Source organism: Citrus sinensis, chromosome 9 (genome assembly GCF_022201045.2).
Source record: "Citrus sinensis cultivar Valencia sweet orange chromosome 9, DVS_A1.0, whole genome shotgun sequence".
In the NCBI taxonomy this organism is placed as follows: Eukaryota; Viridiplantae; Streptophyta; class Magnoliopsida; order Sapindales; family Rutaceae; genus Citrus; species Citrus sinensis.
In genome coordinates this window covers 28,279,286-28,351,374 of record NC_068564.1, presented here as the reverse complement: position 1 = coordinate 28,351,374, position 72,089 = coordinate 28,279,286, and the positions used below count along the sequence as shown (strand labels likewise).

General features: G+C 36.3%; 4 protein-coding genes and 2 pseudogenes across 14 annotated transcripts in view; all 6 read left to right on the top strand.

The window, feature by feature from the left end:
* The first annotated feature begins 3,336 nt into the window (after positions 1 to 3,336).
* LOC102616574 (cytochrome P450 71D11-like) lies at positions 3,337 to 5,330 on the top strand (annotated as a pseudogene).
* A 25,175-nt stretch (positions 5,331 to 30,505) lies between these two features.
* Positions 30,506 to 32,505, top strand: LOC102616872 (cytochrome P450 71D11-like). Its single transcript, XM_006474861.4, has 2 exons — positions 30,506 to 31,471; positions 31,617 to 32,505. Exons 1-2 carry the CDS (start codon positions 30,563 to 30,565, stop codon positions 32,220 to 32,222), a joined length of 1,515 nt encoding a protein of 504 aa, XP_006474924.1. The 5' UTR covers positions 30,506 to 30,562; the 3' UTR covers positions 32,223 to 32,505.
* Positions 32,506 to 34,985: 2,480 nt separating this feature from the next.
* LOC102617186 (cytochrome P450 71D11-like) lies at positions 34,986 to 36,872 on the top strand. The gene is made up of 2 exons (XM_006474862.4): positions 34,986 to 35,976; positions 36,095 to 36,872. Exons 1-2 carry the CDS (start codon positions 35,089 to 35,091, stop codon positions 36,713 to 36,715), a joined length of 1,509 nt encoding a protein of 502 aa, XP_006474925.1. The 5' UTR covers positions 34,986 to 35,088; the 3' UTR covers positions 36,716 to 36,872.
* Positions 36,873 to 38,331: 1,459 nt separating this feature from the next.
* Positions 38,332 to 43,457, top strand: LOC102617473 (uncharacterized; annotated as a pseudogene).
* Positions 43,458 to 46,039: 2,582 nt separating this feature from the next.
* On the top strand, positions 46,040 to 61,902 carry LOC102621957 (ABC transporter C family member 3-like). 11 transcript variants are annotated; one of them, XR_008051927.1, is made up of 12 exons: positions 46,040 to 48,682; positions 48,814 to 48,900; positions 48,986 to 49,630; positions 49,752 to 49,916; positions 50,284 to 50,578; positions 50,678 to 50,892; positions 51,151 to 51,456; positions 51,542 to 51,605; positions 51,702 to 51,941; positions 52,029 to 52,188; positions 52,322 to 52,414; positions 52,520 to 52,832. XR_008051927.1 is itself a non-coding variant. In XM_052434287.1 (12 exons), the coding sequence occupies exons 1-11, from the start codon at positions 46,265 to 46,267 to the stop codon at positions 61,370 to 61,372; spliced, it is 4,557 nt and encodes a 1,518-aa protein (XP_052290247.1). In that variant the 5' UTR covers positions 46,057 to 46,264; the 3' UTR covers positions 61,373 to 61,404; positions 61,544 to 61,902. The 11 variants fall into 11 exon arrangements, 5 of the variants coding, with proteins under 5 accessions (XP_024952954.1, XP_006475120.1, XP_024952953.1 ...); XR_008051926.1 differs by having other exon boundaries at positions 52,516 to 52,832; XR_008051925.1 differs by having other exon boundaries at positions 52,319 to 52,414.
* Positions 61,903 to 67,277: 5,375 nt separating this feature from the next.
* Positions 67,278 to 72,089, top strand: part of LOC102618233 (ABC transporter C family member 3-like) — a 7,569-nt gene continuing 2,757 nt past the window's right edge. The window contains exons 1-4 of the mRNA XM_006474866.4: positions 67,278 to 69,975; positions 70,178 to 70,264; positions 70,354 to 71,004; positions 71,119 to 71,283. Of these exons, the coding sequence (XP_006474929.1) occupies positions 67,630 to 69,975; positions 70,178 to 70,264; positions 70,354 to 71,004; positions 71,119 to 71,283 (3,249 nt within the window). The 5' untranslated portion in view covers positions 67,278 to 67,629. The remainder of the gene's footprint in view (positions 69,976 to 70,177; positions 70,265 to 70,353; positions 71,005 to 71,118; positions 71,284 to 72,089) is intronic.

The window sequence follows — 72,089 nt, the reverse complement described above, 5'->3', positions numbered from 1 at the left end:
GGTAAGCTTACCGATTTGAGCCCTGGAAGCAATTTTCGCTCAGAGAGAATCTTCAAACCTTGTTCCGACATGTGGCCAAGTTTAAGATGCCACATCATCGTTGATTCTTCTCCATTTGACGCCACACACACATTAGCTTCCTGTAGTGTTTCTGCTTTAAGCATGAATAGATTAGCACCGATCTTTTCTACATTCATTAATACAAGGGCGCCTCTAGTAATCTTAATAATCCCATTTTCAATATGAGTTTTGCACCCATGGCTATCTATTTGTCCCAAGGACAATAGATTTTTTTTCAGGCTTTCGACATGTCGTACCTCCTCAATTGTGCGAATTGTACCATCAAACATTTTGATTTTGATGGTACAAATACCAACGATCTCCAAGGCATGATCATCTCCCATATATGCATATCCTCCTGAGATAGGTTCATATGTGTGGAACCATTCTCTCCGAGAGGTCATGTGCCAGTAACTCCTGAGTCTATGAGCCAGACGTCAGATAGCAGTTTTCTGCCTTCTGAAATAGTTGTTGCCTCATTGTAGAGAATCTCGCCATCATTCAAAGTACTTGCTACACAACCCTGAGCATTTGATGACTCAAGTTCTTTGTCTTCTCTTCTGTTTTGGTTGTTCCAACACTCTTTCTTGACATGCCCTTTCTTGCCACAGTTGTAGCACTTGACATTCTTCTTACTTCTGGATTTTGATCTACCATGATTGTGACTCCCACTGGGGCCACGTTTCGTTGATCTCTCTTTCGTCACCAATAGCGCCTCCGCTTGCTACAAACTTGCTTGTCTGTTTTCTTTATTTTTCTGCCTGCTCTCCTCATTTAATACGGAGGCTGCAACATCGTCGAAAACTAGACCGTCCACTGGATTGTTGTTCGTCAGGTTGATGATGAGTTGATCATACGAATCTGGTAGACTTTGAAGTAAAAGCTCTACACGTTCATTTTGCTCTATTTTATGACCCAACATTGTAAGTTGTGAAAATAGAGTTTTCAAGGTGTTGATATGGTCAGTCACCATTGTAGATTCCGTCATTTGAAGAGTATAAAGTTTTCTCTTCAAGAAGATTTTGTTGTGTAGTGACTTGGCCTCGTACAATTTTGTGAGAGTATCTCATATTTCCTTCGCTGTCTTTTTCTCCTCCACACTGGATAATACCCCGTCTGAAAGTGCCAGGTGTAGATCAGCAATGGCATTGCCGTCCATCTCATTCCACTTGTCATAATCAGTTATCTCCATGGGTCTTTCTCCAATAGCTGTTAAGCAATTATTTTTTCTTAGGATTGCCCGCATCTTCATTTTCCATAACGAGAAATTGTTCCCATTGAACTTCTCAATTTCATACTCCGCCGCTATTTTATTGATAAATACCACACACAAGCTAATGTACCACCGTGAATAGTTGTGAGTGTGTATGAGAATGCACACCAGAAAAGTTCATAGGAAAGACTAGAGGGGTCACAATGGTCCCACTTAAAACCCAGACTCCTTAGGTTCTTATCGCTTTTCTGACAGAACTTTCCTAAACATATACAAAATCACACAGTTGCTCTACTCACACCACTATTCCCTGCTTTGCACCACAAAATTCTTAGATCGCTCCCACCGTTTCTCGTGAACAGTACAGTTTATTTAAACAGTGCCGTATGCGTGAACAATATCGTATACATGAATAGTATCATATGCGTGAACAATACCGTATACGTGAACAGTACCCCTTACGTGAATAGTACCCAACTCAAAAAATTCAACCAATAGCTCTGATACCACTGTTAATAAATTGATGGGTGTAGCAGACATGCAACTAAAGTAAAATTGAGAAATAATAAGACACAAAATCACAAAGGGACACAAGAAATTACGTGGTTCGGCTTTTAGCCTACGTCCATGGGCGAAAACAAAAGAAAAATATTTTATTAGTGAAAAAGAGTTACAAATATTGTAGTATTTTAACTCACTACCCAAAATCTCAATACACCCAAATTCTCAAATCACTAAACTCTTAAAATCACTCTCTAAATAAAGAAAAAGAACTGAAGAACTCAATGCACAAAATGAGGAAAATGCCCCTCCTTATTTAGCTAAAATTCAGCTACTGTGCATTTTATTATTTTATTTTTTTTCTTTACGCAGCCCATCACTTCGTCTTTTGTTTCTTCTTCTTTTTCTTCTTTCTTCTTTCTCTTTTTTCTTCTTTCTTTATTCTTTTTCTTCTTCCTCTTTTGTTTTCTTTCTTCTTTTCCTATCCCCTTTTCGATGGGGCATTGACAAGTTAAAGGTGGAGCAGCAGGCAATTTGTTTTTGTAAAAATATTTGTTTCGGCTATAATAATATATACTTTAGGGCTTTTTTAGTAATAAAAAATTAAATTAAAGAATGGGTCTAATGAGCATTTTGGAGAGTTCGAATAGCTCACACTTATAAAATTTATTCTATGAGTTGCAGCAAGAAGATAAGTTTGGTTTCTTAAGGAAGTTAGTGGTGTGATAGAAGCACTACTTCCAATATATGGCATCGGTTAACAATGATCCGAGCCCATAATTAGAAAAGAAATATTTGGTGAAGGAAAAAATTTTGGTGCTCCTTTTCCTTTTACTCACTGCTATATATATATTTCAACTAATTATAATATTATATATATAAATATGTATATTTTAATCAATCATAATAACTTGTTTTATTAAATCACCTACGAAAAATTAGATTAAATGCGGGTGCCTTGCTTTATATGTGGCTAACTTTTAAATTAGATTAAATTTAATCGGTTGCGGCGAAATGTCTTAGATTACTCACTCTGCACATATCATTTCAGACAATTTAATCTAATTTAATTTAATAAAAATACCCCTATTAAATTTAATCTAATTTACTAGTTAGCCACATATAAAGCAAGGCACCCGCATCTAATCTAAGACATTTCACTTTGCTTTATATTGAATTGTCAAAATAGAAAAAGCTCACCACAATGTAAATTCAATTTAATATAAAGCAAAATGAAATTGTCTGTAATTGAAGTCACTTTGGGTATTTCAATAATTATTGCATCATCGGCGGCGCCGCCAGAAAAGCTCGCCACAATGTCCTCGTCACTGTATATATTGGGCAATAATCACTTGATTTGCATGACTGTTCGGCACACCTTAGCCCGTTTATCATTTAATTATTTGTACTTCCCATATTACCAATATTTAGCCGTATTATTGTGGAAATGTCAAAGTAGGACACAGGTAAGGCAACCAATCATCATCCTTCACATTTTCAATGTGTGCACTAATTGAAGATATTTTGGATGAAAGACGTACCACAAAAGATCCACAACGCGGATACAACAACGGACTAGTTAAAATTCTATCCCCATTGTCCTGTTCATTACACATGGAGCTTCTAGGGTTGTCCTCCTCCTTGCTGATCCTTCTAGCTATTCTTCTCTCTGCCTTCACTTTGCTGAAACTAGAGAAGAAATCAGAAACCAATAACAGAATCTCAAATCTACCACCAGGACCATGGAAATTACCTGTAATAGGAAATTTGCACCAGCTGGCTGGCTCCCTCCCCCATCATGGACTAAGGGACCTGTCCAAGAAATACGGACCACTTATGCTTCTACAACTCGGGCAAGTTCCAACCGTTATTGTATCTTCCCCTGAAGTTGCCAATGAAGTTATGAAAACCCATGATGTTATCTTTGCATCCAGGCCTCATTTTCCTGCAGCACAAATCATGTCTTATAATTATTGTGATATAATTTTATCACCATATAGTGATTCTTGGAAACAACTGCGAAAAATCTGTGTGTATGAGATTTTGAGCGCCAAAAGAGTCCAATCTTTCCAATCAGTAAGAGAAGCAGAGGTATCTGATCTCATTAATTGGATTTCTTCAAAAGCTGGATCCGTTGTTAACTTAACTGAGAACGTTTACTCATTAATGTACGGTATCACTTCAAGGGCGGCCTTTGGATACAGATCCAGAGACCAAGAAGCATTTGTCTCAGTTATAGAGGAAACAACAAAAGTGATCTCAGGTTTTAATATTGCAGATATTTTTCCTTCCATTGGATTGGTTCAGTGGCTTACTGGAAACAAGTCTCAGGTGGAGAAACTGCATCAAGAAGCTGACAGAATAGTTGAAAACATTATCAATGAACATAAGAAGCGCAAGGAAACATTGAAGAATTGCAAGATTGGTGATGATGAAGATCTGGTTGATGTTCTGTTGAAAATTCAAGGGCTCGGAAATTATGGTTCTTCCTTGACTACAGACAACATCAAAGCAGTAATCTCTGTGAGTAACCATACATTTAATATCATCAATTCAATTTTTTTTTCCGTTATGTTGTTTCTTTTAATGTTAGCCTAGTGTTATGTGATAGGATGAATGAGACCATATAACTGTCTGCGAAAACTCATTTACATAAACACCGTTTCAGGACATTTTTGGTGCTGGGAGTGAAACATCTGCCACCACTGTGGATTGGGCAATGTGTGAAATGATAAAAAATCCAAGAGTTATAAAAAAAGCAGAAGCTGAGGCGAGGGAAGTGTTTAATAGAAGGGGGAAAGTCGACGAAACGGGCATTAAAGAAATGATGTACATGAAGCTAGTTGTTAAAGAGACATTGAGACTACATCCTCCTGGTCCTTTGTTATTGCCAAGAGAATGTGGAGAGTGATGTAAGATTAATGGATTTGACATACCTGTGAAAGCTAAAGTCATTGTTAATGCATGGTCGATTGGAAGAGATCCCAAGTACTGGACCGAACCTGAGAGCTTTATTCCAGAGAGGTTCCTCGATTATTCTGTTGACTACAAAGGGACTAATTTTGCGTACATCCCATTTGGTGCTGGTAGGAGGATCTGCCCTGGAACGTCATTTGGTCTGGCCAGCGTGGAGCTTACACTCGCGATGTTATTATACCATTTCGAATGGAAACTACCAAATGGAATGAAGCATGAGGATTTGGACATGACTGAGGCCTTTGGCGCAACAGTAAGAAGAAAACAAGATTTGTGTATGATTCCTATTCCACACCATCCTTCATCTATTGCATAAGAAACTAAAGAATAACTTTTGTAAAAGAGGAGTGCTTCAGAGTGGCTGCATGAGCAGAACCATAGAAAGGTATTTTGTTTTCAATCATTTATTGCAGAGAGTTATTATGTGAGATTATGGCTCAGGTTTCAGCAAAGACTAATCTATATAAGGTTGAAAGCTTATCCCTAAAATCATCTTCCGTCATTGTTATTTGTCAAAGCTTGGGCTTATTCTGCTAGAGCTATAGCAGAAATTAAATAATACTTAATGCAACTTCCTGCAGCAAGTAGTATGTAGCACATAAAATGAGTTGAAGTTCATTTTTAATTCTTTTTTAATGTTAGAAATCATATCCTCCTTTTATGTTCATGCTACAGAGAAACAGAATACTAATTATTTTTATGAAATGTCTTAGATTGATATGTGTTAGTCTTAATACCAACGCCCAATATCCAGCTGTAACTGGTGGTACTGGAGTGCCATTTTAACAAGAAAGCAAAACCAAAGGTTCGGAAGATGAAAGCTGACTAATTTGAGCTAGATTTACATGAATCGTAAGTAAATAATGACATTCCTATGTTAGCATACCAGCAAATGAAGTTGGAAAAATCCTTGTAATTGTCTTCAAAGGTTCTGATATATAAAAAACTCATAAACCGTTGATGAAAAGTCTTTTATTGAATTGTTCTCCGTCTGCAACTTTTATGCATCATTGTATGGACATAAAACAAGTTTTCGGTAAACAAAAAAGCTTCCGCTGCATGATTAATTTCCCCAAAAAATATAAGGAATTTTTTACTTGGTAAGAAAGAATAACTAAGTATTGCTGCATGCATAAAATGTCCTCTGTTTTGTGCACTTGGGACAAGCTTTTCAAAATGAACCTGTTCTATTGCCGATAAGGGGACTAAATTTGAATAAATCCCATTTGGGGCTAGTGAGAGGATATGCAGCCCCCGAATGTTATCTGATCTTGCCACTGTTGAGCTTCCACCTGCAATGCTGCTGTACCATTTTGACTTGGAACCTTGAGCAATTTATTTGAACTTCAACGAGTCCTTTGATATGATAGTCTGGAGAAAAGATGATCTGCACTAAATCCGATTTCCTTGTCATCATTTATAACAAGGAAAATTGATGCATATAATCAAATATTAAACAATATCAAACTCTAATAATACTGGAGGGCAATACCACAGGTAAGATATCTTACAAGATATTTCATTGAATAATCTTGTGTTAATCTGTCCTTTGCTTTCTCCTCTGTTCCTGGAGGAGGGACTAGCCATGTGGTAACTATAGCAGGTCCACTTGCATGTTCAAACGCCATGGTTGACAAACTCAATTGAATAGTATAAGATTATCTAAAATAGTGCTGACGGCTGACCTCGAGGATCACTACATCGTATCTTTAATTTAATTCTCTAAGATAAGAGGTTTGGTTTCGAACACCATCCATTGACACTAGTAACAGAATTAAGTTGTCGTTGGGCTAAATAATACGAATAATAAGAATTCTCTTTATAACTAACAATTAAGGTAGGGAGAGCTGTAAGCAAGAGATTTGTTCTCTGAATTAATCTAATCATGGACCTCGAATTTCCCACCTTCCAAATCTTTCTTGCTTTTGTTGTCTTTGTTTGAAAGTTAAGATTTGCAACTGTAATATGTGTTTGGGAACTAAGAAAATGAAAGGAATACTTTGAAGTTTTTATTTTATATAATTCTCGATTACAAACAAAGTAAATCAATCTTAGCTTATATACAAAACTATAATCAGAGAGCTAAACTTATTAAGTAAGCTTAACTACAAAACAGAATGAAAAGCATGCTCCAACAAACTTGCTGAGCTGGCAAAGCTTCTTAACTGACTCTGCTGATTTCTGCTTTGACTCACACGTGCTGACTGAGCTGATCCTTTGACTGCAGCATGAGCTTCCTTAACATCCCCCCTCAAACTCAAGGGGCATGTTTGCACATTGAGTTTGGCTCGAAAATAATTGAAATGGATAAAAGTGAGTGGCTTAGTCAAGAGGTCTGCAATCTGCTCTTCACTGGGAATGTATCTGATTTCCAGTTCTTTGGCTAAGACTTTATCTCTAATGAAGTGCATGTCTAATTCAATATGTTTTGTCCTTGAATGATAGACAGGATTCTTAGCTAGTTCTATTGCACTGACATTATCACACCAGATCATAGGAAGAGATGAACATTCAATACCAAGTTCATCAAACAGTGACTGAATCCATGAGATTTCTGCACTTGCAGCTGCAAGGGCTCTGTACTCACTCTCTGCACTGGACCTAGCAACCACTGACTGTTTCATGGATGACCAAGATATCAAGTTACTTCCCAAATAAATGCAATAAACACCTGTTGATTTCCTGTCATCAATGTCACAGGCCCAATCTGCATTAGTGTAACCTGAGAGCTTCATTTCTCCTTCTGTGGAAAACTTTAAACCAAAATCTTCAGTCTCTTTTAGATATCTAAGAACTCTTTTGCATGCAAGGATATGTTGAAGTGTAGGTGCTGACACATACTGACTTAGCTTGTTTACTGCATAAGCTATTTCTGGTCTTGTTAGCACTAAATACTGCAACCCTCCAACAAGGCTTCTGTAACCAGTAGGATCTTCAACATACTGACCCAAATGACCCTTAGCTTCTTTCTGGAGCTTTACTCCTGTCACCATTGGAGTGTCACACCCTTCACACTCTATCATATCAGTTTTGTTCAACAGATCCCTGATATATTTTCTCTGAGACAGGTAAATATTATCTGCAGTATAAGAGACTTCTATACCAAGAAAATACGACAGTTTCCCCAAGTCTTTCAGAGCAAACACTTGACTGAGTTCCAAAATAAATTGCTCCAGCTCAGCACTATTAGGACCTGTGATCAGTATATCATCCACATATATCAAAACAAAGATTATTGAGTCCTGTTTTCCTTTACAGAACAAGGATGTATCAGCTCTTGATTTTCTGAATCTCCACTTGGTAATTAGAATATCTCTCAACTTATCATACCAAGCTCTTGGAGCTTGTTTTAAGCCATATAAAGCCTTCTTTAGTTTGCAGACATAGCTAGGCTTCTGCAGATCAACAAACCCCTCAGGTTGACACATATAAACATCTTCTGTCAGCTCCCCATTTAAGAATGCATTATTTACATCCACTTGCCTAATTGTCCATTTATGCATTGCAGCTAAACTCAACATAATTCTCACTGTAGAAGATTTCACAACAGGGCTGAATGTTTCAAAGTAATCTACACCCTCTGTTTGTTGAACACCTTTTGCAACTAACCGAGCTTTATACTTAGCTATGCTTCCATCACTGTTTTGTTTGACTCTAAACACTCACTTATTGCCTACAACTTTGTGTTCAGCTGAAGATGGAACTAATAACCAAGTCTTATTCCTGATTAAAGCCTCATACTCATCACTCATGGCTTGATGCCAGTTCTTATCACTGAGAGCTTCTTGGACTGTATCAGGTTCTTTATTGACTAAAGCTGCTGTATATAATTTTAGTTTGAAGATACCAGATTTGGATCTGGTAATCATTTGGTGAAAAGGTTTCTGAGTCTGGCTTGTGTTTAAGGCATCAGGGATAGTAATTTGTGGCTCAAATTGTTGTTGGGAAGCTATGTGAGGTGATGAAGATTCTGTTAAAGAATGATTATGTATCTCATGATGTAAAATATTTGTATGTAAAGATGATGAAGATACCTGTTCACTTCTTGCTGAGTCTGCTGAGATATTTTCTTCAAGGCTGCTATCAGAGGTAGAAAGTGTTGATAGATGAAAGATTTGTTGCTGAGTAAAGGATGACACAGGAATTTCAGATGAGGATGTGTTTTCAGAAGAAAAGATGTTGTTGGTCAGGTAAGGAAATGTAGTTTCATCAAAGATCACATGTCTAAGTATATGAACCTTTCCTGAACTTGTCAAACACTTGTAACCTTTATAAGATGGGCTGTATCCAATAAAGATGCATTTTCTTGTATGAAAATCAAACTTATGCTTGTTAAAATCCCTCAAATATAGATAACAAAGACAACCAAAACATTTTAGGAAGCTGTAATCTGGTTTGTGTTTGAATAATTTCTCATAAGGAGACACAAACTTTAGCACAGGAGTAGGCAATCTATTTATGTGATAAACTGCAGTGTGAATAGCATCCCACCAAAACTTAAAGGGCAGATCAGCTTGAGCTAATAATGTCAATCCCAATTCTACTATATGTCTATGCTTTCTCTCAACCAAACCATTTTGATGGTGAGTATATGGACATGAATGTCGAAATATGATCCCATTTTGATTCAAGAAATCAGTGAACACTCTATATTCTCCCCCCCCAGTCAGATTGCAACATCTTGACTTTAGTACTGACCTGGTTTTCTACTTGGATCTTAAAGAGTTTAAAAACTGCAAAAGCATCTGACTTAAGCTTGAGTGGATAAATCCAAGTGTACCTACTGTAGTCATCCACAAAACTGATATAATATTTGTATCCATTCCTAGAAATAGTAGGTAAAGGCCCCCAAATGTCAGTATATACCAGTTCCAGAACCTGTGTACTTTTAGTTTCAGTAATGGGAAAATGTTGTTTATGAGTCTTTCCTAATTGACAAGCATCACAGAGAGAAGATGAAAGAGTTTTAGAATAGACTTTAAATTGCTTACAAAGCAAATGCATTAATATTGCTGAATTTGGATGACCAAACCTTCTATGTAATAAGGTCAGATCATCTGGTTTTTGATTACAATCATTTGAAAATGAGTTATTACAAGTTGTAGTAAAAGCACTACAATTTTGATGAACAGAAGAAACATTTGAAACTGACAGCATAAAAACTGGCTTATTTATCTGAGATTGTGACAGATGAGATGTAGGTGAGGAAGACTGAGGCTTAGGTTTCAATAGTAGCTTGTAGAGACCTTTCTCAGCAGAGCCCTGCAGAAGAACCTGTCCCTTCATGTCCTTTACAAAACAAAAATTTCCACAGAATTCAACAGAGAGAGAATTTTCAGAGGTGAGTTTAGAGATGCTTAACAAATTTTTAGTTATTGAAGGAACAAACAACATGTCTTTAAGTGCTATAACAAGATGTGAAGAGTGACAGTTTGAAGCTCTAAATGATAAGAAAGTATGTCCAACATGAGAGATAAATAAGCCTTTACCATTTCCAATGATGAGCTGATCATATGAGCTGATCATTACCTTTATACTCCTCTCTGAGCTGCAGATTTTCCATATTGTTTGTTAAGTGGTGAGTAGCTCCACTATCCAAATACCAGCCATCATCAGCAACTCCTTCAAAATTTGCCATATATGCAGCTCCAGAATTGTAAGCATCACCTCCAGAATAAGGATAAGCTCCAGAAGTAGGATGAAAATTTGGTGACATATAGTTGAAACAATCATATTCTTCACAGCTGGGATGTGAGTTGAAACTCTCAAAATTAGCAAAGTATGCAGATCTTGGCCCTTTTCCCTTATTGAAATTTCTTGGGGTAGGAGTATAGTCTTCTATAAATCTATGCCAACAGATGTCAGCTGTATGACCAACTTTAAAACAGATCTGACAAGTAGTTTCTTCTATAGCTCTAGTAGATCCTGTTGATCCATTCATTCCAACAAATCCATTTCTAGTTAATGGAGTCATATTTCTTGGTGATTGAGAAGAAAAATTATGAGCACTATTTTGACCAGGAAATTGTCCTCTGCCATTTCCACTCCTGAAGTTTCCATTAAACACTCTTTGTGGACCAAAATTTCCTCTTCCAAATCCATGAGTTCTATTACTAATATTACCAAGACTACCACCAAAATATCCACCTCTTCTGAAATTACCTCTAGCTTGACCATAAAAAGCTCTAGGATAACATGTATTAGTATAGGCATAGTTTGCATTAAACAAATTCTTATCATCCTGTTCTTGTTCAAGTCTGGTTTCATGTGTTAACAACAATGCATAAGCATCATCAAATTCCATTTTAGAACCAGTTATGAAAGTTGCTATATCACGATAGCCTGATCCTAATCCATTTAGTATTGTTAACATCAGATCTTTCTCTGTTATTGGACTACCACCACTAGTGAGTTTATCAGCTATAGATTTCATCTTAATACAGTAATCTTCAATGCTTAATGCCTCTTTCTTTATTGTATTCAACTCATATCTAAGCTGAAGTACTCTAGCTTCAGATTGAACTCCAAACTTTTTCTCTAAGGTTCTCCATGCATCAAACGAGCTTACACAATTAATAACAAGACTAAGATTACCTTCATTGATTGCTGATAACAGCCATCCAAGTAAGGTTTGATCCTGTGACCTCCAATTTTGATATTCTGGATTATCTATTTCTTGAGCAGATCCATCAGCTCTAGCGAGTAGTAACTTTTCTTCTGGTGCTGGTTTGGTTCCATCTATGAAGCCTTCCAATCGATTTCCTCTGATCGATGCTAGCACTTGTGATCGCCAAAGCAGATAATTGGATCTATCTAACTTGATCGGAGTGTTGAATGAAAAATTGATCTGACTTATATTTGCTGCTGTTATATTTCTAGAATTCATTTGTTGATTACTAGAGCTTGCTCTGTTTGGCTCTGATACCATGTTTGAAAGTTAAGATTTGCAACTGTAATATGTGTTTGGGAACTAAGAAAATGAAAGGAATACTTTGAAGTTTTTATTTTATATAATTTTCGATTACAAACAAAGTAAATCAATCTTAGCTTATATACAAAACTATAATCAGAGAGCTAAACTTATTAAGTAAGCTTAACTACAAAACAGAATGAAAAGCATGCTCCAACAAACTTGCTGAGCTGGCAAAGCTTCTTAACAGACTCTGCTAATTTCTGCTTTGACTCACACGTGCTGACTGAGCTGATCCTTTGACTGCAGCATGAGCTTCCTTAACAGTCTTTATCTTTACAATGCTGAAACTAGAAAAGATATCCAAAACCAATAACACAATTTCAAATCTCCCTCCAAGCCCATGGAAGTTACCAGTAATCGAAAATTTGCACCAGCTGGTTGGCTCTCTACCCCATCATGTCTTAGAAACTTGGCCATAAAGTATAGACCTCTTATACACTTACAACTTGGAGAAGTTTCCACCATTATAGTATCTTCTCCGGAATTCGCCAAACTGTTTGGGGGATAAAAGCGGAGCACGACCAGAGGCTTGCTCGCATGAATCTTCCTTCCCTCGTCTAAAGCGAGAAGATTCACTCGAGGATAATTTTCCTCGACTTCGCAAAGAAAAAGATCGAGCACAGGTGGGAGACCGGACTGAAGCGATGAGATAACCTGCCCTAAGACACGACTGAGACTTGGTTAAAGGCCTACCCACGATTTCTCCCAAGATATCCGGGCACGAAACCAATCCACTAACAGTCGAGTAATGCATCCACTAACACTCATGTAGTATACCCATTAACAATCGCGCATCAATATTGGGTGTAGTGGTTTTGGCTGCCTATAAAAGCCCCAGCCACGTAAGTAAGTTTCTCTTCTTTTCTTTTTTTAGAAAATCCCCACTCTCTCTCTTTTAATTTTTAGAGATCAACTAAAAAAACTTTCTTATTAGAAAAGCAAACAAAATTAAAGCATGTGAGAGGTGGCAAAACTTTTTCCCAAAATGCCCAATTACTGACTTAGGCGTCGAAGTTTTCTTGTCGGAAAAGCATATGGCACCGTCTTCCTAATTTTTTATGAGTTCAGGTAATTGAGTAAGACAAGTTAGTGATCGATCATATCTGCTCGAGTATAAAGCAACAGTGTTAACCATCCCTGCGATAAAACAAATTTAAGTGTTGACGTAGACGCCTGGTCGCATCAACAACGACTAGATTTCAACATCAACATTTTGGCGCCGTCTATTGGAAATGAACAAAAAGTTACAACCAACGGAGCAATTTAAGAAAGAGAAAGGGAATGAACATGGATACGGGAGGAAATAATGCCTAAAGGGTGGAGTCTAGAATAAATAAGCCAATCACTTTGCGGGAAATAGAGAATGAAGCAAGGGAGAGAACAATCCATGAACGGATGGAATAGATGGAGAGACAAATGGAGACCCTCATAGCTGTTTTACATGAGTTGAGGGACGGGCAAAGAAGACTTGGTGGAGGAAGTCTAGGGATAATCAAGATGTTCCAGAACCCAACAATAGAGCAAATCGAGGCGAACGGAATCCAGGAATTAGAAGTCAGCTTTACTTTAAACCAAATCCTAGCGTTGGGAGTTAATTTCATATTGAGCAGAACCTCGAGGCAGGAAATAGTTCCATGAAAAACAAAAGCTGGATAATACTGGCAAAGAAAAGAATCTCAAGGAAAGAAATTGAGACAACATCTGCATGATGTAGAACGAGAGCGCGAATGAGTCGCTGTATGCAATCCTGGTCGAGCAATAAAATTAGAAGGAGAGGTGCAAAGGCTAGCTCAGATTATCGATGAGACGCAAGGCCGGGGAAAGCCTCCAAGCTAGAGGATCATGTTGAACAACAAGTCCCTTCTCTCCGCAGAAATTATGAGCACCACGATACGTAAAGATTTCCATTTTCCCAATCTCAAATTCTCCAGGAAAAGCAATCCTCTGGTACACATTGAACATTTCAATGACATGACGAAGGTACAGGGCTTGACACAGGTGCAAAGATGTAGAGCATTATGAGCGAGCACATGAATGGTATCGTTGGTTGCCCCGTGGGAGTATTAGGAGTTTCAAGCATATGCGTATAGAATTTGCAAAGTAGATTTAAGGAGCAATTGCATTAGAAGATGATATGATTGACCAGATGGGGATTAAGTAGGGAGATGATGAGCCCGTCAGGGAATTTGTAAAAAGATACCATGTAACACCCCAATTCCACTAACAAGGTAATATGGTGAAATTGAAGTGTAACTGCATTTCATTATTCTCATCTTTAAAACTTTCAAAGTAATAACCAACAATAAATGTTCTAAACCTCTAAAAGAATATAAATAAATTTTAAAATAACATATCCTTAAATAAATATCATCCCAAAAGAAACTAAATTGTTCTTATATTATCAACATAACATTAATCTCCAAAAGAAATAGAGCTCTTATTTTTCCTTCTAAGACTATGAGCTCACATCATCTAACTCTATCTACAAAAATATGATAATGATGGGTGAGCCATCAATTCGATAAGTAAATTCATGCACAATACTAAAAATCATTAAAATATAATTTAATAAAAAATTTTAGATATACATAATAATAAGAGAAATTACCTTTGTAAATCATCATTTAGGAAAAATAAATCACATCATCATAAAGTCATTGAAATCCTTTAAACATAACAAAAGCATTTTAAACACATAAAATATAATTTACTCATGCCACATAGTATCACTTGTAGACCCGGTGACCCGGCCATATAACATCATTCAAGGTATTGTACCCGTGGAAATCATTAACATTAACATCATATGTACATAAAATCCGGATAGCCTTCCATAACATAATATAACATAACTATGAACAATAAGCCAAAACATTTAAAATCATCCTTGAACTTTTAATCATTTGAAAACTTTCGTCAATTACATTTAGGGTGCGTTTGGTATTCTGTATTGTATTATACTGTATTGCACTATTTTAATGCCGGTGTATTGTATTATGTTGTATTGTGTTAACATTGTATTATAACAATGCTATACAATGTTTGGTGTTATATTGTACTGTATTAATTTTTAATTAGACTATATTTGGTGTTGCATTGTATTGTATTAATTTTTTGTGATTAATTAAATTAAATAACTAAAAAAATAATATTTATTAATACTTAGAAAAACAATAAATATAGAAATCTTAAATTGTAGAAATTTAACAATTTTTTTAGTAAATGTTAAAAATTAATGATTAAATTTCTAAAATTTGTATTATAATTATAATAAAATAAAATTTATAAAATTTAATATTATATGTAAATAATAAATTTAGATTATAATTAATATTATAATTGTTAATATAAATTAGTAAATTATTATTCAATAATATTAAATTATATTTTAATTTATAATATATTATTATTTTTACATTTTAATATATTAATAAATTTATAATTTAATATAAATATTTATAAATATTTAAATTTGTATAAATTTAAATAATATTAATTTTAAAATTAACAGTAATGTAAATAATATTAATATATTATTTTTATATGAATCATTAATAAATAAATAATATTATCATATAATTTATTTTTATATTTTATTCATTATATTAGTATTTAATAATAAAATACTTTATTTTTATAATATTTTAAGAAAATAAATTTACCTCAATTGAGGCAAAAAGCTACCGCATTACGCAAACCCAAGGTTCCCTCGGGTTTGCGCAATGCGGCCCCATGCCTCATTATGGTGCATTATAATGCAGAATAATGAGGTCTCAAATTTCGCCAAACATCTCTTTAGTAATAAACTAATGTGGACAGTATTATAATATAACACAATCCCATACACCAAACACACCCTTAAATAACTGATAATTATTTCAAAGTATTTGACTTAAATAATTTAATAAAGGTTTTCATTTTTAAGATAATATATAAAACAAGTTTTTAATAAATAAAGTTTTGCTATAAATAATTTTAAAGAATGAATTTTACTTAACAAAATATTGAAATAAACTAAACAAATCAGTTTCATATACTTTTCATTCAACATAATACATACCTTGAGTTAAAAGTATTTTAATAGTGAAATACATGTACCATGCATGAATTTACTTACCTTGATCTTCAGCAATAAAAAGAACGGTAACCTCAACCACAAGTTCACTCTTGTCCTAAAACATCAAGACACATTCTTATCAATATTATTGCTCATTCTGACCTTGAAATAAATCCAACATATTGAAGCCTAATCATAAGTACTAAACCATCAAAGCTAGTTTAAACTTCACCATTCTATATAAGCTGATTTTTACTAAGCTAATCATATGTCGGAAAATTGTAAAAATTCAAAAAGAAACCATAAAAATGGGTAACATTTCACATAAAAATTCAAAAAAATGAATAAAGGTCATAAACATATTGTAAAAAGAATTTTACATGTAAATGTCCACACTGTCCAGTAGTGATAAAAACATAAACAGTTGAATTAGAAAATTTGTAAAATATTTAATAAAACTCATAAAAATTAGACCACTTGATAATTCATAATTTTATACGAATATAATTTTTATAGGCCATTCTAAAGCCTTTTAATGGCCTAAACTAATTTCACCATCAACAATCCAATTCTGGAAAGCAGTTTCTAGAACTACAGCAGCCCAACATAATGTTTTTTAGTAATTTTTCTACTCATCCAAAAGTTATGAAATTAAACATGCAGTAAGTAGACATAATGAAGATTAGAAAAAAAAAAATCAACATAATTTTCAGAGATTATTTGGGTAGACGGAAAAATTGCAAAATCAGACATGCTGCTGAAAATCGAAATTTTCCACCACCACTGTTCCAACTTCGAAAATTCACAACAAATTGATTACTTGAAATCTCTTTGCACGAAATATATCAATGAAAAACCTTAGGATGTATTCTTTTGAAAGATTTCATGAAAGAATTGAATCAAAATAAAAGGAAAACAATAATTAAATCACAGTACTCATGCCTCATAATGCCTAACTAGTCATTCTTGATAAAGAGAACAAAGCATGCATTCCTCATCAAACACATAAGATCAGTGAACATGTATTAGAGAAGGATAATTACCTCAAAAATTATTTCAAACGGGCATAAAAGAAAACCCTAGAATTTTTTGCTTTTATATGGTTGTTAGGTTAAAGAGGTTTAATCGTAAGAAGATAGGAAGAGTTTAAGTTTTATAAAAATACTTGCTTTTATAAAAATATATTATGTGATTATTTGATTAAGATGATATTCTATGATAATTTTTAAAAATAAATAAATAAATAAAAGAATTATACTTTATCTCAAATAGTGCTAATTAAAATTGATTAACACAAACAACGACAAATAACTAAATAGGTAAGCATAAACAAACAAACAAAGAAACAAGGAACATGTGTTACATACCACCGAGCAGTTCTGGATCTTATAGCCTTCAATCATCCTCAAGCTTTGAAAAGACTAAAAGAATGAATCAAGATTGGGCAATTATGGTATAATATGATAAGTCCCGTGATACAGTCGTATTCTGTTGATTATGAGCAGACGAAGAGAGACATTGAAATCGAAGAGGAAAAAGCAACAAGGGTTAGAAGCGAGCAATTGGAGAGCTTAGGCGAAACGAGAAATGAGGGCAGACAAACACAGGTCTTGAAACGACCCACCCTGAACCACCAGGGTGAGTCTATCTAGTCTTATCAAAACTGACTTGATAATAATCTAATTAGTAAGGATTCTACCAAAAATTCGACAAAGTCTTCTCTTTAAATATAACACTCTCAATCCACAAATATGTAAATCAAGCACTCACAAAATAATTCAATATACAACCAACTCCAATGATCAACATCCTCAACGAAAATGCTGAATTTTACTCAAGATATCTCCAAAATATCAAAGGATTATATTATAACTAATATTAATAGACATTAGTTTATTCTTAATCCCAAAAAAATAATATAACAAAATTATACAATCCTCAAAAGAATGAGATGATCAGGATGTCCTAACAAAAATCATCTATATCTTCTAACACCATCACGTGGCCAAGATTCAAAATATATTTACAGTCACTGGGTCAATCTAGTGTACCTGCAACCTCCTATTGGGGGGGGGGGGAATATAATAAAAACGAGATGAGTATAAAACTCAGTGAGCTCAGCGAGTGGATAGTAATTTTTTAAAATAAATTTTTACTATAAAAGAAATAATCATATCATTTCCAAACACGATTTCATCAAGCCATATGTAAGAAACCATTAATAAAACATTTAACATTTAAATCACATTACTAACCTTGAAAAGCATATATAATATCATACCTAATAACCATGGAAATCATATCACAATATCATATTGCATACACAAATATGAAAATCATCACTAAACAAGTACCCAAGGGAATAATCTCATCGTATCTGAACCTCAATGGACGGGCAATGACGTACTATCTAGGTACCGTCACGCCCCAGAGCTATACGGATAGACAGGAAAATATCATCTCATATCTCATCATATCTTTGCAAGTATAATCTAGTCCCCAAAGGACAAGAGCGCCCAGGCACACGGCCCAAAGCCTCTGTGTGTCTCAGACAGGCTCAAAGGCTTGTATCTCATCTGTATATGTATTATTGTTATCATCATATCACATGCATATGCCCCTAAAAGGCAGAAGCACCCAAACACACAGCCCAAAGCCTTTATCTGTGTTCAGACGGGCCCTAAAGACCTCTCATCTCATATGTATCACTATATCTGGAGGGAAAGGGTATATTGTCCAATGATTTAAAAAAAACAATATCTATACACATATTCATATACATTTTTACCATAAGTTAAGTCATGCTCTTCTTTTCATCATCACATCTAAATTCACTTTTCTTTTCTTTAAAAATACTATCATATTTTATTCAAAGTCGATACGAAAAACCATTAACCAAACATTTTAATATAATATCAATGCATGAATAAAATCGATTTCGAGAAAATCATTAAATCAAAACATTTAAAATACTTATTTCCCAAATATGCTTTACTATAATAATTAACTATGAAAATGTGTTTTATGTATTCCACTCACAGTGACGATATTCACGCTTGGTTATTGTCCACGTCCGCAGACTGGTTCTCGCTTGCAAATCCTCCGAAATTAAAGAAACGACATAATTATTTTCTGTAAATCGGAATTAGGACTAAATCTATGCAATAAACTCGAAACGAACATCTATCCATAATTTACAACTCTAATGTCCATAGAATTACCAAAATACCCTCGAATCTGTAAATCATTAAAATACTCTGAAATCGTAAATCACTGATTACCCTCGAAATCGTAATTACACCCAATCCTCAATTTAAAAAATACTAAAATCTCCACAGGGTCAGAAATTACAAAATCGTCCTCAAAATGTGAAATTATCGAATTGCCCTCATCGTTCAACGGTGGTCGAGAAGCTCCGGTTTGATAGTTCCAACCACGCTGAGTCTAATAGTGTCGGCTAGGGGTGGGCAAAATCAGGTTCGGGTCAACCCGATTGGGTTTTGGGTTTTTCGGGTTAGACAAAAATTAATCTGAACTTAACCCGAATTAGTGACCCGACCCGAATATAATTCGAGTCGGATCGGGTCGGGTCACTAATTCGGGTTAAGTTCGGGTTAGATTTAAATAACTAATAATTTAGCATAAATAACTATTAAACTATATATATATACCATGAAATATTGAATTTGAAATTATGAAACTTCAAATCTCAAAAATGAGTTCGGGTCACAAAGCCACAACACAAAGTCACAAAGGAGAAAGCTCGGGTCGGGTCGGGTTAGGGGCTTCAGCCACGGCAGCAGATGGCAGCAGCTCACGGCAGCAGCTCACGGTAGTAGATCGCGGCAGCATATGGCAACAGTTCACGGCACAGATCGCGGCAGCAGATGGCAGCAGCTCGCGGCACAGATCGCGACAACAGATGGCAGCAGCTCGCGGCACAGATCGCGACAGCAGATGGCAGCAGCTCGCGGTACAGATCACGACAGCAGATCGCGGCAGCAGATGGCAGCAGCTCGCGGCACAGATCGCGGCAGCAAATGGCAGCAGATCGCCTGTTGGGTGTCGGTTTCGGCAGCAGATTTGGTTTCGGCAGAGTCAGACTTCAGGCCTTTGGTTTCGGCAGCACTCATAGCAGATTGGTTTTGTTCTATGTGTTGTTTGTGTGTTTCACAGTGTGTGAGTGTGTGTGAATTGTTGTGAGCTATGAGGTCCGTCTGCGTCTGGTGTGCAGTGTGCGTGTGTGTTGTAAAGTGTAAAGTGTAATGGGTGAGTGATTTTTTTTTTGGGAAGACCCGATCGGGTATTCGGATCGGGTCGGGTTTAAACTGACCTGATCACAACCCGATCGGGTTGGCACTTCCTCATCCGATCGGGTTGCCATAACAACCCGATCCGACCCGAACCCGATCTTTTTCAGGTCGGATTGGGTCGGGTCGGATCGGGTCGGGTATTTTGCCCACCCCTAGTGTCGGCGGTAGGCTCCCACGCGCGGCAACAACGACGAATCAAGCTTCCCAAGCAACAAGCTTTCTGGAGGTCGCAACAATGGTTTCAGGTGGCAAGATTGGTCAGAAAATGATGAGGGTGAGCTGAGGATCAAGATCCAAGCAATGACGTCACCCAAAACGGATGGAATTAACAGCAATGGTGGTGGGTTGAGCCGTAGTTCTTTCAAGCTAAATCACTGACGTTATAGCTGTTTTCCGATGATGAGGACAATTGAAGTATGATGGCCGGTCCCCAAGCTTCAGATTGCCACCAAGCTTGGCCAGTGGGGTGGCCAGAAACACAAGATATGGCCGGGTTGATTTCAAGTCAAACGGGGTTGGGTTTTAAGTCGGTTTACAGCTTCTCTAACTCTCTCACACGTGTGTACATGTTCTCATGTTTCTAGCTTTTTCTTTTTCTTTTATTTATTTTTTAACCGCCTCACTTTTTTTTCACATATATTACAGGTCTTGTTAGAAGCAATGACAAGGTAGGAACAAGTAGAGGAGGACTAATGAGAGTTGCCCCTTATTCTCGTTTCATGAGACCACCGCCAGTTCACCAAGACAGAAACCTATCCTACCACCCACCAAACGAAAACCACCCGAGAGAACATAATCAGTCGCATAACAACCAAAGACACAACACCCGGATACACAACCAAACACAAAATACTCGATTCAATAGACCAAATCAATTACCCTCAGCCCCTGTTCATCATGATTTTTCAAGGGATAGAATGATGCAAATGATCCAAGGAGAGTAATGCTTATGCTCGTTTTACACCGTTGAAGATTCTGTTGAAAAAACTATTTCAGGTGATTAGGGATCGAGGTCTTTTGTATCCATTAACACCCATCTCAAAAGCTCCCAACAAACGAGATAGAAATAGGTTTATGAGTTTCACAATACCCATGGCCACACTACATCACAATGTTGTGATCTGAAGAACCAAGTGGAGGATCTGGTGAGAAACCGCTATATCGATGAGTATATTATTGGAGCATGTCCAGTAGTAGATCAACAATTCGAGCAGGAGAACACGAGTAAGGTAATTCAAGAAGAGCCTGTGACCAAGGTCATTGTAAGGAGCGAAAGATTCTAATAGAGCCTAGAAAAACTATGGAAGATATGCGATGACAAGTCAAAAGGTTCTCTTCAACGTACCAGTAGTAAAGAGGGTGAGAACAGACAAGTACCCATCATGTGGATTGAGGATTATGAGGAAAAGATTCTTTACCCACAAGAAGATGCAATATTCTTTACCCACAAGAAGATGCTTTGGCAATAAAGGCCAATGTGGCAGGTAAGCAAGCTCAATAGGATTCTGGTGGACTCAAGTAGTTCAGTGGACTTCCTCTTCAAAAACACCTTAGATGAAATAAGAATTGCATATTTAAAGATGGAGCACACTAGCACATCCCTAAAATGGTTCGGTGGTTGAAAATTAAGACCTCTCGGAGTAGTCTTGATGCTGGTGAATATAGGCATGAAACTGTTTGAGATAACTATTATGTTGGATTTTATGGTAGTCGAGGAAGATAACCCTTACTATATGATCTTTGGGAGACCATTCATGAGGATTAGTAAATGTGTGATGTCCAATCATTATATGGCGCTCAAGTATTAAGTGAATAGAGCTGAAGGTATGGTAAAAGGTAACTAGAGAATTGATAGGAAATGTTACACGACAGCAGCCAATGAGGCTATGCAAATAACCTCATTAGACACATGAGGAAACTCGTAGAAAGAAAGGCAGGAGCCGGTTGAGGATTTATAAGACATAAGAATAAAGCAAAACGATCTTAATAAAATTATGAAGATTGGCTTAAACCTTGGGCAAGAGTTAAAGAAAAACCTAGTAAATTGCGTGCAAACACATTCCAATGTGTTTGCTTGGTCACACGAGGACATGTCGGGGATTGATCTAAGGATTGCATGTCATAAGTTGGCCATAAGTAAGGATACAAGAGCAGTAAAATAGAAGAGGAGATGTTTTAACCAAAAGAGATATGACGTTATAAACAATGAAGTAGAAAAGCTGTTGCGAGCAGGGTTTATCAGGGAAGTTAACTACCCCAAATGGATTTCCAATGTGATTCTGGTGAAGAAGGCCAATAAAAAGTGGAGAATGTGCATTGGATTTCACCAACCTTAATAAAGCATGTCCAAATAATAGTTTCCCACTACCCAAGATTGATCAATCGGTCGATTCTACAGCAGACCATGGCCTGCTTAGTTTCATGGATGCACTTTCGGATTACAATCAAATACCCATGCTCGAGTAAGATGAAGAACACACTGCTTTTATCACTAATTAAGGTTTTTTTTTTATAGGGTTATGCCCTTCAGCCTAAAAAATATAGGCGTTACATATTAGAGGCTGGTAAATAAGATATTCAAGCCGCTGATCAAGCGTACGATAGAAGTGTATGTAGATGACATGATAACCAAGTCTAAAGACCCGATCAAGCATGTGATGCACTTGAAGGAGACTTTCAAGCTACTCAGGAAATACCAGATGAAACTCAACCTAGAAAAATATTTGCTCGGCGTATCCTTGGGAAATTTTTTTGGCTCATGGTGAGCCATAGGGGAATAGAAGCAAACAAGAAAAGATCTGGGCTACTCTTTAGATGAAATTTCCTTGCATATTAAAAGAGATCTAAAGCTTGTCAAGAAAGCTAATAGCCCTAAACTGGTTCATATCAAAGGCAACAGATAAATGTCACATTTTCTTCTGGGTTATAAAGAAAGAAAAAAAGACTGGTGGACACAGGAGTGCGAACAGGCATCAGTAACTGAAGGAATACCTGCTCAGGGTTGTACTGTTGTCCACACCATGAGAATGTGATACTTTGAGCTTATATCTCGCAGTATTTCAGTGGACCAAGAGCTCAATTCTGGTGAAAGAAGAGGCATAAACCCAACATCCGGTGTACTTTACTAGCAGGGTACTGCTGGATACTGAGACTAGATATCTGATGATGGAAAAATGGAGCCTTGGCTTTAGTCACAGCTATTTGTAAGTTAAAGCCTTAATTTCAGGCACTTTCAGTAGTTGTAATGACAAATCAATCACTGCGACGGGCGTTGCACAAACCAAAGGCTTCTAGTCACTTGGTGAAGTGGTTGGTGGAGTTGAATGATTTTGATATAAGTTACAAACCCCGAGCAACAATTAAGGATTAGCCGATTTCATTGCTTAATGCACAAAGTTAGGCAAAGAAGCTGGTTCTAATCAGAGAGCGAGGGAAGAGAACACTACTAGAGTGTGGATGGTAATAGTGGATGGATCTTGTAGAAAACAAGGATTGGGAACATGGGTGATTTTGGTTAGCCCAGAGGGTTTGAGTTCTCTTATGCACTAAAGGTTTGAGTTCAAAGCAACCAACAACTAGGCAAAATATGAAGTCTTTATCGCAAGATTGAAGTTGGCCCTGGCAATGCAAGCAGATAAGGTTAAAGTTCAAACATAATCCCAACTCGTAGCCAACCATGTCAATGAAAGTTTCCAGGGAAAAGGTGAAGGGATGGAGTTGTACTTAAAAAAAGGGTAAGCAATTGATGACGAAGTTTTAGGTTGTAAAGGTAAAGCTTATACCACGGATAGAAAATTTTCGAGCTGATATCCTGGCAAGGATGGCCACAATGTCAGACGCAAAGATGCTGATAACTTTATGAAATGAGAGTTATCATGGTACGTTTAGACTTAAATCAATGTTACTTAGATAATAAATGATAAGATTTCACGTTGTAGCATTATTGTAGCATTATTGTTGTAGCATCATTGCTGTAGCAATTCTGTAGCATTAACAGAGAAGATTTTGCGAAAGATACTTAGAAGATTGCAATCTGGAGTTTCTTAAAATGGAAGATACGCGACCTAGACTTCTGGTTGCCCTAATTCTAACCTATAAAAGGAGCACACACACAAAGAAAAGATGAGAGCTGTCATCAAAAGAGAAAAACTGAAAAAAAAAATTCAAGAGAAAGATTGAGGGCTGCACCAGAGGAGAAAACACAGAGATCCATTAAAAATCGGTCTTTCTTGTTCTTTTCTTGTTTTCTATTTATTCATGGGGATGTATTTAATGGTTAAAATTCTTTTATTTATTTTTCTTTCGCAAATCATGAATTGAATTTGATTGTGGTTAATTGATAAACGATCTTAATGGATGTTTGACTGACATATGCATGTTGCTCTGTGTTTGCTGCAGTAGTTTGTCTTAATTGTATTTATTTTACTTCCCTATTTCGGTTGATCACTCATTTAATGGATACTAGCTAAAAAGGAGCCTAAAAAAGGTATGACTTAGTGGAACAAATTAAGACAATACTTGGCTATAGATTAGGTTTACCAACTTGAGTTAATCTCGATTTGAATAGGGTCATATTTGATCTAAAATTAGTGAAGAACTAAACATAGAGATTCACCTTGTAGGGTAATTAGAACCTAGAATGCATAATGATATATCTAATGTTAGCATAACAACTTATCACTGTTATGTTACATATAGATATAAGATATCCAACAGGCGACAGCTGAGTATGCATGAGAGATTATGTCCAGTACTGTAATAAATGATGTAGCAACAGGTTTTTAATTAGAAAAATAGTCAAAACCATTAAGTGGGTTTAATCACTCAACTACTCTTTTCTTATTAATTGCATCTTCGTGTTTGATTTAAAATTTCTCTTATTGCATTTTTAATTTAGTTGGTTTATTAGTTTCTTTAATTATTTTATTTTAATTTAATCTAAACTGCACTGTCAGAATTGTTGTTGCAAATCTGATAACATCAATACCTGTGGAGACAATCTTGAATATTTATCATTATATTATTTATTGTGTACACTTATATATTAACACTCATAGCATTAGAATTTACACACCAAATGCCTAAGTATGTTCCAATGGAGGTCAAAACTTCGCCAAGCATCGAGCAAGAAGCCAAAGTAATGAATATTGATGTAAAGAGATCATGGATGGATCCTATTGTCTTGTATATCTGAGAAGGAACATTGCCAGCAGATAAAAAACAAGTAAGGAAACTCAAGTGCTAAGCAGCCAAATATATATTGATTGACGGAGTATTATATCGACGAGGATATACGTTGCCCTTTCTAAGATGTTTAGATGAGTATGAAGCAAACTACGTGTTGAGGGAGGTACGTGAAGGAATATGTGGAAACCACTTTGAAGCAAGATCTTTGGCCTTCAAAGTTTTAGGATAGGGCTATTTCTGGCCTACGATGTATCAGGATGTAAAAAAAAAAAAGATTGGGTGCAGCAAGAGCTGTGAAGATTTTGCTAATTACCCGATACAACCGCCAGAAAAACTCACCACAATGTTCTCATCAGTGTATATATGGGCAATAATCACTCGATTTGCGTGATTGTTCGGCACACCGAAATACGAGCAAAAGCATTATTCCCATGGCTTATTTCTCTTAGCCCCCTTATCATTTAATTATTTCTGCTTCCCGTATTACCAATATTTAGCCGTATTATTGTGGAAATTTCAAAATAGGACACAGGTAAGGCAACCAATCATCATCCTTCACATTTTCAATGTGTGGACTGATTGAAGATATTTTGGATGAAAGACGTACCACAAAAGATCCACAACGTGGACATTGTTGTGCGTGGAATGCGGAATCAAGCGCACCAAATAATTACTGAAAAATAAAGGACACAAGAATTTACGTGGTTCGGTAATTAAACCTACATCCACAGAGGCAAGAAAGAATAATTGTTTATTAAACAATTAATAGAATACAATATTTGAGTAACGAATCTCACTTCCCAGAAACCCAAATATACCCAGTACTCTCACACTCTGCAGGAAAGATAAATTCCCCAGACACACTTCTCTCACTTCTCTCAAAAGCTTAGAAACTTATAAGCTTAACAATTTTGGGATTATTTCAAATGAATGAAATCCTTAGCTATTTATAGGAAAATTGTTGGCACTATGCAAAGAATAAAATAATTGAAAATATAATAAATTATTATTATTATTTTCAATACATCCCCTTTTTCCATTCTTTCTTTTCGGCTAACAAAACCATTTTGGATTTTGCTTCTCAAAGGTTGCCAAATTGGCTTTGGCTGGCTGCTTTTTCAACAATTCTCCACCTCGGCGAAGATTTAGCCAAATCTGAGCCGACTACCAACTAACCCTCACATGATCCTCAAAAGGATCCACATTGGCTGCATCTATCCGACTGCCTACGTACCCCAAGGTTGGGATCAAGCCTACCGTAGTTCCAAACATCCCCCACATGATCCTCAAAAGGATCCACATTGGCTGCATCTATCCGACTGCCTACGTACCCAAAATTTGGGATCAAGCCAACCGTAGTTCAAAAATGATCCGTATAAAGATTTACTCAATCTGTACACATGATTTTCCTTTTCCAGCAACTCTGAAACCACAAGGCTGAATCATAGATATTTCCTCCTCCAAATCTCCATGTAAGAACGCCGTCTTCACATCCAACTGAGCCAACTCTAACTCATACTCTGTAACTAAGGCAAGTAGGATACGAATGGAAGTATGTTTTACAACTGGAGAGAAAACTTCATTGTAGTCAATACCTTCCTTTTGAGCAAAACCTTTTGCCACGAGCCTTGCCTTGTATCGAGGAGTTGTTTGATTCGGAGATCCTTGCTTTTTGGTGTAGACCCATTTATTGCCAATAGCCCTTTTCCCCTTTGGTAACTTTACAAGTTCCCAAGTCTGGTTTTGATTGAGAGATTTCATCTCTTCCTCCATGGCTAGCTTCCACTGATCACTTTCATTGCTGCGTAATGCTTTACCGAAAGTATTGGGGATGTCATCATCAATAACTGGAAGTGCATAGGCTACCACCATATCTTTAGTAAGCCATCCGAGTTTCTTTATCTCTCTTCTTGGCCTCCTTGTTGCTATAAAATCATCATCATCTACATCATCAATTGTTTCTTCATTTTGTGGGACATCAGAAGAAACAACTTTTTCTTCAACTCTAGGTGTCACCTCCATAGTTGAATCATTCTTTGATGTAGAACTAACTGGTACATATGGAGTTGCATCAAACTCCACCCGCTGCAATACCTCTGTGGTCTTGTTCTCCACCTGCTGAGAACTTGAAGCTTTTATCATTGAAGCTTCATCAAATGTGACATCTCTGCTACACACAAACTTTTTATCTTCGAGATCCCAAAGCTTGAAGCCCTTTACTCCACCTTTGAATCCCACAAAGATAGATTTTCTAGCACGAGGATCCAGTTTACCATTTTTGACATGATAATAAGCTGGACACCCGAATACACGAAGGGAATCATAGTCTTGTGCATGCTTTCCAGACCACATTTCCATAGGAGTTTTACCTCCAATTGCAGCAGAAGGCAACCGATTTACCAAGTGACTTGCGTAGCTCACAGTTTCAGCCCAAAACTTTTTATCTAAACCAGCATTAGATAACATACATCGTACCTTCTCCAGTAAAGTACGATTCATACGCTCAGCCACACCGTTCTGTTGCGGAGTATGTCTCACCGTGAAATGTCTTTTAATACCCTCGTTCTGGCATACTTGCAAGAATGGATCAGAAGTATATTCACCCCCATTATCAGATCGTAATACTTTGATCTTTCTGCCAGTTTGAGTCTCCACCAATTTCTTCCACTTCACGAAAATCTCTAGAACCTCATCCTTTGCTCGCATGGTGTACACCCATACACGTCTAGAGAAATCATCAACAAATATAACAAAATAATGGCTTCCACCAATTGATGCAGTCTTGGTTGGTCCCCATACATCACTATGAACATATTCAAGGATCTCACGAGTATCGTGATTAGCTGTACCAAACTTGACCCTTGTTTTCTTGCCTACTACACAATGCTCACAGAAATTTAATTTACAGGTTTTGGTACCTTTTAAGAGTCCATGCCTCATCAGAGTTTGCAAAGACTTCTCTCCTGCATGTCCCAGTCGTACATGCCATAGCTTGGTGGTGTCACTGTGCGCCTCAACAACATTTGCTTCATCAGTTGTACCTCCCTTCAAATAGTACAGATTGTGACGCCGAACCCCTTGCAGAATCACCATAGCCCCATGTGTAAACTTCATTGTGCCATTTTCAATGGTAACCTTGTAGCCTTTAGCTTCCAAAGCACCTACAGAAATTAGATTTTTCTTTATCTCTGGAACAAATCTAACCTCTTTGAGTTCTCTGATCATTCCATCAAACATTTTGAGCCGAATTGTTCCTATCCCCATTGTGCGACAAGGTTTATCATTCCCCATCACAACTGCCCCGGATTCCAGATTACGAAAATCTGCAAACCATTCCTTAATAGGACACAAATGATAGGTTGCTCCAGTATCAAGTATCCACTCACTCGAACTAGCCACACATGCTGCAGGAGTGATACTTAATGAATAATCAGAATCCTCATCTTTCCGTGCCATGTTTGCTACTGCTGGTTTCTTCCCATCTCTCTTTTGAGCCTTTGGACAATCTTTCCTCCAATGGCCCTTTTCATGACAAAAGGCACACTCATCTCGAGCTATATTTCTGCTTCTCGATTTGGATCGAGAATTCTTTCCACCACGCTTCTTCTGTTTCTCCATCGCCCAATCTCTGCTCACCAAAGCTTCAGACGATGCTCGTTCAGAATTTTTATCATTATTCCGAATCTCCAAACTAGTTAATGCTGTGCAAACATCTTTAAAGACGATCACACTCTTCCCATATATCAAAGTAGTCACAAAATGGCTATATTCCTCTGGTAGTGAGTGTAACAGAATCATAGCCTTGACTTCATCTTTAATATCTTCATCAAGATTCTTCAAATCAGCAAGTAACTTTTCAAATCTTGAAACATGATCGTGCATTGACACCCCAGACTTCATTCGAAAGCCATATACTTGGCTCATTGCATGAAGACGATTTTCAGGACTTTTCAACAGGTACTTCTCTTCCAATGTACGCCACAAAGTCACTGCACACTCCTCATCTTTCACCAAGTATTTCACCTCCTTGGTCAAACAAGATCTGATCTGACCACAGGCTTTCTCGTTCATACGATCCCAAATTTCTTCATCATACAAGTGTCTTTTATTTTTCAGGACAACATCGAGATCGATTTGAATAAGGGCATCCATAACTTCGCGCCTCCACATGCCGAAGTTGATTTTCCCATCAAACTTTTCAACATCGATCTTCTGGCCTCCTATAACAGGTGCTGAATAGCGATTTGACAAATCTCGCCTCCCACCTGAAGTGTCTCCTGAAATAGTCTCGGTAGATCTCTCCCCAATTCTGGAAGTTTCACCTTCTACCATTTTTTCAACGAACTATTTCCACTTGAAAAACAGCCTCTATGATGTTAATTTCGCGTGAATAAATGCACCAGGAAAGTTCCCAGGAAACTGGACGGGAACTCGGTCCCAATTAAAAACCAGAATCCTTAGACTCTTATCGCCTTTGTTGACAGAACTTTCCTAGACATGCAAAAATACACACTACTTACAATAGACTGTCTCCCAAGTACAAATGGCCGTCTCCACCGTATCCGTGAACAGTACCGTATGTGAACAGTACCGTATACGGGAATAGTACCGTATACGTGAACAGTACCGTATCCCCCCAAGTACGAACCGTCGGCTCTGATACCACTTGTTGTGCGCGGAATGCGGAATCAAGCGCACCAAATAATTACTGAAAAATAAAGGACACAAGAATTTACGTGGTTCGGTAATTAAACCTACATCCACGGAGGCAAGAAAGAATAATTGTTTATTAAACAATGAATAGAATACAATATTTGAGTAACGAATCTCACTTCCCAGAAACCCAAATATACCCAGTACTCTCACACTCTGCAGGAAAGATAAATTCCCCAGACACACTTCTCTCACTTCTCTCAAAAGCTTAGAAACTTATAAGCTTAACAATTTTGGGATTATTTAGAATGGAAGAAGTGCCATCTATTTATAGGGAAAATAATGGCACTATTGCACCAACCCTTTTACTATTCCACCTAACCTAAGCAAATAGTCAATGGTGTCCATTTGGCAAATTTGACAAATTTGCCAACTTTCTATTTTTTCTTCAAATGTTTGGTAGCTCTTTGAAAAATTGCCACATGCTTGACAAATTCTCCAAATTTGAATTCAACATTTCGGCTAACCTTGACAAATTGTTAGCAAAATGCAAGTGGCTTTCTTATTTTTCAACAGACATAACAACAGACTATTTCAAAATTCTATCCCCATTGTCCTGTTCATTTCACATGGAGCTTCTAGGGTTGTCTTCGTCCTTGCTCATCCTTCTAGCTATTCTTCTCTCTGCCTTCGCTTTGCTGAAACCAGAGAAGAAATCAGAAACCAATAACAGAATCTCAAATCTACCACCAGGACCTTGGAAATTACCTTTAATAGGAAATTTGCACCAGCTGGCTGGCTCTCTCCCTCATCATCGGCTAAGAGACTTGACCAAGAAATTCGGACCTCTCATGCTCCTACAACTCGGGCAAGTTCCAACCATTATTGTATCTTCCCCAGAAGTTGCCAAAGACGTTATGAAAACCCATGATGTTGTCTTTGCATCCAGGCCTCATTTTCCTGCAGCACAAATCATGTCTTATAATTATCGTGGTATAATCTTTTCAGCATATGGTGATTGTTGGAAACAACTGCGAAAAATCTGTGTGTCTGAGCTTTTGAGCACCAAAAGAGTCCAATCTTTCCAATCAATAAGAGAAGCAGAGGTGTCTGATCTCATTAATTGGATTTCTTCAAAAGCTGGATTAGTTATTAACTTAACGGAGAAGGTTTACTCATTAATGTATGGTATCACTTCAAGGGCAGCCTTTGGAAACAGATCCAGAGACCAAGAAACATTTGTCTCAGTTATAGAGGAAACAACGAAAGTGATCTCAGGTTTTAATATTGCAGATATGTTTCCTTCCATTGGATTGCTTCAGCGGCTTACTGGAAACAAGTCTCAGGTGGAGAAGCTGCTTCAAGAAGCTGACAGAATAGTTGAAAACATTATCAATGATCATAAAAAGCGCAAGGCAACATTGAAGAATTGCAAAACTGGTGATGATGAAGATCTGGTTGATGTTCTGTTGAAAATTCAAGGGCACGGAGATCTTGATTCTTCCTTGACTACAGACAACATCAAAGCAGTAATCTTTGTAAGTAACTATACATTTAATATCATCAATTCCATTTGTCTTTTCATTATGTTGTTTCTTTTAATGTTAACCTAGTGTTTTTTGATAAGATGAATGAGACCATATAACTATCTACAAAAACTCATTTGCATAAACCCCGTTTCAGGACATTTTTGGTGCTGGCAGTGAGACATCTGCTACGACTGTGGACTGGGCAATGTATGAAATGATGAAAAATCCTAGAGTGATGAAGAAAGCACAAGCTGAGGTGAGAGAAGTGTTTAATAGAAAAGGAAAGGTCGATGAAACGGGCATCAATGAAATGAAATACTTGAAGCTGGTTGTCAAAGAGACCCTGAGATTACATCCTTCTGCACCTTTAATTCTAAGAGAATGTGGAGACAGTTGTGAGATTAACGGATTCAACATTCCTGCAAAAGCCAGAGTCATTGTTAATTCATGGGCAACTGGAAGAGATCCCATGTATTGGACTGAACCTGAGAGCTTTATTCCCGAGAGATTCATTGACCATTCTGTTGACTACAAGGGGACTAATTTTGAGTACATCCCATTTGGTGCTGGTAGGAGGATATGCCCTGGAATGTCATTTGGTCTGGCCAGCGTGGAGCTTACACTCGCGATGTTATTATACCATTTCGAATGGAAACTACCAAATGGAATGAAGCATGAGGATTTGGACATGACAGAGGCCTTTGGCGCGACAGTAAGAAGAAAACAAGATCTGTGCATGATTCCTATTCCACACTGTTAAGGAAGCTCACACTTGTAGTGTAGTCAGCAGAGCAGAGGATGATAGTAGCAGGATCAATCAGTTACACATTGATGATGTGGCATGCCACGTCATGCCTGGTGATTATGAAATTATGTGTACACGTGATTGATTAGTTAAAGTTGTTATATTCAGCTTAATATAGTTTGTTAATAGTTTAGTGACTAATAACAGTAATCAAGCTGAGCTTCAGCACTTGTATATAAGAAATAATTCACCACACATTATGTGTGTATTTGATTAATAAAGCATCAGAAGTTTCTCAGATCTATTTCTTAATTCTTTTCACTTTCTCTTATTTTCTAAGTAACCAAACATCTTTTTCAATCTTCAACTCACACCATCCTTCATCTATTGCATAAGAAACTAAAGAATATTTTTTGTAAAAGAGGAGTGCTTCAGAGTGGCTACATGAGCAGAACCATAGAAAAGTATTTTATTTTCTATCATTTATTGCGGAGAGTTATTATTTAAGATTATGGCTAAAGTTTCAGCAAAGACTAATCTATATAAGGTTGAAAGCTCATCCCTAAAATCATCTTCCGTCATTGTAATTGTCAAAGCTTGGGCCTATTCTGCTCTTTGTTAGTTCTTTTATTTTGTCAACTTTCAGCAAACGTAATAGTAAAAATAAAATAATTCTTTATGCAACTTCCTGCAGGAAGTAGTATGTAGATCAGTATTTTGACAGACCTAGATTATATGACAATTAATTAAGTATTAATGTGGTGATAGTGAAAAATAGAAATAATCATACAAAATATACAACAATATACTTGGTTCGGTTTTTTAGTCTACGTCAAGAAGAATATTTCACTATAAAAATAAAGAATACAAGCATTAGAATATTTATCTCACAACCCAAAGTACTAATACACTCAAACTCTCAAATCACTCGAGAACGCTAGATTTAGCTCTCTCAAATGCTAAGGAACTATTTGTCAAGACACTCAAATTTCTCAAATTGTTAGAGAACCTCACTCACATTCCGATGCCTAGCTTCCAGACCCCTCTCTATTTATTGGCAAAGTAAGCTTTCAATTATCAAATAATTCGGGACCAAATCCGCTGAAATAGCCTCCATTTAAGCTCGATAACCTTAGACTTTTATAAGCCACCAAATGAACATGATGATCGTCAACGTGATGAAAAATGAAGCCGAATTTTTCTTGCATGTCATCATGCATGAAATGAAATCAAGGAGCATTTATGGAAGCTTGACTTATTGCTTTCAAATGTTGGCAAAATGGCTATTCGAAAAATGTGAAGAAAGTGGTAAAGAGAGCTTGCTATAAAATGGCCGGTTACTTGTCAACCATTTGCCATAAATGGAAGCTTGACTTATTGCTTTCATTTCATGCATGATGACATACAAGAAAAATTCGGCTTCATTTTTCATCACGTTGACAATCATCATGTTCATTTGGTGGCTTATAAAAGTCAAGATTATCAAGCTTAAATGGAGGCTATTTCAGCTGAATTGATCCCGAATTATTTGATAATTGAAAGCTTACTTTGCCAATTAATAGAGAGAGGTCTGGAAGCTAGGCATCGGAATGTGAGTGAGGTTCTCTAGCAATTTGAGAAATTTGAGTGTCTTGATAAATAGTTATTTAGCATTTGAGAGAGCTAAAGTGTTATATGAGTGATTTGAGAGTTTGAGTGTATTAGAACTTTGGATTGTGAGATAAATATTCTAATACTTGTATTCTTCATTTTTATAGTGAAATATTCTTCTTTTCTCGGTGAATTCTAAATTTACATGAATCGTAAGTGAATAATGACATTCCTACGTTAGCATACCAGCAAATGAAGTTGGAAAAATCCTTGTAATTGTCCTCAAAGGTTCTGATTATAAAAACTCCTAAACCGTTGATGAAAAATCTTTTATTGAATTGTTCTCCGTCTGCAACTTTTATGCATCATTATATCGACATAAAGCAAGGTTTCCGTAAACAAAAATGTTTCCGCGGCATGATTAATTTCCCCGAAAAATATAAGGAGTTTTTTACTTGGGAAGAAAGAATAACAAAATATTGCTGCTTGTGTAAAATGTCCTCTGTTTTGTGCGGTTGGGACAAGATTTTCAATTAAGATTAATGCAATGAACCAGGAGACTAAATTTGAACACATCCCATTTGGTGCTAGTGAGAGGATATGCAGCCCTGGATTGGTATTTGATCTTGCCGCTGTCTAGCTTCTACTTGCAATGTTCTTGTACCATTTTGAATGGGAGCCTTGAGAATTTAATTGAAATTCACCGAGTCCTATGATATGATAGTCCGGAGAAAAGATGATTTTGCACTAGATCCGATTTCCTCATCATCATTTATAAAAAGTAAAATTGATACATATAATCAATATTAAACAATATCAAACTCTAGTAATACTGAAGGACAATACCATAGGTGGATATTTTATAAGATATTTCATTGAATAATCTTGGGTTAATCTGTCCATTGAATCTGCCCCCTGCTTTCTCCTCTGTTCCGGTAGGAGGGACTAGCCATGTGGTAATTGGATAGCAGATCCACTTGCATGTTGCTAGTGGACTACAGAATAGTATTTTGAGTTGTAATAATTGATTTCAGACGCTATGGTTGACTCAATTGAATACTATATCATTATCCAAAATTTTGCCGACAGCCCGACCTCGTGGGTCTGTACATTTTATCTTTAATTTAATTCTCTAAGACAAGAAGTTGGTTTGGAACCCCAGCCATTCACATTAGTTACAGAATCAAGTTGTCGTTGGGCTAAATAATAATGATACGAATTCTCTTTATAACTAACAATTAAAGAAGGGAGAGCTGTAAGCAAGAAATTTGTTCGCTGTATTGATCTAATCATGGAGCTCGAATTTCCCACCTTCCAAATCTTTCTTGCTTTTCTTGTCTTTGTCTTTATCTTGCTGAAACTAGAAAAGACATCCAAAACCAATAACACAACTTCAAATCTCCCTCCAGGCCCAAGGAAGTTACCAGTCATTGGAAATTTGCACCAGCTGGTCGGCTCTCTACCCCATCATGGCTTAAAAGACTTGGCCAAAAAGTATGGACCTCTTATGCACTTACAACTTGGAGAAGTTTCCACCATTGTAGTATCGTCTCCAGAATTCGCCAAACAACTGATGAAAACCCATGATGTTACATTTGCACTAAGGCCTCCTGTCCTAGCAGCAAAAATCATGTCTTATGACAATAGTGGTATAATCTTTTCACCGTATGGTGACTGCTGGAGACAACTACGGAAAATCTGTGTATCTGAGCTTTTAAGTGCCAAAAGAGTGCAATCATTCAGATCAATAAGAGAAGCAGAGGTGTGTAATCTTATTAATTGGATTTCTTCTAATGAAGGATCAGTGATTAACTTAACTGAGAAAGTTTTCTCATTGATGTACGGTATCACTTCCCGGGCAGCCTTTGGCAATAAATCCAGTGAACAAGAAGCATTTGTCTCAGTTATGGAGGAAACAACAAAAGTGATCTCGGGTTTTAATATTGCAGATCTGTTTCCTTCCTTTGAATTGCTTCAATGGGTCACTGGATTCAGGTCTCATGCAGAGAAGCTGCATCAACAAGCTGACAGAATAGTTGAAAGCATTATCAATGATCACAAGAAGTGCGAGACTAAGAATGAAAGCGATCGAGATCTGGTTGATGTTCTCTTGAAAATTCAAGAAGATGGTAATCTTGAATTGCCCTTAAGCACACACAACATCAAAGCAGTAATTTCTGTAAGTAACAAAATCTTATGCCAAGTTTTTGAACATCTTCTTTCCATTGCATACCCGATAGAACTTATATCAGTGTTGTATAATAGTTTAATCTCACGTACATGAACCCCCTTTTCAGGACATCTTTGGTGCTGGCAGTGAGACATCTGCTACAACTGTGGACTGGGCAATGTGTGAAATGATGAAAAATCCTGGAGTGATGAAAAAAGCACAAGCTGAGGTGAGAGAAGTGTTTAATAGAAAAGGAAAGATCGATGAAACGGGCATCAGTGAAATGAAATATTTGAAGCTAGTTGTTAAAGAGACTCTGAGATTACGTCCTTCTGCACCTTTAATTCCAAGAGAATGTGGAGAGAGTTGTGAGATTAACGGATTCAACATTCCTGTGAAAGCCAGAATCATTGTTAATTCATGGGCAACTGGAAGAGATCCCATGTATTGGACCCAGCCCGAGAGCTTTATTCCCGAAAGATTCATTGACCATTCTGTTGACTTCAAGGGGTCTAATTTTGAGTACATCCCGTTTGGTGCTGGTAGGAGGATATGCCCTGGAATGTTGTACGGTCTGGCAAATGTTGAGTTTCCACTCGCGATGTTATTGTACCACTTTGACTGGAAACTCCCAAACGGAATGAACCATGAAGATTTGGAGATGACTGAGACTTTTGGAGTGACAGTTAGAAGAAAACAAGATCTGTGCATGATTCCTACTCCATACCATCATTCATCTGTTGCATAGGCCAAAAATGAAAAGTCGTGGCAATTCTTGTCCAACATGAATAAGTGCTGTAATCTTCATATTCTATTTCATGCAAGGTTTTTCAATGCATCTTCTGCAATTGCTTACCTCAATTGCGCTGTGTTATTTTATATATATATATATTTTTTCACCTCAACTTAGAAAAACAAATGTCCACTGATATAACAAACGCAAAATCATCGCATTCGCTCCCCAGAGAGCCTCGTTTTAAGCCTTCAGCTTATAGCTTTCTCGTTTATGTGCAATTTCCTGGTGGTATATTTTACTTTAGGTACCTTGTGATGCACTTTACTGAATGCTAATAATTCCATCTCAAAGAATTGTATTTTGAAAGTGAATTCCAGTACAAGATTTACGAGGAGCGTTTACCGTGTTATGAATAGATAACATATCAATGATGAAGAACTTCCGGCTGACAGATACACCACAAATAAAATTATTCCAGTAACTAAACTATTGTTTAGTTATTGGTAAAGAAATCACACTCTATTCAATCATTAGTTAGCGTAGAACTCAATTTTTTTTTTTCAACTCAGAAAAAATTAATCCCGTTTGCTAACTACTATTAATTCTTTTTGTCAACCATGACTTGTCTTATTCGCTTATCCCTCAAAAATAGAACTTAATGGTTTGGAATTTTATGAAATAGAATCAGCCATTACAGATACTTGCTGGTCTAATTTTCATTTCACAACTGTTTGGGGGATGTACTTTGACGAGACCAGCCGTGATGAGCAGATAGCTATTAGCAGGGTTCCCACAAACAGGTATATCTTGCAGAAGTCTGGTAGCAGGAGAACAGGAGAAAGAATATTCTGCTCGTCCACGAATGCGCCATCAGCGAGGCTGGCCTCCTACTAATGGTTGAGCCTCCTGCTATGGTTGAGGCGAGGAGACCCGGTCAACGGCAGTTGGCGAGACGTGCACTCCAACATGAGAATCAAGGCACGAAGACCACGCGACCACCCACAATTACGGAAACGGAGCATCCACTTCCGAGAGATGGGAAAGTAATGGGCGTGGATTGAGGGAAGGTCTAAACTCAGGAGAAGCCTATAAAAGGGTGGCCAACGAAGGTAAAAGTGTTAGATTTTTTGAGATTGAAACTAAGAAAAAGAGAGCATTGAATAATCGATACTAAAAACAAGCCTTAAGATTAGTGGCTAAGGTTCCCAGGAAGACAAAACCTTCATATCTGACTTGAGCGTTTGAGGGTTTACGCCGGGAAAACAACCGGCGTACTCTGACTTGTTTCTGTGTATGCAGGGATTTTTGGGGAAGGAGTCATACGAGGAGAGATTCTGATCGTGGTCGAGTTGATCGAGCAAAGATCCTGGTCATAGTCAAGAGGATAACCAGAATCTCGCATCAACAACAACCTCTAGATATATAGTGAAAGAATCTGGAAATGGTATCAACCTTACCAAATTTCTTGTCTGCTTCGATACATTCTGCAGATAGGCAACAAAACCTAAGAGAAAAGGCACGAACTTTGAACGAAAACTTCAAGGCCGGCCACAGGGATATTTATAAGGTACTAATGTAATACATTTTTGTTAACAAACAAGCTAATTCTACTCTAAACTTCACGTCCCATGGATCTTGAACTGCCTCCCTTCTCAATTCTTCTGATCACCTTTCTTCTATTAATCTCCATGGTGCTGAAAAGAGAGAAGAGAATCAAGACCAACGGCAGTACTTCAAATCTCCCTCCAGCGCCATTAAAATTGCCTATTATTGGGAACTTCCACAACCTTGTTGGCTGTCTACCTCATCATGGGCTAAGAGATTTGGCCAAGAAGTATGGACGCCTAATGCACCTGCAACTTGGAGAGCTATCAACTGTTGTTGTTTCTTCTCCAAAATTTGCCAGAGAAGTGATGAAGAGCCACGACATTGTCTTTGTATCTAGGCCTCACAATCTAACAACAAGAATCATATCTTATGATTCTAATGACATAGCCTTCTCACCATATGGAGATTATCGGAAACAACTTCGAAAAATTTGCATATCAGAGCTTTTAAGCCCCAAGCGAGTCCTATCTTACCGATCAATAAGAGAAGAAGATGTGTTTGATTTTATTAATCGGATTGCTTCAAAAGCTGGATCACCAGTTAACCTTACCAATAAAACTTACTCATTGATATACGGTATTACTACAAGGGCAGCATTCGGCAAGAAATGCAAAGACCAAGACTTATTCATTTCTGCTGCAAGAAAAGCTATAACCTCAGCGGCAGAATTACATATTGCAGATCTTTTTCCCTCCATAGAACTGCTTCAAAGCATCACCGGACTCAAATCTAGGGCTAGAGAGGCTGCATCAATAGACTGACATGATATTAGAAAATATTATCAATGAACACAAGAAGAGCAAGAGTATATGCGGATCTGCTTGATGTGCTTTTGAAAGTTCAAGAGCAAGGTGATCTTGAATTTCCCTTTACCACCAATTGCATCAAAGCTGTAATCCTGGTTAGTAATTTAACTTCTTGTATGATGTCTCTGTTCATCCTTAAGAGTTCAGTAAATTCATTTCTCTTTCGGGGTGTGAGCTGAAAAATTCTAGACAAATCAATACTTAGAGTAGATTCGTTGAATGGCTGAGATAAGATTTTTCAGAAATCGTTTTTCAGGACATCTTTACTGCTGGCAGTGAGACATCTGCAACAACTATAGATTGGGCAATGTGCGAAATGATGAAAAATCCAAAACTGATGAAAAAGGCACAGATGGAGGTTAGGGAAGTCTTTAATAGAAAAGGAAAGGTCGATGAATCGGGCATTGAAGAAATGAAATTCTTGAAGCTTGTTATAAGAGAGACGCTACGATTACATCCTCCTGTCCCTATGCTACTTCCTAGAGAATGCAGGGAGAAATGCGAGATTAATGGATTCGAGATACCTACTAAGGCCACACTCATTGTTAATGCATGGGCAATTGGAAGAGATCCAGAATATTGGACAGAACCTGAGAGCTTCATTCCAGAAAGGTTCCTTGATTCTTTTATAGATTATAAGGGAACTAATTTTGAATACATCCCTTTTGGTGCTGGAAGGTGGATTTGCCCTGGAATTACGTTTGGTATGGCCAACGTGGAGCTCCCACTCGCAATGTTGTTGTACCATTTTGACTGGAAACTACCCAATGGAAAGAAACCTGAAGATATGAACATGAGCGAGGCATTTGGTGTGGCAATCAGAAGAAAAGATGACTTGTGCATGATTCCCATTCCTTATCATCCATCACCTGAAGCACAAGCCCAAGGGAAAGAAGTGTAGCAGTTTTAGTTTCATGTCATGTGAGCAATAGTTGTTGCATATGTTGTCCTGAAATTAAATTGCTTTGTCTCCATGTCCAAACCAAAATTTTATATCTTAAATATTCACTAGACGAGTGTAGAATCATTATATATTTAACATTGAGGGGAAAAAAAAGGCGAGAGAGAAAACTTACAGTGATTGTTAGCCTACAGAAAGAGATATCAGCTCTTTCCCACGCTTTCTAACTGTCTTAACAGAAATTTGACTTGGTCAGAATAAGTGACTCACGTGATCCGCACGCGTGAGGACTTAATATCGCTTAACACAAAACCGAGCTGGACTTGTTTGATTAAATTGCAAAGTATCAAAGCTGAAGACGATGACGTTTAAGGCTTTGCTTTGATTTACAAACTAGAGCCGGCCCATGAAAATGTTGCCATTTAGATATTGGCAATCTGGACCTTCCGTATGGCACATTCCAATACAAACACTGTCATTCAGATGATGGCACTCTGGAAAAAAACACGCATACTTCAAAATTGGTAAATATACTAATAGAGTAACAGGCATGATTACAAAATCTCAATGTTGTTAAAAAATTATCACATCATATCATATGATATGTTTGTAAAGCAAAGGTAGTTTTGAGTTGCAACAATTTTTGGTGCTGCTTGTGCTCATGAACTGTAAGAATAATAATAACAATAACAAGTCAACAACAAGAGCAATGAAGATAATAACTACAAACAACAATAATAATGATAATAACAAGAATAACTATGACAGTAAATGACAATAGCAACTAATAATCATCGTCATTATTGATTCTTTTAACATTACCTTCCCACAACATTAGCTGTCACCTAAATTTTCAATTTCTACATCCTCATGGAGCTTCAATTTCCATCTTTCATCCTCATCTCTAGTTTGCTTCTTTTCTTGTTCAAGGTTGCCAAGATATTACAACAATCACTAGCCACCAAAAGTACAAGCCAAAAGCTGCCCCCGGGGCCATGGAGACTGCCCCTTATAGGAAATTTGCACCAGCTGGTTGCTTCTCTCCCTCATCACAGCCTAAGAGACTTGACCCAAAAACATGGACCTTTGATGCACCTAAAGCTTGGAGAAGTTTCAACCATCGTAGTTTCTTCACAGGAGATTGCCAAAGAGGTTCTGAAAACACATGATCTCGTCTTTGCTCAAAGGCCTTTGCTTGTTTCCGCCAAGTTCACCTCTTATGATTATACAAATATTGGCCTGGCCCCATATGGCAGTTATTGGAGACAGCTACGAAGAATTTGCACCGTGGAGCTCTTAAGTACAAAACGTGTCCAATCATTTCGATCAATTAGGGAAGAGGAAGTGTCAAATCTCATCAAAACAGTACGTTCAAATGAAGGATCGGTGATCAATCTCAGGGAGAAAATTTTTACAATGACATTTGGGATAACAGCTAGGGCGGCCTTTGGCAAGAAATGCAAAGATCAAGAAGTGTTCATATCCGTTGTCAAGGAATTCATAAAGATAATGTCAGGTTTTTCTATTTCTGATCTGTACCCTTCTATCAAATTGCTCCAGGAGATAAGTGGAGTGAGGCGGAAACTTAAGAAGCTGCATCTCGAGAGCGACAGAATATTCGGAGAAATCCTTGATGAGCATAAGGAGAAAAGAACAAAAACAGCGCAAGCAGAAGCAGAGGAAGATCCAATTGATGTTTTTATGAACCTTCAGCAAAACGGTGACCTCGAATTCCCCCTAACTGACAACAACATTAAAGCAGTCATCTGGGTTAGTATGTTTATTGTTGGAAATTTTCAAAATAATTGTGTCTTATGGTAAAGACATGTCCTATTAATTGTGCCTTATAGAAAAGGTACCTTTCACTAAAGACTTGTCTAATTAAATGATGTCTTGTTGTAAGGACATGTCCATTTAATTGTGTCTTGTAGAAAAGGTATCCTTTTACTAAATGATATAACTTTTCATGGCAACATTTCACTTAGAGATGCATCATTTCATGGTGACATTTCATTTGAAATGGTGATGGTTCAATTTAGACCATTGATTAAAATCAAATCTAGATCCAATGGCCATGAATGAAGGGGTATCATGAAAGATGATAACCCAAATGAGGGGACACAAGTATATCTATAAATAGGGGTCATGTTTAAGCCATTTAGACATGAAATGAATGATCCTACACCACTCTTTTCTTAGCATTCATTTCTAGTACGAATCACAACACAAAACACCCATTTCTTTTGTGCATTCACATTCCAATATATTGTTTTCTGCAGGAACAATATATTGTTTCTTGGTAGGCTTGCAACATTCAAGAGTATTCTAGTTTGCTTTCGTCGATGCACAACGCAAGCAAACAAACAAGTGCTTCATTGTATCCTGGAGGCGTATTTGCTTAACCCATGTGCATCACTCAATTGGTGGGGGCAAATAACGTCTTAAGGAAAGCGACATTTGTAACGTGCCTTGAAGCACACAAAATTTCTGCAGTTTCTTCCTACATATAGAGTTAGTTGTAAACACATTATTTTACATAATAAAGTTCCACCATTATTGTTGTATTTCTCTACATTTGTCATTCCCCACAAAATTTACCACCAACATTTATTACTTTCCAAAAAAAATGTAAAAAAAAAAAGATAAAAAGATAAAAATGACTAAAAATGATGGGGATTAACTGTTTTTCAGGATATCTTTGTAGCTGGGAGTGACACATCATCCACTAGTGTAGAATGGGCAATGGCAGAAATGCTCAAGAACCCCAGGATTCTGAAAGAAGCACAAGCTGAGGTAAGAAGAGTCTTTAAGGGAAAAGAAAATGTTAATGAAGCTGCCATTCATGAATTAAAGTTCTTGAAATTAGTAGTCAAAGAAACGTTAAGGCTACATCCTCCAGCTCCTCTTTTACTTCCGAGAGAAAGCAGAGAGAGTTGCGAGATTAATGGATACGCAATTCCTGAAAATACTAGAATCATAGTTAATGCATGGGCGATTGGAAGAGATCCGAGTTATTGGAGTGAAGCTGAGGCACTTTATCCTGAAAGATTTCTGAATAGCTCCATTGATTATAGGGGCAAAGATTTTGAATACATTCCGTTTGGTGCTGGAAGAAGGATATGTCCAGGCATAACATTTGCGATACCAAATATTGAGCTACCATTGGCGCAACTGTTGTTTCATTTTGATTGGAAACTTCCAAATGGAATGAAGCAAGACCATTTAGACATGAGTGAGGTCTTTGGTCTCACTATAAGAAGGAAAAATGACCTCCTGTTGATTCCGGTGCCTCATTGATAATCGTCCTTTTAATTTCTCCAATATTGTTGAATAAGACCATCATCAAGAGGTCTAGTACTTGCTTACGAATTAATAAATGAATTCCTCTGTGTACTTGTAAAGTAGATGTTCTTTTAGTAGCCTGGAACTAAAATATCAATACCCACCCCTACTTAGTTATTTATTTAAAAGTTTATATTACATATAAAGTACTTCTCTAGCACAGAAACTTGTAATTTTTAAAATGTTGATTTGATCACAATAGTATCAAATGCTTTTATATCATTATAAAATGATTTTTCAGTAACTTACGGCGGTGCAAGAATATTTGACACCATTGTGAAACCCCAAATTTATATATTAAAAAATATGGGTGTTCATACCTAAAAATAATTAATTACGTATATACACATAAATTGTCAAATACATAGACCATAGTAGCTACCCATAAACTTAAGTTTATATTACATATATATGTTATAGTCTATAAAATTATGAGTTTGGTAAATAATCCAAATCACATTTAATTTCTCTAAATAAGGGAGATTGTCACATTCCTTATAGAGTTTTTAGTGTTTACCACTTACTCTTCTGCAAATTTTATAATAAGTTAGGCGTTGATGTTAAAACTTTTATTAAAAAAGACACCCCAATTCTCAACCACAAAACATTAGTTTTTTTTTTAAATAGAACAACGAGAAATTATAAAAACAGTAAAGAAGAGCACCCTTTTTTTTTAATGGTGATATTTGACCCCTCAATTTCTCTCACCAATCTCCACTATTCAATTAACAAATTATTCTTATTTAAAATAAAAATTAATTAAAAAGAAAATAATTCCAAGTACCCTAGCCACCTTCCACCATCATTGTCATCACCTCAAGCCACTATTCATTATCATTCATTCCAATCTCAATCGCTTTATTACTAACCCATTTCAATTAATCTATAATTTCTTGATTCGTATACTAAAATTATTTTTTTCCTTTTTTCATTTGATATTATTTTGATTTTGATACTATTATATCAATCTCCCTAAAATCAATTTAAATAAGCGAGGGGCTTTGGTTTACAACTATTAGGAAATTTATCAATCGACAACTATGGGCTAGTGGTATGGTGGCTTGAAGTAGTGAAAGTGGTAGTAAAAGATGGTTGTGGTAGATATTAATATCTTGATAGCATTCTAAAATTTTATTTGTTTTTTAATTATTTTTTATTGTTAAACAAGGATAATTGTAGAAATAACTAATATCAATTAGAAAGTGGGTACTTATAAGAGAAATTGAGTTGGTCAATTACCACTATTCTTTGTTCTTTTAATTAATATTATATATAATGTACAATTAATAAGTATATAATTTAATAGAAATAGGAGAACGTAGAATGGGGAGCCCCACTTCTATACACAAATTTTGACACAAGATGTTACTCGTTAAATCACAATAATTTTGATGGCGAAAATTATCACCGATAAGGATTATTTTATAAAGAAATAGAGTCAACTAATGGACACAACAATCTTCCTATCGATCCTCGTATTACCACTGTAAAATTTTATCTTGTAAACGCAGCTTACTGTGGTTCTTAAACCGAATATACTGTTTTGTTCTCATTGAAATAGGGTAGTAACGACGGGGTATTCTCAAAATTATTTAGTAGGTGATACTATAGAACTTGTGAGCTGTTGATCATTAAAGTTTGAGGCATTTGGTAAAACAATTTCGGCATGCCCTTGCTTGAAACATATTAGCTAGCCATTGTTATGAATTCTGAAACCAGGCCTAGCCGAGTGCAATATTGAGCATGAACATTCAGGAAACAAAATTGAATATAAAAATTACTTTTTCAACGATTATAACAATATTTGACGAAGTACCTTTCGACAAAATAGTTAAGGATAGTTGCGGAAATATGAAGCTTTGGTCCTGATCCTTTGGGTGAAAAATAGGGAAAGAAAAAGGATAATTTTTTTTACCTTGTTATTTAATTTTCTGATATATAAAAATAACAAAAGGAGACAGCATGGCTGGAAGAAGAGAGAGTGAATATATGAAGATCCGTTAAGTGTCAATAGGAGAGAAAATATGAGTGTTAATAATAGTTGTGGGATACATTATTAACTGACTTTGTTTATTCAAAAATTAATCCCTATAAAAAATAATCTTAGCCATTAAAATTATTGAGATTAACAGTACAATTTTATGTCAAAATTTGTATATCAAAAGAGGGGCTTTCGATGTCACCCCACATAAATAAGTTACATTTAAGGTATAAAGCCGAACATATAAAGGTCAATAGAAACTTAAAAGTAATATAATAATAAATTCTCACAATTATACTGGAAGACTCAAATCCTTCACAGCTTCAAGGATGAAGAGAGGAGGTGCCACCCATTTCTAACTATAAGATAAACTATAAATAATCACAAATAATAGATTTAAAAAAAATCTAAATATATTAGAGGTAGAGAAAATTTCGTGTGAAAATATTGTGAATTTAGGAAAAAAATTTAATCATTATTATTTCTGCCAATCATAAATAACCCTTCTCGATTTTCTTAACTTGAAGAAAATTGTCAAAATTATCATATCAACTTTCTTAACTGAACAAGCTTAGGAAAGATAAACATAGTCATCAAAAAAACTTATATTTATGTAAACAAATATGGTAGATATAGACGCGGCAAACATAGCTATATATAGACATATTCGTGGCAAAATCATGTCTGCGGCACCTAAGCAAAGCTCCTTCTTGTACGTGTCTCTCACAGTCCACGCCTTCCCTGGAAAGACGCCATTGTATTAATTTGCGCCCCTTTAGCTGTCGTCCGAAACTCCGGTCCCGGCCAGCAATCCCTTCTTGGCGTCTTTGACTCCCTCTCTGTTATATATATATATATATATATATATATAATTGCAAATAACAGAAAAAGGATCTTTTACTTCTCAGACATCAGCCAGAATCATGGAGCTTTTTGATTCATCAAAGCATGTTTTGTCAACTTTCTTCACATTCTCATCATCTTCACTAATAATGCTTTTAGGTGCTGATTTTCTTCTTAAACCAATTTTCCTACGTTGGTTTTCCTGTTCATTGCATTTAGTTTTGCTAGTTGGGCTGCTTGTCTCGTGGGGTTGGAACAAAATAAAAACTGGTGAAGGTGATCATAATGGAGGTTCGAGGGAGATGTTCAAGAACAAGAAGGCTTTGTGGTACAAGCTGACTTTGGCTTGTTGTTTTGGTGTTTCATTGTTTAATATTGTGTTCTCTTTGCTGAGTTACTTTTATTGGTATGAAAACGGCTGGTCTGATTATCAACTGGTGACCCTTTTGGATTTTGGGGTTAAAACACTTGGCTGGAGTGCAATTTGTGTTTGTTTGCATACCGTATTTCTTAATTCAAGGCAACCAAAGTTACCAATTTTGTTGAAACTTTGGTGGGCCTTTTATGTGTTTATCTCATGCTACTGTCTAATTGTTGACATTGTTCTATGCGAAAAACAAGTATCTTTGCAAATTCAGTACTTAATATCAGATGTTGCATCCGCTATGACTGGATTGTTTCTATGTTTTGTGGGAATTTTGAGTAAAATTGAGGGTGAAGATGCCCTTCTCCTTCGAGAACCCCTATTGAAAGCTGATTCTAATGAAATTGATGGTACAGTGCCATCAATCAAGTCCGAAGGGGCTGATAAATTGACACCTTATTCAAGAGCTGGTGTACTTAGTGTTATTACTTACTCATGGATAAATTCTCTAATTGCTCTTGGCAATAAGAAAACCTTAGACCTCGAGGATGTTCCTCAGTTAGATAGTGGTGATAGCGTGAGTGGGGCCTTTGCTAATTTTAAAAATAAGCTTGAGACTGAAGGTGGTGTGGGGAGTGGACTCACAACAGTGAAGCTGATCAAAGCAATGTTCTGCTCAGTTTGGAAAGATGTTCTTGTTACAGGTTTTTTAACTGTTCTGTACACTTTGGCCTCGTATGTTGGCCCTTATCTCATTGACACTTTCGTTCAATATCTCAATGGAAGGCGGGATTTTGAAAATGAGGGGTATGTTTTAGTTTCTGCCTTTTGTGTTGCTAAGCTTGTGGAGTGCCTCTGCCAGAGGTTCCGGGTTTTCCGGTTGCAACAGCTTGGAATTAGGATGCGAGCAGCACTTATTGCAATGATATACAATAAAGGTTTAACACTTTCATCTCAAGCAAAGCAAGGCCAAAGTAGTGGGGAAATCATTAATTTCATGACTGTTGATGCTGAGAGGGTTGCTGACTTCAGTTGGTATATTCATGATCCTTGGTTAGTCCTCTTTGAAGTTGCTTTGTCCATTTTAATCTTGTACAAGAACCTTGGGATAGCATCATTGGCAGCTCTTTTCGGAACGGTAATTGTTATGCTGGTAAATATTCCTTTGGGTAGAGTGCAAGAGAACTTTCAAGACAAGTTGATGAAATCAAAAGATGAAAGAATGAAGGCAACTTCGGAGATTTTAAGGAACATGAGAATTCTCAAGCTTCAGGGATGGGAAATGAAGTTTCTTTCTAAGATTATTAATCTCAGAAAGAGAGAGACTGGATGGCTGAAAAAGTATGTTTACACTTCAGCCATAGGTTCATTTGTTTTTTGGGGTGCTCCCACTTTTGTGTCAGTGGCCACATTTGGAACATGTATCCTTTTAAATGTCCCACTTGAGTCTGGAAAGATGCTATCTGCAATTGCAACATTCAGGCTTCTTCAAGTACCAATATATAATCTTCCCGACGTAATTTCAATGATAATTCAGACAAAGGTTTCACTCCAAAGAATTGCCTCTTTCTTTTGTCTTGATGATTTGCAGCCTGATCTTGTTGAGAAGCAACCAAGTGGTAGTTCTGAAACAGCAATTGAGATAGTTGATGGGAATTTTTCCTGGGATATTTCTTCACATAATCCAACGTTGAAACATATAAACTTGAAAGTGTTTCACGGCATGAGGGTTGCAGTTTGTGGTACTGTTGGCTCTGGCAAATCAAGCTTGCTTTCTTGTATTTTGGGAGAAGTACCCAAGATATCTGGTACCCTGAAGTTGTGTGGTACAAAGGCCTATGTGGCACAGTCGCCTTGGATACAGAGTGGCAAGATTGAAGATAACATTTTATTTGGAAAGGAGATGGACAGGGAAAGGTACAACGCAGTGCTTGATGCGTGTTCCCTGAAGAAGGACTTGGAAATCCTGTCATTTGGTGATCAGACAGTTATAGGAGAGAGAGGAATCAACTTGAGTGGAGGACAGAAACAAAGAATACAAATTGCACGTGCTCTTTATCAAGATTCTGATATCTATCTGTTTGATGATCCTTTTAGTGCTGTGGATGCTCATACAGGATCTCACCTCTTTCAGGTAAATCTATTCTGAATCCAATAATATTAACAATTGTGAAAGTTTCTCTTCGTAGTATAGTCTGCCATGCTCTTCATAAGTCCTTAGTTTTAATGGCACCTCACTTACCTTTTGTGTAATATTTTTTTCAGGAAGTTTTGTTGGGCCTTTTGAGTTCTAAAACTGTATTATATGTTACTCATCAAGTGGAATTCTTACCTGCTGCCGATCTGATCTTGGTAAGAAATATTAAATATGATTTCTTTTCCTATTGGCATCCATTTCCTGTAATATCCCATAACTGTCCTCATACCTTATGTTTAGGTAATGAAAGATGGAAAGATCACACAAGCTGGAAAGTATAACGATCTAATAAACTCAGGAACTGATTTCATGGAACTTGTGGGTGCACATGAGCAAGCTTTATTGGCACTTGGTTCCATTGAGGGAAGGCCTGCTTCTGAAAGAGCAAGTGGAGAGAATGGCGGTACAGTTATTGCTAATAGGATTGTCAAGGAAGTAGAAAATAACAAAGGGCAGAATGATAAAGCTGATGAAGTAGCAGTGTCAAAAGGTCAGCTTGTACAAGAAGAAGAGAGAGAGAAAGGTAAAGTCGGGTTTTCAGTATACTGGAAATATATCACCACAGCATTTGGAGGAGCTCTTGTGCCCTTCATATTGCTAGCACAGACGCTTTTTCAGATCCTTCAAATTGCCAGCAATTATTGGATTGTTTGGGCAACTCCAGGTACAAAGGATGTAAAACCTGTAGTTGCAGGCTCTACACTATTAATTGTTTATGTAGCTTTGGCTGTTGGAAGTTCTTTTTGCGTCCTTGCTAGATCCACACTTCTTGCAACAGCTGGGTACAAAACAGCCACACTGCTCTTTAATGAAATGCATTTTTGCATTTTCCGTGCCCCAATGTCATTCTTTGATGCAACCCCAAGTGGAAGAATTATAAATAGAGTGAGTTCTTAGCCATTGAACTTCAATTGGTAAATCAACATTGGCATCTCTTAATTTTTTTTGAAAAAACAAGATAATATCAATAAGTGTTTGCTTAATCAATTTTGCTTTTCCCTTCTAGGCTTCTACTGACCAAAGTGCTGCTGATTTGGGCATTCCTTCTCTTGTTGGGGCCTATGCCTTCTCAATAATCCGAATTCTTGGAACCATTGCAGTAATGTCTCAGGTTGCGTGGCAGGTTTTTATTGTTTTTGTCCCAGCAGTTGGTAGCTGCATCTGGTATCAGGTAATCATTGTCCTCTTTGCAACTCTTTATAAGCTATGTGCGCATCATAACCTTGGGACATCAAAATTTCAGGCCAAATATTTGATACCACCTGCTGCTTTTTGTATTCTATTTTATTGTTTTAATTATTTCCATTTTAATATTATATTTTTTTATGAGACATCTTATGTTACTTGCAATTAAAGGACCATATTTTCTCTTATTGAATGTAAACTAGTGTTGCTCCTAATTTTTATCATGTTCTTGGTCCTTTTTTTATTGCTTTTTGTGTTAATACACTGTGACTACATTTAGTCTTGCACTCATTGAATAACATAGTGTACCAATTTTGGAACAGAAGTTTTCTAACTATTTCGGGTATATGCAGCAATATTACATATCTTCAGCGCGAGAACTTTCACGGTTGGTTGGAGTATGCAAAGCTCCAGTGATACAACATTTTGCAGAAACTGTTTCAGGGTCAACAACTATCAGGAGCTTTGACCAAGAGTCAAGGTTTAGAGACAGAAATATGAAACTGATGGATGAATATTCCCGGCCAACATTTCATATTGCTGCTGCCATGGAATGGCTAGGCTTGCGCTTGGATATGTTGTCTTCCATCACATTCGCCTTCACTTTGGTCTTCTTAATCTCTATTCCAAAGGGATTTATTGATCCTGGTTAGTTGTTCACATATGGTATCATTGATTATTCTTCTTGCAATTTGAAGTAATAGTTAAGCAAGAAACAAGCTTATTTTTTCTTTTCCTTTTCTGAAGCAATTGCTGGCTTAGCTGTGACATATGGGCTCACCCTAAATACTTTACTAGCTACATTAATATGGTTTGCTTGCGATCTGGAGAATAAGATTATATCAGTCGAGAGAATTTTTCAGTATACATGTATTCCTAGTGAGCCCCCTCTTGCAATCGAAGAAAGTCGCCCGAATGATTCTTGGCCATCACATGGAAAGATTGACCTGCTTGATCTCCAGGTAAGTTTACTTGCTTAATGAGTTTTCGGTATGTTTGGCCTTGTTGTACTTCTGCTTCAGTTTCAATGCACATCAACTAAACTGTTTGGAAAACATCCACTCTACTGGTCATACAAACTACCCACAAAGCATATAGCTTTGACCACGAGTAACTCCATTCTACAACAGTTATGGAGTAAAATGCCATGGCATCTTCATCCCCAACACTCCCTTAGCCTTTATCATTTTTACATATCAATTATCGCGGTTGTGATGTAGGTCCGCTATGCACCACAAATGCCCCTTGTTTTGCAAGGTATCTCATGCACTTTCCCCGGAGGGGAGAAAACTGGCATTGTAGGGAGAACAGGAAGTGGTAAATCAACTCTCATTCAAACACTGTTCCGGATTGTTGAACCTGCTGCTGGTCAGATTCTGATCGATGGCATTGATATCTCATTAATTGGACTACATGATTTGCGATCAAGACTAAGCATTATTCCCCAGGATCCTGTCATGTTTGAAGGGACTGTTCGAAGCAATCTAGACCCTCTTGAAGAGTCTACGGATGAGCAAATTTGGGAGGTAGGCAGAAGCTTATGCAGTGTTTTCAGGCTTGCAATTGGTGATGGAAGTTGGATTGTGCTAAAATTTCTTTAAATGGTTTTAGGCTCTGGATAAATGCCAACTTGGAGATGAAGTTAGGAAGAAGGAGGGGAAGCTAGATTCAAAAGGTCCGTCTTTCTCCCTAGTCTGTTATATGTAGTGATTTTTTGCAAATATTTTTGTGGCTAGAGTTTCCATTATCTTTTTTCATTTGAATGCTGCAGTTACTGAGAATGGAGAGAACTGGAGTATGGGCCAGAGGCAACTGGTCTGTCTTGGCCGTGTGCTACTCAAGCGAAGTAAAATCTTGATGCTTGATGAAGCAACTGCATCCGTTGACACTGCTACTGATAATCTGATCCAGCAAACTCTTCGGCAGCACTTTTCTGACTGCACAGTCCTAACCATTGCCCATCGGATAACTTCTGTTATTGACAGTGATTTGGTTCTGCTTCTAAATCATGGTTAGTGTGTCCAATTAATTCATATATGCTTTCTTTTGTAGCATGCTCATCATCAGATGTAAGTAACATTTCGAGCCCTTGTTGCAGGGCTTATCGTGGAGTTTGATAACCCAGCAAATTTGCTAGAGAACAAATCATCGTCTTTTTCACAACTTGTTGCAGAGTACACTCTCAGGTCGAGTTCCAGTTTTGAGAATTTAGCTGGGAATTGAAGGCCATACCTTATACCATTGCACAATTAAGTGAGGTAAGTTACTTGATGACTAAGTAACTTTAAGTTACAGGTTCATTTTGACATTATTGTTAATGTATTTATGGATTCAGTTTGTGTGTACTACTTGACTTAGACTTCCGATTCTGATATTGCATTCCTCCAGCAGAATCAAATGTTCATAATGGCAAAAATAGTTTCTTCCCCAGAGTCCAGAGATTTCTAAAAGAGGTTCCAAAAATCATGACATTATTTTTTGCTTGTATGCTCTCTCCTCCTCCTACCTGACTCATCGTATCATCGTAAATGATTGACTTTGCACCAAGTGGCATTTATCTGAAACATCTGCGAATATTTTGCAAGTTAGGAGCTGTTGAGTACCACAAAGAATGCAATCATTGGGATCAAACAAGGTAGAAGAACTGTCAAAGTTGATCGAGAGAATGTATTCGAATGAAGGAACCGGGTCTGGTTAATCTCATTGACATTTTTTGCTTGGACCCTGTAGCAACCAATGCGAAGATAGAGAATCATCCATATATGTTTTGTAATCATAATTATCATAGCTTCATGTTTCTCCATTAGGATTTAGAATTACATGAAGTTAAGTTTTAATTTTGGCAATTTCAAGCACTTTTTTTTAAAAAAAAAATTATTAGGATATTGTGATGCTCATCGTTATTAACTAGTTATTAACAACTCCTTAAAGTTCATAATTTTATAAATACAAATGTCTGCATAACAGAGCGATTCTAGATTTCAAAGCATTTACTAGAGAATATTTATTCTCACTTAAAAACAAAAGATAATTGTATATATAGAGAGAGAAAAAGAAAAGAAAAGAAAAGAAAGCAAGCCGTGACCAATTATAAAATGAAAGTCTCAAGGTAATGATACCGAAATTGAGGTGTATATATATATATATATATATATCAAACCACTCAACCTACATTATAAAAATTTACCCTAGCAAACTTTTATAAAAACTTTATCAATCAAAAAGTAAAATAGTCACAAGAGATGATCATTCATAGCTAAGAGAACCAAATATTTGGACCAATTCCAAGAGCCCTCATATAAATTCTTATGAGTGTAAAGTGGTGAATATCCCACAAAGTCAAAGCATCATTACAGAAAAAGGTCATGGTCTTTAACCACTGCAAAACAATTACGTCGTCGAGCATGCAGGAGTATTATCGCAGAGGTTGAAAAGCTATATCCTAATTAATTGCTCATGGTCGAACAAAATATTGCACAACTCTTCTATGAGAAAACATTGCAGATTTCATTATTTTTATTAAAGAGCTCCAATTTGTTTCTAACACATATTTTTCAGCAAAAACGATAGTTACACCCCTAAATTTTGAAAAAAAATAAAAATAGTTATGAACTCCTCAAGTTTTCAATAGAGGATAATAAGAGGCCTTTTGATTATTATATTCTTTATAATAAAAAAAATTAATTTTAATATTTTATAATAAATAAAAATATAACATTAAGTAAATATATATATATATATATATATATATATATAATATCAATATTTTATAAAATAATTTTAATATTATTAATATTCGACATATGCTTTGTTAATATTGTGACCCAAATATTTATTTAAGATCTTCATAACAATAAAATACAAATATATTATAAAATGCACACATTCGCAATGCGGAAAGACTTGAGAATTTCAAATTGATTTGAAAAATTTGCCTTGGTTATAAGTTTCTTAAAAGAACTCCATTAAATCGGATTGTAGGAGCAGTATTTTTTTTTTTAATTTTCAATTTCATTTATTCTTAAACAAATTTTTTTTATAAAAAGTCTTACATAATAATAATGACCAATATAAACTTTTCCTTATAATTATAGCTTTTGTTCAACAACTGAAACTAGCACCTCCCGATTAAATAAGTCTGAGCTTTCAATATTTTGTGTATATATATAACCATAATGAAATGAATATTTTAATATTTTTCTCATTTGAAAAGACAGGAAATAGAAATGTAAGAAATTTTACAAAAGACAGGAAATAGAAATGGAAGGAAAATAAATAAATAAAAGGAGAGACATAGAAAGCAAGTGGACGGTGGAAAATCAAATGCAAGAAAAGTCTAAGGATAATGATTATAGAATTGATTTGAGGCATCAGCTTCCCATTTAGGTCAATTATGAAATTGGAAAATTTGTACCAATCTTTTAGATCAAAATGTCTGCATTACTCTATTCCTTTACATTTATCAGTGGCAATCTACTCAAACAATGGCTGGAGAATTTTTTACATCCAACTAATAGCAATTTTAAGACAGAATTATTTGTTTATCTTGCGAATATTTTGTTTTAGGATCTAAGACAAAATTATTTCATTACTGTTAGAAACAATCAATCATTCAAGATAACACAAATGATCATGAACTTTGTCAAAGAAAAAAAAAAAAGCAATAAGTTCCACCAAATTTATGGGGTATCGATTTTTCAAATATATTGAACAAAATGAATCATACTTAGTTTAAATTTTGAATAAAGCATCATAAAAATGAGGGAAGGACATTTTAATTAGCATTTTTAAAATCATTGTTGAAATTTTTATATGGTTAGAGATTTTGTAATATTAATATAATTTGACAAAATTCCAATGAAAATTGCACATAAATATATAAATACCATAACATATAATAATCTATTGAAAAGTCCCAATGAAAATTGGGATGAAATGAGGTGCCACTTTCTCAAAGTTGGTCAAACACGGGTTTGGAAAAATTTCATCAATTGATTAAAATGAACTCATTTCATGGCAATTATTGGGTTGTGGCCAACGGCTAGCTAGCATTCACTTACGACAATTTTACCTCGCAAATTCCAATAGAAAGTCATACTGAAACGAGACAATCAATATGTCATCAAATAAGGACTTAAATGTAATGCAAATCCAATCAAATGTGTCCTTACAATTTTACACGATGTCACACTCATTCATACAAATAAAGTAGAGACACATTTATGGTAAACTGAAGCTTCTGTGTACTCTCCCTATGGCTTTCTGACAGTAAGCGTTAAGACGGATGCAGTGTTTTCTTGTTTTATCTGTATTTGGCTCATGGAAACAACAGTATTGCTCGCTCACATGTTAATATCCTCTGTTCTCTCGGCCTCTCCATTCCAAGTCTCCACGTCAACTCTTCCCCTGGAAATCCATCTCTTTCTCTCTCATTTGTGCCTTCAATCCTCTCATATATAACGTTAAAAAAAAAAAAAAAAGTACCATTAACTTCATAAATGTGTTACCTATAAAACCTCAGAGCACACTCATTTTTCATCTTCAAAAATGTATTCAGGGACTGATTTTCTTCTTAAGCAAGCTTTCCTTCGTGGGGTTTCTGGTTCTTTGCACTTATTTTTGCTGCTTGGGTTGTTTGGATTGTGGGTTTGGAAGAAGCTGAAAGTTGGTGAAGGTGATCATAGTGGAGGGTCCAAGGAGAGGTTCAAGAACAAGAAAGCTTTGTGGTATAAGCTGACTTTGGTTTGTTGCTTTGTTGTTTCACTGTCTAGTCTTGTGTTGTGTCTGTTGAGTTACTTTTATTGGTATGGAAATGGCAGGTCTTATGATCAACTTGTGATCCTTTTCGATTTTGGGGTTAGAACACTTGGTTGGGGTGCAATTTGTGTTTATTTGCGTACAGTGTTTCTTAATTTAAGGCAACCAAAGCTCCCGATATTGTTGAAAATTTGGTGGGGCTTTTATGTTTTTATTTCTTGTTACTGTCTGATTGTTGACATTGTCCTGTACCAAAAGCAAGTAAACTTACCAATTCAGTTTCTACTATCTGATGTTGTATCTGTTATCACTGGATTGCTTCCATGTTTTGTGGGTTTTATGAGTAAAAACGAGGGCGAAGATACCCTTATCCTTCAAGAACCCCTTTTGAAAGTAGATTCTGGTGAAAGTGAAGGGACGGTAGCATCAATCAAGTCCAGAGGAGCTGATACTGTGACTCCTTATTCAAATGCTGGTCTATTCAGTGTTCTTACTTACACCTGGATAAATTCTCTAATTGCTCTTGGCAATAAGAAAACTTTAGACCTTGAGGATGTGCCTCAATTAGATAGTGGTAATAGTGTGGTTGGGGTCTTTGCAACTTTTAAGAATAAGCTTGAGACTGAAGCTGGATTGGGAAGTGGACTCACCTCACTAAAGCTGATCAAAGCAATGTTCCGCTCCGTTTGGAAAGATTTTCTTCTTACAGCTTTAGTGGCCGTTGTGTGCACATTGGCCACTTATGTTGGCCCTTATCTCATTGATACTTTAGTTCAATATCTCTCTGGGAAGCGGGATTTTGAAAATGAGGGGTATGCTTTGGTTTCTGCTTTTTGCGTTGCTAAGCTTGTGGAGTGCCTCTGCCAGAGATTCTTTGTTTTCCGGTTGGAGCAGCTTGGAATTAGGTTGCGGGCAGCTCTTATTGCAATGATCTACAATAAAAGTCTGAAACTTTCATCTCAGGCTAAGCAAGGCAATACTAGCGGGGAAATCATAAATTTCATGACTGTCGATGCTGAGAGGGTTGCTGAATTAAGTTGGTATATTCATGATCCGTGGTTATTTCTCTTGGAAGTTGCTTTGTCCTTTTTAATCTTGTACAAGAGTCTTGGGATAGCATCGGTTGCAGCATTTTTTGGAACAGTAATTTTTATGCTGGTGAATGTTCCTTTGAGTAGAGTGCAAGAGAAATTTCAGAACGAGTTGATGAAATCAAAAGATGAAAGAATGAAGGCAACTTCGGAGATTTTAAGAAACATGAGGATTCTCAAGCTTCAGGGATGGGAATTGAAGTTTCTGTCTAAGACTATTGATCTCAGAAAGAGCGAGAGTGGATGGCTGAAAAGATGTCTTTACACTTCCTCCATAACATCCTTTGTCTTTTGGTGTGCTCCCACTTTTGTGTCTGTGATCACATTTGGAACTTGTATACTTCTGAAAGTCCCACTTGAGTCAGGAAAGGTATTATCTGCAATTGCAACATTCAGGCTTCTTCAAATACTAATTTATAAGCTGCCTGCCATAATTTCAATGACAATTCAGACAAAGGTTTCACTTCAAAGAATTGCCTCTTTCTTTTGTCTTGATGAGTTGCAGCCTGATCTTGTTGAGAAGCAACCAAGAGGTAGTTCTGAAACAGCAATTGAGATAGCTGATGGGAATTTTTCATGGGATATTTCTTCACATAATCCAACATTGAAAGACATAAACTTGAAAGTGTTTCACGGCATGAGGGTTGCAGTTTGTGGTACTGTTGGCTCTGGCAAATCAAGCTTGCTTTCTTGTATTTTGGGAGAAGTACCCAAGATATCTGGTACCCTGAAGTTGTGTGGTACAAAGGCCTATGTGGCACAGTCGCCTTGGATACAGAGTGGCAAGATTGAAGATAACATTTTATTTGGAAAGGAGATGGACAGGGAAAGGTACAACGCAGTGCTTGATGCGTGTTCCCTGGAGAAGGACTTGGAAATCCTGTCATTTGGTGATCAGACAGTTGTAGGCGAGAGAGGGATCAATTTGAGTGGAGGACAGAAACAAAGAATACAGATTGCACGTGCTCTTTACCAAGATGCTGATATCTATCTGTTTGATGATCCGTTTAGTGCTGTGGATGCTCATACAGGATCTCACCTCTTTAAAGTATAATCTATTCTGTTTCTAATGCTATCAATTTTCTTGGAAGTTTTACCCTGTAGAATGTTTAAAGTTTGCTATGTCATTCATGAGTATGAGTCCTTCGTTTTTAATTGTTGTAATAAGTCATCCATGTAATACCATTGGTAACCTTTGTACAATAATTTTGCAGGAAGTTTTGTTGGGCCTTTTGAATTCAAAGACTGTATTATATGTTACTCATCAAGTGGAGTTCTTACCTGCTGCTGATCTAGTCTTGGTAAGCAATATAAGTATCATCTCTTTTTATGTTGGAATGTGTTTCCCCACTTCATTAACCCATAACTCTCCTTATATCTTATATTTTAGGTAATTAAAGATGGAAAGATTACACAAGCTGGAAAGTACACTGATGTTATAAACTCTGGAACTGATTTTATGGAACTTGTGGATGCACATAAGCAAGCTTTATCAACGCTTGATTCCATTGAGGGGAGGCCTCTTTCTGAAAAAGGATCTGCCAATGGAGAAAATGATGGTACAAGTGCTACTGATGGGGTTGTCAAGGAAGTAGAAAACAAAGAAGTTCAGAATGATAGAGAAGATAAAGTTGCAGAGCCGCAAAGGCAGCTTGTTCAAGAAGAAGAGAGGGAGAAAGGTAAAGTTGAGTTTTCAGTGTACTGGAAATATATCACTGCAGCTTACGGAGGAGTTCTTGTGCCCTTCATATTGCTGGCACAGACGCTCTTTCAAATCCTTCAAATTGCCAGCAATTATTGGATCGCTTGGGCAACTCCAGCTTCAAAGGACATAAAACCTAGAGTTACAGGCTCTATGCTATTAATTGTTTTTGTAGCTTTGGCTTTTGGAAGTTCTTTTTGCATCCTTGCCAGATCCACACTTCTTGCAACGGCTGGATACAAAACAGCCACTCTGCTCTTTAATAAAATGCATTATTGCATCTTCCGTGCCCCCATGTCCTTCTTTGATGCAACCCCCAGTGGTCGAATTATAAACAGAGTACGTTCTTGTCTAATAAACTTTATTAGGGAATCAACATTGGAATGTCTTAAAAGTTTTGTGAAAACCAAAACCATACCTAGAAGTATTTGCTTAACCAATTTGCTTTTGTTCTTCAAGGCATCTACCGACCAAAGTGCTGTTGATTTGAGCATTCCTGCTCTCATTGGGTCCTTTGCATTCTCAATCATTCGGGTTCTAGGAGTGATTGGAGTGATGTCTCTGGTTGCATGGCAGGTTTTTATTGTTTTTATCCCTGTGATTGCTACCTGCATCTGGTATCAGGTAATCCTTGTGCTCTTGGCAACTCTTTATAAGCTGTGCCCACATTATGACATTGGCACATCAAAATTCTGGTTAAATATTTAATATCTATTATCACTTGATGCCTTTTTGTATTCTATTCCATAGGTTTAATCGTTTTCCATGTGAATAATAGATGTTTCTTACATCAACTTTTGCACTTTTAAGACCAACATTTGTTAGTTGACAGTCAAATGGAGTTACTTCGAGCTTTGATATCTTCTTGGTCCTCACTGTACTGCCTTTCTTTAAGTTATAGAACTTTCAAAGAAGCAAGTGTCAATACATTGTGTTCTCACTAACCACCTGTCCCTCTTCGAAATATTTTCTTCATTTAGTCTCATTCTCATTGAATAAGAGACCAATTTTGGGGTAGAAGTTTTCTTACTTTTTCAAGTTTATGCAGCAATATTACATATCTTCAGCACGGGAGCTTTCTCGGCTGGTTGGAGTATGCAAAGCTCCATTAATACAGCATTTTGCAGAAACTGTTTCCGGGTCAACCACTATCAGGAGCTTTGATCAAGAATCAAGGTTTATAGACACAAACATGGAACTGATGGATGGATATTCTCGACCAACATTCCATGTTGCTGCTGCCATGGAATGGCTAGGCTTGCGCCTGGATATGTTGTCTAACATCACATTTGCCTTCTCTTTGGTTTTCTTAATCTCCATTCCGAAGGGATTTATTGATCCAGGTTAGTAGTTCACATATGGTGTCATTGATAATCCTTCTTGCAACTAAAAATAATTAGTAAAGGAGCATGAAACAGCTTTTTTTTTTTCTCATTTCCTTTTCTGAAGCAATTGCTGGCCTAGCTGTGACATATGGACTCACCCTAAATAACTTACAAGCTATGTTAATATGGCTTGCTTGCCAAATGGAGAACAAGATTATATCAGTTGAGAGAATTTTTCAGTATACTTGTATTCCTAGTGAGCCCCCGCTCGAAATAGAAGAAAGTCGGCCCAACCATTCTTGGCCATCACATGGGAAGATTGACCTGCGTGATCTTCAGGTCATTTTACTTGCTTAACAACTTTTGTGAATGTTTTTGTTTCTGTTGTGCTTTTGCTTATTTTTCAAAGCACGCAAACTAATGTATTTGGTAAACACCCACTTTTAGTTGGCTGTTAGTGATGTTTAAAATCTACCCACTGATAATGAGTTCTCCATTCTGAAACAGTTATGGAATAAAAGCCCAAGATCTAAATCCCAAATACCCTTAGAGTTAACAACGATTGCTGTTATGATGTAGGTTCGCTATGCACCACACATGCCCTTTGTGTTGCGAGGTATCTCGTGTACTTTCCCAGGGGGAAAGAAAACTGGTATTGTAGGGAGGACGGGCAGTGGTAAATCAACTCTCATTCAAACACTGTTCCGGATTGTTGAACCTGCTGCTGGTCAGATTCTTATAGATGGCATCGATATCTCATTGATTGGACTACATGATTTGCGGACAAGACTAAGCATTATTCCCCAGGATCCTGTCATGTTTGAAGGGACTGTGCGAAGCAATGTAGACCCTCTTGAAGAATATACGGATGAGCAAATATGGGAGGTAGGAATAAGCTTTTGCAGTGTTTTCAGGCTTGCAATTGATGATGGAAGATAGATTATGCTAATATTTCTTGAAATGGTTTAGGCTCTGGATAAATGCCAACTTGGAGATGAAGTTAGGAAGAAGGAAGGGAAACTAGATTCAAAAGGTCTGTGTTTTTTCCTATTCTATTGTATGAGCTGTAGTGAAGTTTTCCAAATTTTAGTTGCGACTCAGAATTTCCTTTATATATGGTCTTGTGGATGCTGCAGTTACTGAGAATGGAGAGAACTGGAGCATGGGCCAGAGACAGCTGGTATGTCTTGGCCGTGTGCTACTGAAAAGAAGAAAAATCTTGATGCTTGATGAAGCTACAGCATCTGTTGACACTGCTACTGATAATCTGATCCAACAAAGTCTCCGGCAGCACTTCTCTGACTGCACAGTCATAACCATTGCTCATCGGATAACGTCTGTTATTGACAGTGATATGGTTCTGCTTCTCAGTCATGGTCAGTATGTCCAATTCCTTTTATAGCCTGCTTATCATCGAATATAAATAACATTTTAAAAATATATTCTTGTAGGACTCATCGAGGAATATGATTCCCCAAGAAAGTTGCTAGAGAACAAGTCATCCTCTTTCTCACAACTTGTTGCAGAGTACACCCAGAGGTCCAGTTCCAGTTTAGCTGGGAATTGAAGGCCATAGCTTAACAAACGAAATTGAGCCGAGTTAAGTTGCTTGACGACTAAGAAACTTGAGTTTCAGGCTCGTTTTGACTTTGATATTGTCATTGCTTTCTAGGCATGTGTCATTACAGATTGTGTGCACTGCTTGATTTCTGACTCTGACGTTATATTCCAACTGCAGATCAAATGTTTACAATAGGAGAAGCATTTCATTCACCAGTGGTCACCGAAAGAGGCTCTGAAAATCCAAGACAATAAATTTTTGTTCGGAGGCTCTCTGCCCCTCCTGCCTTGTTCATTCTTAAGACAGGAACAGATTTGCCTTCCACCGTATTGCAGTTTCCGGTAACATCCGCAAAAGTATTGCAAGTTTAGAGCTATTTAGTGCTTAATCCCTTCAGCCAATAAACAAATGTCACTTTATTTAAGATTGTAAAAGTTAAAATATTCGTTGAAAAGTTTAGCATCACTCTATCCTAATATCCAAGGGATTGTTTATCATGTTTAAAAAAAAATTAATAAATTACTTTAAAAAATAAATGATTAGCCTTTTACATTTTCAATAATACTCTACATGTGAAGCCGGAATATATATATATATTGAAATGATGTGCCGTTTAGCATTCATTATCATATATGAAGATTAATTATTCATTATCGAGGTGCTAATCGTAAATAATATTTCATATCTCTTATCTTTTTGAATATTTCAAAATCCACACCCGCAATAGCTGCTCTGTCTCTTAAATCTTAATGAATGACTTCACTGTTCAGAATTCGTAACGTGGGAGGCAATGCCAATCGCAGGCTCATCGCTCAATAAATCTTGTTTGGATTCCAAGAAATTCCAAAATTTGCAGTAGAAATAGATGCTACGGTTGAACAAAATATTGTATTCTCCGACAAAAGCATTGCACATTCCAAGAAGAGTTCTGATTTCCTCCTTTCCATATTTCTTTTTCCCGATAAATGTTGCTCAAGAAAGTTCGATATAAATAAATCGAGGCTAATGTTAAGTTACATGCATGTAATTTAGGGAGATTCATAAATCGAATATGTAATTAAAATTTCAATGTGTCGTGCAAACTCTTCAGATATTTAGGACTAATTTTATAAGTAACAGCTGAAATTACCTTAAATTAATTAAATCAGATTTCAATAATAATTTTTACTTGGGTGCGATCGCCTTTTTTTGTTTGGTAATTTAGGGCCGTGACGTCTCACATCTGCATTATGAAGAGATTCTAGAATTTCAAATTGATTCCCAAAATTGTCTTTGGTAGTTGTAAGTTTCTTAGAAAATGAAATTCATGAAACCCAATTTACGTTAGTTTATATTGAGGCACTTAACTTACTATAACTTGAAAGTGGTTACTCAACATAAAAGAGAATGATGGTACTTGAAATACATGAGAGGTCATGAAACCCTTATATTGAATCAATATTTAAAAAATTAAATCATAATGAAATAAAATGTTTTAATCTTTCTTTCTTTTTTCTTTTTATCATTTGAAAAAGAAAGATAAATCATACCAAGTGTGGGAAGAAGGAAAGGAACAAAAAACTAAAAGCAGGTGGACAATGGAAAAGCAAATGCATGAAAGTATAAAGTTTGGAAAAAATGAATCAATCATTTAGATCAAAAATCAAAATGATTAAATCATAATAAAACAAAATGCCTTCGGTTTATTTTTTGCCCCTTATTCGAAAAATAAAGATAAATCATAACAGGTGGGGAAAAGAACAGGAAGAAGAAAAACTAAAAGCAAGTGGACAATGGAAAAAGCAGCAAATGCATGAAAGTAATAAAATTTGGAAAAAATGAACCAATCATTTAGATCAAAAATCAAAAGAGTAATCATAAAGAGAGATAATCAAAAGAGTAATGATAAAGAGAGATAAAGATGAGAGAATTTTACTCTCATTCTACCCAATCCACTATTTCTTTCTATTTTCGACACACTTTCTCTCATCTTTTTTTTTTTTAGTATTTTTCTTTTGAAAAATGTCATACCATTATCACGTTACACGTGTAATTTGCAAAAGAAATAAAACTTAAAAGAATTAAAGACATGTGACAATTTATATACGTTAAGTCAATTTATATAAAATTTTATATTTTGTTATTTTTATCTGTTAACTATATATTTAATTATTTAAAAGAGAAAAGAGAAAAAAAAAATGTTTCTTGTGAACGTATTTATTTGAAAGACAAAATCACTTCATCACTGTTAGTGACTTATAACAACCATTCATTTGCCTCATGTGAATTGTTCTTAGAAACTAGAAGTCAATGAATGGTTGTTAAACACGTTCGGATGGAAATGAGGTAACACTTTCGCCAAATTGGTCAAACACGTGTTCGGAAAACTGCATCAATTGTATTAGGGGAAATAATTAACATCAAAATGAGTCCATTTCATGCCAGTAACACTTGCAAAAACCTCATTGCGTGTGCCTCAAGCTTTCACTCTGTGGACCTTAGGCACTCACTAATCACGGCGACAAATTTTCTCGGAAAATTCCAAATAAAATCTTGAAGTGGAAAACTGGGAATCCTCAGGATCCCATAAAAGTTATTTTCCTTGTTTGGCTTCCGGGAAAACGCCCAATAAATTAAAGCTTCCTCATTTTCCTTGCCCCGCACACATATCGAACTCAAGTCAAACGTGGCAACCGACACGTCGGCAGTTTTTTTGTTTTTATTGATTGATGGGGAACCAAATTATAGCCGCGGCTAAGTTCCATTAATCTGTGACCAATAGACATGCATTTTGATTCGTTGGATTTAAAGACTGAAACTGGACGGTTGGGATTAACGGCCGGAACAGAAATCAATTGTGGGCAACTGGTCTTTAACACAAAGGAGGGTTCATTTCCATCGACTCCCCCAAATGTTCTGACAAATGTCAGTACCCACCCATTCGTTTTTGATGTATACACAGCCAACCGACCAGCTTTTCTACTATTAGAATTAAAAGACCATGATGCCTCACAATTAAATTAATTTGATTACGCAAAATAGCTCTTATAAATCTTTACAATAAAATATACGAATATTTTAAAAATTTAGCAACCAGACCCTTTTTTTTTAAAAAATCAAAAATAAATTTAGGTTGTATACTGACCAACTAGTTTATTTTATATTCAAACTTTTTTTTTAACTAAAATATCTTTTGATAGAATTACTTATAGAGACATGCTAGTATTAATATTGCTTCATAGTGTGAACTTTTTAGTTTGTATTAAAATATAAAAGTTGGTTAGAGCAATCAAATTCAAGTTTATAGGTAAATATATTTTCTTGGCTCTACATGCATGGTATATCAATAATACAAGATGGAATTACCTCTTAATTTTTTATCTCGTAGAGTTTATGTAAAATAAAAAGAAACACTTGTTGATCCTTTGCAACCTTTTGAAGAGATATTTAAGAACACACAAGTTTCTTCTTCTCCTTTCTAAAAAAAAAAGAAGAATATTTAGCACAAATCACAACCCAAAAAACCGATTTGATGGTTCAAAAATGATTTAATTGAATATGGTTAATTGAAATTTATCTTTGCGTGATGCAAACATTCTTCAATTTAACAAAAGTTAAGTCTCTTCGTTAAATCAAATCAAGAACAATTAGAAAAATATTAATGTACAAAAATTCTATTAAGATCTATTTTTGGAATTCTCAAGTTATAGAGACTAAATAAATAATTTTAAACTAATTTAGAGAGAAACTTGAGGGGTTCAAATAAGTTGTGAATTTATCAAGAAAATAGATTTAGAGAGGAACCGAGGGGTTCAAATAGCCCCATCATTCTTTTAATTATTTGGTGTTTGAAATATATATAGAATAGTGACACAGCTACAAACTCTTTTCTACAAGCTATCTTATATAAACTAATATGGCATCACTCGAATAATTGAAAGAAAACATCACTTAGCCAACAAGATATATTTTTATTATTTGATATTTTTATTCAACTAATCATATAATGTCATATTAGTATGTACAAGAGTTTATAAATATAATATTACTCATGTAATAATAGTGTAAATAAATATGTTATTCTCTTGCAAAATCAATCTAATAAAAAAATTCACTAAAGGTTATATTGTCTTTTTATTGATATTTTAATGACATTGATGGCATATATGTACAATCATCAATCAATTATTATTAACAATTTAAGGTAATTAAAAAACTAATTACGTGGAGGTAAAGTAATGAACTTTTGAATTACTGGGAGTTGAATAGTAGTCGATTTATTTGAGTATGCAGTGAAATTTATTATCATTTTTTCGTAAAATAAAATATAACTTTTTCTTAATTATACTATTAATTTGCATAAATTTTAGTTTTTTTTTTCAAGAATGAATTTCTATCTATTTACTTCAAATCTTTGTTTTCTTGAAAAATAAATTTGTTATTTTCTTACATTGACCTAATATTTAATTAAGGGCAATAGTGTCTTTGCGTTGGTCAACAATGGTCAGCAGTTTAACTTAACCGTATCGGACAAGAATTTGGCGGTGGATTGATGAACTTGTGTTAAAGTTCGGGATACTGATGATTAATGATAATAATGGGGGTTTATTTGAAATTAACGCCCAAACTCTGTTGTTTTTCTTTACACCCCGATAATACGTGGCATGCCTTATTTGCTAACTTGTCACTTCAGTTTCTGTGACGTACAATTTCTGAACTCAGCAAGACCCGCCAAATTACATAATAAAGATATAAAAGTTGGACTTTGGGGGGTTGTTTGCCTCGTAATGTTGACTGGCTTCTGTTTCCTCTTTTCCACTTTATAAAAAGCTCATTTTTTTTTTTTTTTAATGAATGACGGGAAGCGCATTTTGGGAAACAAAAAGTCTTCGTACTTTGTACTGTAATTATCCAAAAAACAAATTTTTAATGCTTTTACTTTTTCTTTTATAGTATAGTATGGCTCCAATTTAAAAAAAAAAAATTATCTCAAGGGTGATTTCATTAAAGTTAACAAAATGGATCATCCGGTTGTATTTATATCGTGTCAATTTCGTATTATATCAAATTTAGGCCGATACAAACATGATCCATTTAATAATTTTGTTAAAATTTTGAGACCTAAATCCAATACTAAGAATAAACAAATTACCTAATAACCCATTTAATATCTACAAGTTTAACAAAATTTAAATATTATATATATATATATATCTACTAAAATATTACACATTTTATATTATTGAAGTTTTAATTATATATATATAAATAATATTATATATCAATATTATAAAATATATATGTCTACTAACATTTTACATATTTATACTATTGGAGTTCTAAATCTAAATAAAATTTTATAAATGAAATATTGTATATATGTTAATCCTTAAAAAAAAATAGAGAATCATGTCTAATTTTTTAATTTTGATAACAAAAACTTACAAATTAATTTAGAATAAAAAATATAATTGTTTCATTGATTTAGTAAATGGGTCAAGAACTTTAATCCTAACTCAACATAGAAAAAAAAATTATGTTAATTCGGACCCAATCTATTTAATAATCGTGTTAAATTTGATGACTCATACATAAAATTTTACCATCTCTAGATTCCATGGAGCTTACAATTAAACCAATTAAAAAAAGATCATTGATTTTTAAAATCTGTTTAAACATAATTAAGAGTTTGAATATATATATATATAGAATACAGTCCGACCAGAATATAAACACATATGATCAATTCAAAAAAAAGACTAAATAATTGCTCGACCAAGTCGGGGAGCCCCTTGAATTGGGGTGTGGGGCGGAGACCTCATTGACTTGACAACTCCCATTAAACTAATTTATTGTTGGTGTTTATTGATCGGGAATATACTTGTGAAAATAAATCATTTATTGTTGGTGTTTATTGATCGGGGAATATACTCGTGAAAATAAATAAATATAATTTCAGTAGATTGAAATCTTCTGTGTCCATTCAATCAGGTTTTCTCAGAGATACAGCCTATCATTTCCTTGTTTTTTCTGTATTTGGCTCAAGAAACGTGTCCTTTGTTCTCTCCGCCTCTCCATTCTTACCCTCCACGTTAACTCTTCCCCAAGAAATCAATCTTTGTTTTTTCTCATTTGTCATTTTCCTTTTATTCTTTCTCATTCATCATTCTGCCTTCTATTCTTATATATATATATATATATATATATATGCACCCGCACACACAAAACCAAGTGCCACTAACTCCCCGTGCATACACTGGACTACTTGAATAAGCCCTCCAAAAATGTATCCAGGTACTGAATTTCTTCTTAAACCAGCTTTCCTTCGCGGGATTTCTGGTTCCTTGCACTTAGTTTTGTTACTTGGGTTGTTTGTCTCCTGGGTTTGGAAAAAGTTGAGAGTTGGGGTTAGTGATAGTGAAGGGTATAAGGAGAGGTTTAAGAAGAAATCGGTTTTGAGGCATAAGCTGATTCTGTTTTGTTGTTTTGCTGTTTCAGTGTTCAACCTTGTTTTGTGTTTGTTAGATTACTTTTCTTGGTTTGGAAATGACTGGTCTGGTGATAAACTGGTTACTTTAGCTGATTTAGTGCTTAGAACACTTGGTTGGGGAGCAATTTGTGTTTATTTGCATTCCCAGTTCTTTAATTCAGGTCAACAGAGATTCCCACTTTTATTGAGACTTTGGTGGGGTTTTTATTTATGTCTTTCTTGTTACTGTCTTGTCAGTGATATTGTTCTGTACGCACAGCATGTGTCTTTATCAGTTCATTATTTAGTATCTGATGTAGTCTCCGTTATTAGTGGATTCGTTTTCTGTTATGTGGGATTTTTGAAGAGAGACAAGGGTGAAGATACCCTTCTTCTTCAAGAAACCCTTTTGGATGGTGATTCTAGTATAGGTAATGGTGAAGTGTCATCAATCAAGTCCAGAGGGACTGATAACGTCACTCCTTATTCAAATGCTAGTTTATTTAGTGTTCTTACTTTCTCTTGGATGGGTTCTCTGATTTCCCTTGGGAATAAGAAAACTTTGGACCTTGAGGATGTTCCTCAACTAGATAGTGGCGATAGTGTAGTTGGGTGCTTTCCAATTTTTAGGAATAAGCTTGAGGCAAATAGGGTTGAGGGGAATAAAGTGACTGCATTCAAGTTGACGAAGGCATTGTTCTTCTCTGCTTGGAAAGAGATTGTATTTACCGCAATCTTAGCGCTTTTATACACATTGGCCAACTATGTTGGTCCATATCTAATTGACACATTCGTTCAATATCTCAATGGGGAACGAGAGTTCAAAAATGAGGGATATGTTCTGGTATCCACCTTCTTTGTAGCAAAGATTGTGGAGTGCCTTGCCCAGAGACACTGGATGTTTCGGCTGCAGGTGGCTGGAATTAAGATGCGCTCGGTACTTGTTTCAATGGTCTACAATAAGGGTTTGACCCTTTCATGCCAAGCGAAGCAGAGCTACACTAGTGGGGAAATCATTAATTTCATGACCGTTGATGCTGAAAGGATTGGTGACTTTGGTTGGTATATGCATGATCCGTGGTTGGTCATCTTGCAGGTTTCCTTAGCCCTTTTGATCTTGTATAAAAATCTTGGGCTAGCATCAATTGCGGCACTTTTTGCTACAGTATTAATTATGTTAACGAACTTTCCTTTGGGTAGACTGCAAGAGAATTTTCAAGATAAGTTGATGGGATCAAAAGATAAAAGAATGAAGGTCACTTCCGAGATTTTAAGGAACATGAGAATCCTCAAGCTTCAGGGCTGGGAAATGAAGTTTTTGTCCAAGATTATTGAGCTCAGAAAGATTGAGGCTGGATGGTTGAAAAAATTTCTTTACACTGGGGCGATGACCAGTTTTGTCTTTTGGGGTGCCCCCACTTTTGTGTCTGTTGCCACCTTTGGTGCTTGTATGCTTTTGGGAATCCCCCTTGAGTCAGGGAAGATCTTATCCGCTCTTGCAACATTCAGGATTCTTCAAGAGCCTATATATAATCTTCCTGACACAATTTCAATGATAATTCAGACCAAGGTTTCCCTTGACAGAATTGCATCTTTCCTATGTCTTGATGACTTGCAGTCTGATGTTGTAGAGAAGCATCCCAGAGGTAGCTCTGAAACAGCTATTGAGATAGTTGATGGGAATTTTGCCTGGGATATTTCTTCCAATAATCCAACATTGAGAGACATAAACTTGAAAGTGTTTCACGGCATGAGGGTTGCAGTTTGTGGTACTGTTGGCTCTGGGAAATCAAGCTTACTTTCTTGTATTTTGGGAGAAGTACCCAAGATATCCGGTGCCCTGAAGTTGTGCGGTACAAAGGCCTATGTTGCTCAGTCACCTTGGATACAGAGTGGCAATATTGAAGATAACATTTTGTTCGGTAAGCCGATGGACAGAGAAAAGTATGACAGAGTGCTTGAAGCATGTTCCCTGAAAAAGGATCTGGAAATCCTGTCATTTGGTGATCAGACAGTTATAGGCGAGAGGGGAATTAATTTAAGTGGAGGACAGAAGCAAAGAATACAGATTGCTCGCGCTCTCTACCAAGATGCTGATATCTATCTGTTTGACGATCCTTTTAGTGCTGTTGATGCGCATACTGGGTCTCACCTCTTTAAGGTGAAATCTATTCCTCTCTCTTGTGCTTTTACTTTTGGACTTCCTGCTTTTTCTTTTCCTGGTATATTTGGAACTGGAGGTATGCCACTCATGAGGGTGGACTCTTGTATTCAAGTACCACTACTCACTCCGATGTTATCATCTTCTTCCTAATGAAAACTTAGAATTTGTGACTTATTTTTTCATAATATTTGTTTGGTAGGAAGTTTTGTTGGGCCTCTTAAGATCCAAGACGGTGATTTATGTTACTCATCAAGTGGAGTTCTTGCCTGCTGCGGACCTTATCTTGGTGAGCAATTACATTGCATTTCTTTATCTGTTGGATTGCATATCCCTTGTTTATACATCCCTTAACAATAAACAAAACCTTGTTTTTAGGTTATGAAAGATGGAAAGATTACGCAAGCTGGAAAGTACAATGACATCCTAAACTCAGGTACTGACTTTATGGTTCTTGTGGGCGCACATCAGCAAGCTTTATCAGCACTTGATTCCATTGAGGGAGGACCTGTTTCTGAAAGGATAAGTATGAATAAAGAAAATGGTGGTATGGATACTACTAATGGGGTTACCATGAAAGAAGGAAATGAAGATATTCAGACTGATAAAGTAGACGAAGTAGCAGGACCAAAAGGGCAGCTTGTTCAGGAAGAAGAGAGGGAGAAGGGGAGAGTTGGTTTCTCAGTGTACTGGCAATATATTACAACAGCATATAGAGGAGCGCTTGTACCCTTTATATTGTTGGCTCAGATTCTCTTTCAGATCCTTCAAATTGGCAGCAATTATTGGATGGCTTGGGCAACCCCAGTGTCAGAGGATGTAAAACCCGCGGTCGGGAGCTCCACACTGATAATTGTCTATGTAGCTTTGGCCCTTGGAAGTTCTTTTTGCATCCTTGCAAGATCTACACTTCTTGCAACTGCTGGATTCAAAACAGCTACTCTGCTCTTTAATAAAATGCACTTTTGTTTATTCCGTGCTCCTATGTCCTTCTTTGATGCAACACCTAGTGGACGACTTCTAAACAGGGTAAGTTAGCGTCTGTTCAAATCTAGTGCACTTCATTTTTGTCGATTAGTTTTTCTGAGAACCAAAATAAGGCAAGTAAAAGTAATTGCTTATTTAATCTGCTTTCTTTCATAGGCTTCTACTGACCAAAGTGCCGTTGACTTGAACATTGCATCTCAAGTTGGGGCTTTTGCCTTCTCAATGATCCAGCTTCTGGGAATCATCGCGGTGATGTCTCAGGCTGCATGGCAGGTTTTTATAGTTTTCATCCCTGTGATTGCTGTCAGCATCTGGTATCAGGTAATCTTTCAACTCTTATCTCTTCGTTTTTCTAATTTTTATTTTCAACTTTTGCAAGCGTTAGATGTTCTAGGTTGTGCATCAAATGCTGATTGCTCAAGATGACAAGTAGTTGGAAAACCTAAACTTTTTTGCGTTGCCAGTGAGCTTACTGCATATTTCATAAAAATTGTGCTGATTATTGTCCTCTACAAGATGGTTTTTTAAGTCTATCAATGTGAGATTGATCTCTTGATTAAGAATGTACCTTTATTAAGCCATTGCTCAGGTGGAACCAGACAACACTTTTTATTTCCCCCCCTTTGTCGGCCCTTGCCGCCTTTCTTAACAAGCCCTTGAGCTCCTTTGCGCTGCTTCCTCAAAGAAGCCATCTGGTTGGCCCCGAAGGCTGAATTCTATGGTAGAGAATGCTGTGATAATAATTGGGCCATGAGATTTTTTTTTTTTTTAAGTCTATCAATGTGAAATGGGTCTCTTGATTAAGAATGTACCTTTATTGGCCCATTCTTATGTTATCCAAATCACCTAAGGCTTCTATTAAACATGCTTTCACAGTCTAAGAGAATCACTGAAAGACTCTTCTAATTTAGCTCTTCAAATACTTATTTGCTTACCCATGTGGTAGATAGAAGCGTGAAAAAATTAGCCATCTCCCAAAAGGCTCTTCAAATAAAAATATGTTCATTTTATTTGATCAAATTTTTTTCCACCAAAATAATAACAATTATAACACATCTCTCCTTTCAAGAATGAGAAGATAAAAAATAATATAATACTAAATTGAAGGCTCCAAAAGGCTCTCCAAA

Bases quoted from the DNA above. Each gene is read 5' to 3' on its own strand.
- LOC102616872 (XM_006474861.4), top strand. From the start codon at position 30,563: ATGGAGCTTCTAGGGTTGTCTTCGTCCTTGCTCATCCTTCTAGCTATT. The intron at 31,472-31,616 runs GTAAGTAACTAT...ACCCCGTTTCAG, and splicing joins ACATCAAAGCAGTAATCTTT to GACATTTTTGGTGCTGGCAG.
- LOC102617186 (XM_006474862.4), top strand. From the start codon at position 35,089: ATGGAGCTCGAATTTCCCACCTTCCAAATCTTTCTTGCTTTTCTTGTC. The intron at 35,977-36,094 runs GTAAGTAACAAA...CCCCCTTTTCAG, and splicing joins ACATCAAAGCAGTAATTTCT to GACATCTTTGGTGCTGGCAG.
- LOC102621957 (XM_025097186.2), top strand. From the start codon at position 46,265: ATGGAGCTTTTTGATTCATCAAAGCATGTTTTGTCAACTTTCTTCACA. The intron at 50,579-50,677 runs GTTAGTTGTTCA...CCTTTTCTGAAG, and splicing joins AAAGGGATTTATTGATCCTG to CAATTGCTGGCTTAGCTGTG. The intron at 50,893-51,150 runs GTAAGTTTACTT...GTTGTGATGTAG, and splicing joins TTGACCTGCTTGATCTCCAG to GTCCGCTATGCACCACAAAT.